General features: G+C 37.1%; 2 protein-coding genes and 1 long non-coding RNA gene across 4 annotated transcripts; all 3 read right to left on the reverse strand.

The window, feature by feature from the left end:
* Positions 1-840: 840 nt before the first annotated feature.
* On the reverse strand, positions 841-4,607 carry LOC133794265 (cysteine-rich receptor-like protein kinase 44). The gene is made up of 7 exons (XM_062231470.1): positions 3,658-4,607; positions 3,415-3,543; positions 2,306-2,445; positions 2,008-2,218; positions 1,673-1,910; positions 1,439-1,589; positions 841-1,354 (listed from the first exon to the last, which is right to left on the reverse strand). The coding sequence occupies exons 1-7, from the start codon at positions 4,499-4,501 to the stop codon at positions 998-1,000; spliced, it is 2,070 nt and encodes a 689-aa protein (XP_062087454.1). The 5' UTR covers positions 4,502-4,607; the 3' UTR covers positions 841-997.
* Positions 4,608-31,032: 26,425 nt separating this feature from the next.
* Positions 31,033-33,069, reverse strand: LOC133794277 (uncharacterized). Of its 2 annotated transcripts, XR_009875170.1 has the most exons (4): positions 32,690-33,069; positions 32,101-32,177; positions 31,675-31,781; positions 31,033-31,117 (listed from the first exon to the last, which is right to left on the reverse strand). It is a non-coding gene; the product is annotated as an uncharacterized LOC133794277 (long non-coding RNA). The 2 variants fall into 2 exon arrangements; XR_009875169.1 differs by lacking the exon at positions 32,690-33,069 and having other exon boundaries at positions 32,101-32,304.
* A 9,060-nt stretch (positions 33,070-42,129) lies between these two features.
* On the reverse strand, positions 42,130-45,081 carry LOC133794922 (cysteine-rich receptor-like protein kinase 44). Its single transcript, XM_062232364.1, has 6 exons — positions 44,244-45,081; positions 43,586-43,725; positions 43,250-43,468; positions 42,929-43,194; positions 42,700-42,850; positions 42,130-42,596 (listed from the first exon to the last, which is right to left on the reverse strand). The coding sequence occupies exons 1-6, from the start codon at positions 45,079-45,081 to the stop codon at positions 42,267-42,269; spliced, it is 1,944 nt and encodes a 647-aa protein (XP_062088348.1). The 3' UTR covers positions 42,130-42,266.
* Positions 45,082-72,089: the final 27,008 nt, after the last annotated feature.

A 72,089-nucleotide genomic window follows, 5' to 3' on the forward strand; every position in this document is an offset into this window, starting at 1 on the left:
GATTAGAACGGGAGTACAAAATGACAAACTTTGAAAATTAATTTGAGAGAATATAACACAAAAGTCAGAGCTAGGGATATATATAACTAAAATTTAAGAGAAAATATGAATAAATTATAATTTTTAAATTGTTTCTTTTACCAACCGGTGACTATGTAGCAAGGTTTCCAAGTATTTACTCAGACGACTTTAAGTCAAATGAAAAAAAAAAAGCATAGAATAGAATAGAATATATTCTTTGCATTTTGCTACGTCACGTCACTGAGCTAGAGGTCATTTGTCATAAGTTGAATAGTAAAACATCGATGGAGCACGTTTTGGCTGAATTTTGATTTTCATAATTGGCGGCGGAACGTATTCTAGATCTACCTATCGGCCCATCGTAATAGAACATTGTCTCGTCTGTTTAAAACTCAAGATTAAAACTCATCCATATTCAATCGTATTATAACATATTATATTCTGAGTTTAATTTTATTTATAATTGACCTGATGAGCAAGAACTAATTTTTTTTTTGATTGTATAAAAAAAATTCCAATATATATTACTTTAAAGATGTTATTGCTATAAATACATCAGGGTCATTATATATATAAATATATATATATATATATTAAAAGAATTATATCGAAAGGGGTTAGTTGATTATTAGGGAGAAAAAATCTTGAGAAAATGAAGAGAATGGTATTTTTTTCTTCTCAACTACGTACTGATGTTTGCATTTTTATTTTGATATTCAGCACCAAAATAATGGGCGATCTTATATATACACCCAACATAAGTAAATTCAAACAAGACACTAAATTGTACATTTTGCTAGCAAGCCTACTGCAAATGAATGTTCCAATAAATATATATAAATTTATATAAATAATAGGGCTTGATTTAGTCAATAAATTTTCTTTCAAAATATCACTATACAATACTTTTAAGAACATAGAATATATCAAGGGGAAAAAATTGAGAACACTTAAGCTCCTACAAGCCATTCTCATTTTATCGAGGGTAGAGTTCAGTAATAGAAGCATCATTAAGAGATTCTTTAATAGACTCGCTCTTTGAATGATTTGAAGATTGAGTATGCACTCTTGAATTGATATCAGATCCAAATGACATATCTGATCCCGTGTAGTTGCTACGCATAAAGAAAGCTGGTTCTGAGGGCAGTGGAAGAGAAAGAGAGTTACTGTTTAGCATGAGCACAATAGCATTCATGGTTGGTCTGTTTGCCATATTTTTTTGAACGCACAATAGTCCTATATGAATGCATCTCATTATTTCAGATCCCGACCCAACTCTCATTATTGGATCTACCATCTTTGAAGTGTTTCCTTCCCTCCATAGTCTCCACGTCTGTCACAAAAAATGATATAAATTATAATATTAATGGTATTCTTTAGAAAGAAAAACAATAGTCTTGTAATAAATTGTACTTACACAGCTTAAAAGGTCTTCTGCTTGCTCTCCTTGACGAAAACAATTATTCTTTTGCCCGCTTATTATTTCCAAAAGTAAAACACCAAAACTAAACACATCAGATTTGGCTGAAAATTGCCCATGCATAACATATTCTGGAGCCATATATCCACTGCAAATGAAGAAATTAATAATTACAATTAGTATAAATTATGATTTATAGACTAGTTGTCTAGTTGTAGAAATTGTACTTACTATGTTCCCACTATACGACTTGTATTGCCTTGAGTTTGATCAATAACAAAAAGTCTAGCCATTCCAAAATCTGAAATTTTAGGATTCATGTCTTCATCTAACAAGATGTTACTTGCTTTGAGATCGCGGTGGATAATTGTCAAACGAGAATCTTCATGAAGATAAAGTAGTCCTCGAGCTACACCTCCTATTATTTTGTAACGCCTGTCCCAATCTAAATTAGCACGCTTTCTTGGATCTACATATTATTCATGCAAGTTTATGGTTTAGTTAATAAGATTTAATATATATATATATCCTCCATGATTCTATTTAGAAAAGCAATATCACCATACCAAATATGAAATGATCGAGACTTGCATTTTTCACAAACTCATAGACAAGAAGCCTTTCACTTCCTTCCAAGCTGAAACCGAGAAGCCTAACAAGATTGCGGTGTTGAAGCTTGGCAACTAGCATTACTTCATTCTTGAATTCGAGATCTCCTTGTCCTGAACCCTTAGACAACCTTTTTACTGCTATTTCTTGTCCATCAAGAAGTGTGCCCTGAATTACACCGTAATTTCAAAATTTTACATGTGAGTTACTTAATGTTAGATAATGAATTAACTTGCTAATTACTTGAATTTTTACCTTATACACTGCACCAAATCCACCTTGTCCGAGTTTATTTTGCTCAGAAAATTGATCTGTCGCAACTTTAATGGTGTCAAAATTGTAATGCAACGACTCCGCGCTTTCAATTTCATCCGCCGGTTCGTATGTTAATTGTGCTTCATTGTCATAAATAAAATATGTTATATATTATAATTAGTATTCATACCATTTTATAAAGAGTGTTTCTATATTGCACACACAACATTTTATAAAGAGTGATTCTATATTACCAAATGTGTCACTTAACAAATTATTATTTTGTTCTAAATATTTTAATATTATGGTATATATATATTAGTTTTTATTTTAAACTTATTTTGATTTTTTTTATGGGTTGTTGAATGATATACCATACCACAAAATATATATACCGAGTTAAGAAATAATATACCAACAAAACTTACAAAATTATTACTAAAAAATATATATATTATGCTAACAAAATTATATACTACCATTAAAATGTATATATCATGATACAAAATTATATACTACCATTATGTATAATAAGATGGAAACTAAATATCATAAAAAAAAAAATTGATATACCATACTACAAAAAATATGTACACTAGTTGGAAAATAATGTACCAACAACCCATAAAAATCTTAAAAATCAATATAACTTTAAAATAAAAACTAATTAAACAAAACTAATATATATACCACTATATTAAAGTTATATGCTCCTAAATAAATAAATAAATTATAGAAAATGTCAATTTAAGTAATCAACAATGTAAAATTTTTATTTTTTTACAATTTAAAAAATGATGATATTAGCTTCTTGGTGTTATTGTTTTGGAACATTTACTATAATTTCTTTTATTTTTTTTTAAGAAAAAGATGCTTATTTTTGTGTGATTGGGCTGGCCCAAATTATTTTAAAAAAAAAGCCTTATTCTTTATAAACTCTGTTTATTCTTTTACCTTAAATAATAGGTTTAACGAATTCTAGTATATTTCTATTGTTAATGGGTGAAAATTGCAATAGAGTTCCCATAAAATAAATTTGGACACAACCTGGTCATGGTAGAGGTGAATTTTTTTTTAAATAAGAAGAGAAATTGAATCTATCATCTTACCTTGAACTTTTTTCTTTGGGCGCTTCCTCAATCTTAAACACACAACGAAGAATATGATTAGTACCACACCGGCAACAGTGGCCACAACGGCAATAATAGTATTTCTAGACTTATCACTACTTTTTTCTCCTGCAAAACAGTCAAATTATTTGCTCCGTCAATTAACTGTAACTCAGAAATTAAAACCAAATGAAAGGTACTTCAATCTCAGAATCAAACCAAGCCTTTTTCAATATTTATTACCTTCTGTAGCATTGCTTATAGTGCTATTCGTCGACGGTGGTGGCGCTGTCGTTACTGTTGGGGATGGAGGCGGCGCGTCATCTGTAGATCCGTAGAAGAGGTATTTCTCGTATCTTACACTACAAGTCGGACCAACAACTCTTGCTCCTACTTTCCCAGAACAACAATCCGGAATAATACCGTACACGGCGTCTAAGCAATTGATACATTGGAGCTCGGACAAGTCCGGCGTGCACTGCGTGAGTGCGTATATGGTTATGAACTCCGGACCGCTTGCATTTCCTGTGGCGTACTTACGAAGGGAACCGCCGGAAGCGGCTCTATTTTTCAAGCCATCTAATAACGTCCTAAGATCTTCAAAAAAGACTTTAACGTTAGAAGAGGACACGTTTTGGCTGTTGCTCATGTAGAATAATGAGCTCGTGACAGGAGTGCCCAACATGGACCCATTCGAGTATCGTAACATGCAGTTGTCGTACCATCCGACTGCCTCCTTCTGGTTGGGGCAGATGTCTGTGAGAAGATGGGCGGAGTCGTTGAGGCAACTCCGGCAGACATCGGGCTTAGCGTCTCCCCGGCATAGTCCGATAGCGTAAACTTGGTCCGACCCTTTGCCGTAGGAGAGATTGTAAAAGCCGTAACCGTTGTCGTTTTGGGAGCTGGGAAGAGTGGTGAGAAGATGGTTGAGGTTTTCATGGTAGGTACTGTTGATGGTGTAGTTACCTTTGTGGTTATGACAAAAGTGGTATAAGAAGTTGGACTGTTGGGCTGTGGCTTCTTGATGAACCACAAGAAAGAGTATAGAACAAAGAAGGACAGATAGCAGTAACGATATCTTCGCCATTTGCAGTGTTGATTTTGGTCGATATGTCTTGTGATCAAAGTTAAAAAGGCTTCTACATATCACTTTATGAACTGGTTTTTTAAGAGCGCGTTGCAAAAGTTGACCAACATGATAACTTTTTTATTAAGCTTATGTATATATAACTCTCTTTTCCTGTCCTACAATTTCTCGTGATGTATGTATTTATTCACTTGGTGATCAAGTGGTATTACTTTCCATTAAAAAATCGGTGGAAACTTTCCTCTTCTCCTTCGTCTTGGTCTTTTTATTTATTTATTTTGGGGGAAAGATGAGAAATGTACATTATTTCAAGAATCTAATATATTTTAAGTAAAATATCACATTTGTTTTAAGTTAATTTATAAAAATAATTAAAATTAATTACTCACTTTTTTAATTTAATAGAAAACATTATCCTAACCTTTTTTTTTTGTCAAATGAATAATGTTGACATTGTTTTTCGTCAACTTAATTATATAGAGTAATAAACAATTAATTTAAGAAGAATAGAAAAAACTAGAGATTTTTAACGTGGTTCAATTGTTATAATCCACCAACATCCACGAGTCACTACTATATGCAAAAGCTTCAAACAAAAGCAATTTGGCAGAGTCTATTTTCAGTATAAAATTGTGTCTTCCCACAAAATCAAGTCCGGATTATTTATACACTTAGTTGCAAGAATATATTCCCCAATTCAAGAAAGTTACAATCAAATAGTTAAATTCAAATAAATATCTGAATCATCATAATAATATCACTTAAATACGTTAATTAAATGATGACCCCATAAAACTAGGGATTCAATACACGGTTTTAACGAATCTCAAATAAATAGAGATTTCCTAACCGTTTTTCAGTGTGGTAAACGCGTCATCGAGCTCGAACGTTGCTTTAACGCGCTTTTGAGACCAGTCACACGTCGAGCTCATCATTTCAGTTATTGCCTCCTCCTCACTCGCTAAGTCGATCGAACTCATTCCTCGGAGAAAGTTGGTATCTTCGAGTCTGCAACTCATGCTCGAGTGTTGATAGCAGATCTGAACCGTTTAACAATTTGTAAAAGTGTACTGCTAACACTTGTTAATCCCGAGTTTACTTTTACAAGCCTATATTTCGAGGCTAATTATTTAATTTCGAAATTTGAGTGTAACAATAATCAACTAGAAAGTAACTCAACAACACAAAAATAGATAAAAACAAATAAATTGAAAACAATACAAAGAATAATATACATCAAAATAATTAAACATCAATAAAAAAACCTAAAAATAACTTAAAACCAACACAAATGAGATAAAAAAAAATGCAAAACTATAAAAAAAATATAACAATTGACCTAAAATATAAAAATTGAATTTTTTTTGTTAGAACATAAATTTTTTTTTTTTTTTTTTGCAAAATCAAGTACTATTTTCTTTTTGTAAATTTTCCTTTTTATTTTTTACTTTAATTTTGAGCTTGTATGTTTAATTATTGAAGGATTATTATATATAGCCATAATGCTTAATTATTTGGAACTTAATATAAAAAAAATGTCACCACCAACTTATATAATAGAACTTTTTCTTTAGTTTACCTCCTTAATTCCCCTGCATATATAATATATGTATATGCTTAAAGTTTAAAAACTTATTGTCGTGGTCAATACGAGCAGTCTCTGGACACGGACTTCAATTAATAAATATTTGATAGTGAAACGAGTCTTAATTTATATAGGGAAATTTGAGTTTTTATGCTTAGTGAGGGGTTATAAATCAAAAAAATGCTAGACACTTAAATCATTTCAAAACAATGCCAAATTTTTTGACAATACCCAAAATACCCCTCTCATAATTTTTCTCACCCCTTCCTCTTCCCTCTTCCCTCTCTCTCCCTCAACACATTCCTCTCAACTCCCTCTCTTGAAAAAAAATTCATGGGTAAGATAAAATATCATAGAAATCAATGTAATGGCAAGTATTCAACACTTAGGACACTAAAATACTACATTTCGAACAGATTTGGACATGATTTTTGGGTTTTTTTTGCGATTTTTTTCAGATCTGAAACTTTGAAATCTGCAGAAAATCGACGTGGTTCGATGGTGGTTCGATGGTGCTCGATGCCAGCTCGATGGGGCCTTCAAAATCAAGATTTTCATGAAAAAATCGATGTTGCTCGATGGTGGTTCGATGGAGGTTCGATGGTGGTTCGATGGTGTTCGATGCGATTCTTGCAAGATACGTAATTTTTCACTCGGGTATCCGTTTGGGGTGATTTTTTTTTTGATTTTGGGTATTTTTTTCAAGATCTACACGTTTGGGATGTGTATATACACATTTGGGAAATGTAAATCTTGAAAAAAATGACAAATGCAAAACATACCTCATGTTCAAGATATGTTTTGGTATGTTTTCAAGTTCTAAACTTTTAAAATGTGTATATGAACATATAAAACGTGTAGATCTCAAAAAAATACCAAAAATCAAAAAAAAAATCATCCCAAACGGACACCCGAGTGAAAAATTATGTCTCTTACAAGAATTGCATCGAACCACCATCGAGCAACCATCGAACCACCATCGAGCAACCATCGAACCACCATCGAGAAATCTCGATTTTTTCATGAAAATATTGATTTTGAAGGCCCCATCGAGCTGGTATCGAGCACCATCGAGCTGGTATCGAGCACCATCGAGCAAAGTCAATTTTCTACATATTTCCGAGTTTCAAATCTGAAAAATAACTAAAAAATCATGCCCAACTCGATGGTTGCTCGATGGTGTTCGATACTACCTCGATGGGGCCTTCAAAATCAATATTTTCATGAAAAAATCGACGTTGCTCGATGGTTGCTCGATGGTGGTTCGATGGTGGTTCGATGCAATTCTTGTAAGAGACATAATTTTTCACTCGGGTGTCCGTTTGGGATGATTTTTTTTTTATTTTTGGTATTTTTTTGAGATCTACACGTTTTATATGTTCATATACACATTTTCAAAGTTTAGAACTTGAAAACATACCAAAACATATCTTGAACATGAGGTATGTTTTGCATTTGTCATTTTTTTTCAAGATTTACATTTCCCAAATGTGTATATACACATCCCAAACGTGTAGATCTTGAAAAAATACCCAAAATCAAAAAAAAAATCACCCCAAACGGATACCCGAGTGAAAAATTACGTATCTTGCAAGAATCGCATCGAACACCATCGAACCACCATCGAACCTCCATCGAACCACCATCGAGCAACATCGATTTTTTCATGAAAATCTTGATTTTGAAGGCCCCATCGAGCTGGCATCGAGCACCATCGAACCACCATCGAACCACGTCGATTTTCTGCAGATTTCAAAGTTTCAGATCTGAAAAAAATCGCAAAAAAAACCCAAAAATCATGTCCAAATCTGTTCGAAATGTAGTATTTTAGTGTCCTAAGTGTTGAATACTTGCCATTACATTGATTTCTATGATATTTTATCTTACCCATGAATTTTTTTTCAAGAGAGGGAGTTGAGAGGAATGTGTTGAGGGAGAGAGAGGGAAGAGGGAAGAGGAAGGGGTGAGAAAAATTATGAGAGGGGTATTTTGGGTATTGTCAAAAAATTTGGCATTGTTTTGAAATGATTTAAGTGTCTAGCATTTTTTTGATTTAGTATATCTCATTAAGCATAGAAACTCAAATTTCCCTTTATATATATATATATATATATAAATGAGTGCAATTTCAAGGTCATTACTCATGAATAGTTACTTTAATATTAATCATTGGATTAAGATCAATGATTCATATTTATAGTTGTTAATTAATATTTCTAAAATTAAATTTTGATTTTTCAAATTTTTGGAAGGTTTACCTGATGAAAAAAGTATATTTATTATGAAAATATAATATTGTAAACTTTTCATTTTTCAAATACATGTCAATTTTTAAATATAGTTAGTGTCTCTCATTGGTTGGACACAACATTAATTATGGCAAAATAAAAATAACTAAATTCGAAATTAATATAGAAAAAAAAATATTTACCAGTTGGTGACTTGCTATACTAAGTCACTATGCTATCAAATCATTATAATTATTAGTACCCATCTATAAATAGTAACCATTGAAAAATCTTCTATTCATATATAAATTGACCTTGAAAACATTATGACAGATTGGAACGGGAGTATAAAATGACAAACTTTGAAAAACAATTTGAGAGCATCTTCCACGTCCAGTTTGGTAACACAAAACAATATATATTTATATGGCCGCCGTACCTAATCAGCTAGGGACAACTCTGAATTTTAAGAAATGTATAAATAAATTATAGTATTTAAATTGTTATTTTTTTTACGGGGGCAACTGAAAAGCATTGAATATATTCTTTGCATTTCGGCTGCGGAAACTACTACACCTCATATTACTAGATCCAGCTTTCGCGGCCCATGGTATTAGAACATGCTCTTTTGTTGGAAATACTAAGCTTAAAACTTATCCATATTCAATTATATTATCTTAGGAAAAATTGAGAAATGATGCATTAAATGGGGTCTTATAATAATATTATTCTAGCCTATGTAAACATAATCATTTTATGTAGTATTCACATTGTTTCCTAAAATACTTCTAATATATGAAATACTTTCACCCAAGTTCCACCTCTCTCTTTCATGTCCAAGCTCACCCTCACCCATGTTCCCCCTTCTTCTAATTTCAAAATCTAAATAAAAAAAAAAACAAAGTAGGCACCAAGATTGAATCGACCTGGTCAAGCTTTTGAGGTTGTGTTTTGGGGAAGTTTGAATCTTATTAAGGCAAAACATCACAGGGTTTTGGATTTAGAGGCAAAAAAGTTATGGATAAGTATATTTTCTGTAAATGTAGTGAGGAAACTTGTTTATTTATATTACTTTAACAATTTTGAACAGATCAGTGTCTGCATTTTAGATTTTTTTACTGTTTCACGATTAGATTAGAACTGAACTTTTCTGGGTTTTTTCAGAGTTCTTTGTCTACCTCAATAAGTTTCGATGAAACTCGACATGCCTCGATGGTCCTCGAAGTACCTCGACATTGGGTCTGTTATTTTAATATTCATTTTACTTGATGTTGTGCAGGGTCCTCTAAAAAAGAGACCTCCTATGTCAACAAGCCCATCCAAGGATAAGACAAACCATAATTTTACATCCTGCCCACATCTGTCGTCAGCTGGATCTCACGTCAATCCAGGAAACTGTAATGACCCAAATTTCCTAATAAGGCTTAGAGCCTTGGTTAGGGGGTCAGGATGGCAAATCTTGGAATTATGTGATATTTATGTGTATCATTATGTGAATATGTGAGTTATATTATAATATGAGTAGATATGCATGTTTAGGTGTATTAAATATGCATGGGAGCCCATTTCTATTTTAATTGGGCAATTTTCATATTTTGACCATTTAAGGTATATTTGACATATATGTGGTATATGTGTGGTGCTTTATTATTATTTGGTTATGCTAGGGTTACTCAGCACGAGACGATCCTAGGAGGCAAGCTAGTGGGAAAGTCACAACGGGATTCATACTTGACTCGGAGTGATTCAAGGGATATTTTGGGTATTTAGCACATTATTGAGATATTGGGTAATGGGAATATATATTTGATGATAAATTGAGAGTTAGTGAGACTAGGGGAAATTCTGGGAATTTTGACTATTTTACCCCCGGGGGCGTTTTTAGGACCCCAAGCATTAGGATTTGCTTGAGGCTAGCTACTTAAGCTTGAAGAAACCTGTTAGAAATATAAAAAGAACATTCTTTCTTCCTCCCGTTCCCTTTTTGACACCCGATCACATTTTCGAAGGAAACATGAGTTCTAGGACTCAAATTCAAGCAAGGATTAAGAAATAGAGATTCTAGGGTAGATTAGAAGCTTATTAGCTGAAGGATTTAGTTGGAAAACAACTTAATCGAAGGTAATTCAGGTTTTAAGTTCTAAGTTTTTAAAGTTGGATTGGATTTTGTGTTTTGATAAGTTTTTGGATGAATTGAAGCTTGAGTTTTATTGGTTTTGGGAGATTTGGATGTTTGGGAACTTTAATTTTGATATTTGGTTAGGTTGAGGTCGGATTTGGAGCTTTGAAGCTCAAAGAACTCGAAGAACACGAAGCTGAAACCCATAATTTCTGGTTTGGGCGCTATAGCGCTAGGGTGGTAGCGCTACAGCACTAGGTGCTCTGTCTTGGGGGATTTTAATTATGTTGGTAGCGTTGTAGCACCCATTGGTAGCGCTGTAGCGCTACAAGTCTTCAAAATGTGGTCTTTTGGTACTTTATGGGGTTTTAACCTAAGGGCTCGGGGGATGATTCCACCACCTTTTTTGGTGGAATTGGAGGTCCCGAGAGCGCAAGATTGGTCCCAAGATTGGGTTTTGGAACTTGAACTCATTGAAACACCGTTTATGATTGTGACTAGGTTATCGCTAGGGAATTGGAAATAGGATCGTGCTCGAGAGTTGTTCATTGGTAACCTATGCGTGGACCAAAGGTAAGAAAACTGCACCCAGTATGTGATTCATGTGATGCATAAGATACATGTGATTAGGGCATGGCAGGAATGTTGAATGTGAGATTGATCAGAGCTTGAGTCTCTGTAAATGTGCATGATCACAATTATGCTAGTGAATGTTGAGTAAGTGTTACAGAATTTCTACACGCAAGTATACGTGTTCGTTTAACAAGTAATATAATGTAAGAAAGGTCGAACTCACAAGGACTGTTACCAAGTACCAATCATTAATCCTAATATTCTATTTGGTTAACAATAATTTTATTATAAGAATTAAGTAAATCTATTGAAATAAGAACGTAATTGCAGGAATAAAAGAAATAGAATTCAATAATTAAATGAACTAGGGAAATTAACTTCATCTACCATCCACTTTATATTTTAGTAACACAAATTATACTATTCAACTCTCTCTCGTGATGGCAAGTCAACAATATTGTTGACCACGATTTTGGCCAACGACGAGTGGACGTCAAAACTACAATGAACCTTCAAGAGAAAAATACGACACAGATAATTTTTATAGTGGTTCAGCCCCAATTTATTGGTAATAGCCTAATCCACTTGGAGTTGTGATATATATCCTATAATTAATATCAGATGATTTTGATCCAACAGAGTTTCTTAAGTGTAAGTAGAAAATTACATAGTTTCTCTCTCTAAACTCTCTTAGAAAATGCCCCAAGAATACCCCAAGTAACAGTCCCAAAGTCTCCAAACTAGAGAGTTTTTCTCAATCTAAAAAGATCATATCCCCAAAATGATGCCATGAGCCATTTATTTATAGGCTCATGGATCGTACATCAGATATTCCCTTTGACCGGGTCATTTCTGTTACTCTCACAATATTTAATTAATAATAACATTTAAAATACAACAATATGCGACTTCTTTGGGATAAACTGAGAGATTCCCGCGTAGGTATGACTAATTCTAGCCGAAGCTGTTACTGGAACTTCGCTTGCATAACGATGATCTGTCTAGTCAGCCAACTTCACTCCTTGAAGAAAGACTGGTCAGCCAAAACACTCGACCGGTCGGCCAAACACCTAATTGGTCGACCATGCACTCCACCGGTCGGCAAAACACCTCACCGGTCGGCCATGCACTCCACCGGTCTAACATGACACATCTCTAGTCTAACATGGCACATCTCTGGTCTAGCATGACACTTCTCTGGTCTAACATGACACATCTCTGGTCTAACATGGCACATCTCTGGTCTAGCATGACACTTGACTGGTCTAACATGACACATCTTTGGTCTAACATGGCACATCTCTGGTCTAGCATGACACTTGATTGGTTAGTCAAAAATCTTCACCAGTCGGACAGAAATTCTATCAGATCGGTCAGATCACTTTATCACAACTCCGAAGAGCCAACACATTTATTGACTATTAATGTGTCATTTACTGACCATGCATTGCCACTTGTCACTTCTGATTGCCACATCATCGAACTGAAATTTTGGGGATAACATTTGACCCCCAAGTTTATTATACGATTTACTCGTATGATAAACTTTTCTTCTAGCAAAATGTTTTTGAGGTCATCCAAAAGCTTCCATCCGGTCAGTAACCTTCACCTTTGTAGTAAACCCACGACTTAACTTTTCCATTAGCCCATCAAGCCCATGGCCTTAGCCATTCCTAGCCGATCGGACTACTTAGATGCATGCCCTTGCTCCTCGGACATCACTCCTCAGGCATGCTAGCCTCTCCTTGGATGCCCAGCTATTCGGACACCAAGCCCTTCGGCGTGTCCCTCGAACCACTCGTACACGCGGCTCCTCCAGCCGCTCGGCAATGCATCTCAACCGTTCAGGCGCACATCTAGCTACTCGAACACATGCAGGCAACCGATCGGACACAGCCCCACTGCTCGGACACGCAGCTCCTCTAGCCGCTCGGCCATGCACCCCAACCGCTCGGGCGTGCATCTAGCTGCTCGGACACATGCAGCCAACCAATCGGACGCAACCCCATTGCTCGGACACGTAGCTCCTCCAACCGATCGGCCATGCACCCCCACCGCTCGGCACGTGCATCTAGCTGCTCGGACACATGCAGCCAATAATTTGGACGTAGCCCCACTGCTTGGACACGCAGCTCCTCCAGTCGCTCGGCCATGCACCCCCACCGCTCGGCGCGTGCATCTAGCTGCTCGACACACATGCAGCCAACCGATCGGACGCAGCCCCCACTTCTCGGACACCAACCTTCGGACGTGCGCGCGGGCTTTCTTGGGCACACTCGACATCCGCACGGCCATCACCCAACCGATCGGGCATATGGTATAGCCACTTAAGCCTATGCCTAAAACTTGTCCCTCAAAATGCCTTGTTCAAATCTCCCAAAAGTATTTTTAGAGATTGACTTCTCTCAATCAATCTTGGGGAAAAATTGACTTCTCTTCTCAAAGATATTTTTTCACTATGTAGTATTTACTTTGCATGCATTTGTTCGTGTTTGTTTGATTCACTCCAGGGACTCATCGTTGTTAGTCATGCTCAACAACAGAGTTTCCTACTTGACCAGTGATATATGCTCAGCCGACCAGGGAAGTTGTATCTGCTCTTCCGACCAGGAAAACTTTGCACCTGATCAGCTAAACTTTGCACCTAGCCAGTAGTTTACTCTTTATTCTTCTGAAGACAATCGCTGCTTAGCAACTTTGATATTTTTCTCATACAGTCGAGCATTTATACTTTACTTTTCTTTGTTAACTTAAAACATTCTAAGTCTTTTTTAGACTTAAAAAGTTATAAGTTTTTTGTGAATAGTAAAGTCACTCTAATGTATGCCTTATATTTTCACATGAGTACTTAGTTTTCTAACTTTGAAATTCTAGACATTTCATAAGTCCATACTAAATATACTTTCTCACACTCTTATTGCTCTAACATTTTATGAGCATAATATTTATTGTCACACGAATATTTGCCTTTAACTTGAAACACTACAAGAAAAAATGCTTTTAATAACACCAAAAATGTGTTATCAAAACATACCATAACACTTTTTGATGTGTTAAGACCGACTATGTTATCGTAGGTCAGGGTACTTTACATAACACTTTATCATTGTTATACAGATATGTTATTATACTGTCAACGATAACACACTTTATGCGTTATCTTAATAAATAGATAAGTGTTTAATTATATTATTTATAGTCGATTATATAACACATTTCAATACTTATAAATTTGTGTTATACTACACTTTAGTATAACATTTTTTGTGTTATACTACACTTTAGCATAACACATTATTTGTGTTATATTATGAAATTTGCATAACAAAATTCTTTACATAAAAAGTGTTATTGTAATAGATATTATAACACAATTTTCGTATTATTTTAATATTTAGATAAGTTTAAATTCTCATTATATATTCATTTATATAACACTAATTTATTCTATTATATTTTAATTTTTTTATATAATTAAAATTAGCTTTCTAATATATACTAGCATCATCAAATGATCTTGATTTTCAAATAACAAAAAGTAAAAACATTCAACATTGTATTAACAATCCACAAATTAGTTTAAAACATTCAACACTGTCATCAACTACAAAATGTTGTTTCAGTATTCAAGTAGTCTTAAATATTCAACATATTGAAAAGTTAATACTTTCAGCACAAAATATTCTCCCCTGATAGTGCATATATGCCTAAGCTCCTAGTATTTGCCAAATTAAAAAACAACAGTTGCAATGACTGTACAGTTGTAGGGAGAGGGTCCAGTGCATATATGCCTAAGCTCCTCGTATTTGGAGGTGCTGGGTATCCTGGTTCATAATTCTGCATATATAATATTGTTATTATTAGAAACTTTCATATTAGAAATTTAAATTATTCCAAGAATAATGTGTAAGTACTAAAAAAAGTCATGGGAAAATCAGCCCCCAAAAAAGCATATAAAGTAATTCTTGTAAACTGAAAAAAAAAAAAGAGTAATTCTTGTAATACTTTTTATTTCATTTCCCTCTTTTTCAATACTGATTTTTTTACTTTACTAGTTATTATAATACTTTTTCAATAAAGTTATACTCTTGTGTTGTAGAAAGAGTGATTTGTTGTATATATATACATTTATTAGTTGTATAATTTATTAGTTTCTATTCAAAAACTGAGAAATAAGAAGAAAACTTAACTGAAAGAATGTAATCCCATGCACATTATCCTATAAATATACATTAATAGCCTAATATGTCACAATCGATAGAAAGATAAAGCCTATAAACTGGACATGCTAGTAACTTCTACTTGCATTATTATGTCAAACATGTCAATACTTGAAAAGAAAAGAAACCTGTTATTTTATCCAAATACATTTTCTACACTTCTAAAATAAAATTACCTGCAGAACAAAAGCTGATGAAGACAGAGAAAGACCAGCACCACTCACAATAACCTCATCAACACTTCTTATATTGACCTGCCATGGTACATTCTAGTCAGAGTTCCATAGAAAATTTGAAAAAAAAAAGGGTAGTTTACATGTTACCATATGGACAAGTGTAAATGAATGAAAAAGCAGAGTTCCAAGATTTTATGATTATGGTGTCTCAAAAGCAGTCCCTCATTGTCTACTCAAGTGATTGTGGTAAGAAAACTGAACCAGAACCAATACACAAACACTTGGCAAACATACCAGCGAGCAACAGATGAATAAGCTAGCAAACACCAGGTAAAAACCAGCAGAAAAATAAGAAAGTCACACTTGGAATTATATTGGTTCAAACTACAATGTGTCACTCTACGTCTAGTTCATCAGCTCGAGCAAATCCATTATAGATGATACTCGCTTCTCTACTTATGCTTGACATAAAAAAACTCAGCATAAATTTTAAGCAACTTACTGATTGTTCAACATGGATCCAATTGTTCAACATGGATCCAATTCACCTGCCATTGATCCCATTTTCTGCATGAAGAAGTAAGTAATCCAATTCATGAATCAAGCTTTTGAAACTCATGAAACAATTTCAGTTACTAGTTTAGATCACATCAAATAAATTAGTTTGAAACACTACTATAAATAAGTAAGCAATCCAATTCACCAACATACATTACAGTAGTCATTATAGCGTAATCCACTTACAAAAAATCTGAAGAAACACAAAAAGAGAAAGACAGAAAGAGAAAGAACAAAGAATTTATTAATAAAAAGAAAGATAACACCTACCAATAATAAAAGCATCACAAAGCGAACACGAAATAAGGCTAGATAAAAAAATAACATTTATACACTGCTTTGCAAAAGACAAGAGAAACATATAGGAAAGCATAAGACCCTATAATAATTAATGCCATCATAATAAAACAAATCAACACATTGTTCGAATAACCTTGAAAAAAAGGAAGTTTCAAAACACTATCCTATGTTATTAAGAATACATACACAGGTAGACCAATTTCTCAAGAAGACAACACAGGTAGACCAATTTCTCAAGCTTTTAAGAACCTGCATATAGAGTTTTATCATAAGCTAAATAAGAGGAGCTTTTGTGCAATGAATGAAGAGATATACAGCTAGCTATATGACACCTGTTATCCAATAAATTAGCATTGGTGACGTGGCAATTAATCTCTTGACACGTGGCTGATACCAGGAGACACAGTAGAAGCAGGGCGAGACTGTATTACCTGCGACCAGTCTGGTCGGTAGTTTCGCATACAAGGCAACATTTATGGAAAGATCTTTATGAATCCCGAAATTATCTCATACAATCTTCTGGATACCCGATTATTCAGGGAAGAATATCTGTAACAATCTCTTGTAACCCTCCTTGAGCCTATAAATAGCAAGAGGTAGCTCAAAGGAGGGGAGTTCTCTCACTTTTTAGTCATTCAAAACTATAGTAATCTTCCAAGTAAATTTAGATTGTTCTTTAGAAGAAGGTGAAACTCATTGAACCCTGGTTCCTTGATCATCCTTCTGATTTTACAGCAATATTATTCTAAGTGGACGTAGGTCATTACCAGATCCTGGGGCCGAACCACTATAAATTACTGTGTTTTCTTTACTTTTTTCATTGCGTTCTTCTCTATACATTCGTCCATATCAATCACGTTTTGACTCCGTGACAGTTGGCCAAATCTTGGGTCAACATTCTGGTGCTTTCATTGAGAGATTGATTTGCTGCTGTTAAGAAAACCAATGGCGAAAGCAGGAAGGAAAACTGGGCAGGCAACTGCCGCTGCACCGTCGAACCCACCACCTCCTCCTCCCCCTGCAAGCATGGCGGAAGATGAGCCGCAACTAGATTTTGAAGAGGAGGAAATGGACGATGCGACGCTGAAGAGCACCCTGGGCGCGTTGCAGGAAGAATTGGCTAGTCTGAGGGCCAATCAAGAGACTGCCGCAGAAGTTATGGCTCGGCAACAGCAGGAGATTGATCAACAGCGTGCGGAATTGAGCGAGAAACAGGCGGAGGTGGATCGCCGCCAGACTGAAGCCATGGCCGCCCTCGAAGCAGCCTTGCTGTTGGCTAGAAATCAGGCCACACCTGCCTCGCAGCCTGACCAACCCACGAATGGTCCACCCCAGAAGGGTCCCAATCCGAGCCCACCAGTTCAGCCTTCAAGTCCACAAAGGCCCGAGCAGCCTCAAACGCCCCATGACGATGTCCCGTTGGACCCTGAGTCAAATCCACCATCCCAAGCTGCTCGAGATAATCCCCCGCAGCAAAGACAGAATAGGACCGAGCGTCAGCCTCGTAGTCCTAGGCGCCATGAGAATGACAGGCCAAACCAAGCGAACAGAGGTCACTACCCTCCTAGTAACAGGAGGGACTCGGAACTAGGCTCTGCGGTCCGTGGACCCCCACGGCATAACGATGCACGGGGACACCGTGACCAGCGCAGGCCACCCTCTAACGCTCAGGGCGTTTCTGCCAGAGACGGGAACAGAGGGAACAGTCAGTCTCACCACAGCCAGTCAAGGTTCAGAGATGGCCATGGGTACAATGAGGCCGACTCAGGCAAGGGAAATGCTGGTGGGAGGAATGGAGAAAGAGGTAAAGGCAGGAGCCAAATACCTCAAGGTGACCAGCCAAATAGACAAAATGCTGGGGGGCAGCCTAGACAAAATAATGTCTTCAACCGGCTTGGAGGTAGCGAGCAGCGAAGAAGAGAAGAGGACCTGAGAGATGTACTCAACGATCGTCGAGAAAGGCACGGCGAGAACATCCCCCCAGCCACAGAGGCCACCGCAATTCCTACCGCAGTGCAAGCCCAGATAGACGCACTCAATCAGGCTGTGCAGCAGCTGGTCGGAGGAAGGACTTCTTACATCGACCACGACAGAAGGAAAGGTACTCCTTTCGTCCAGAGGATAGCTAACGCCGAAACTCCCAGCAAGTTCAAAATGCCTACGCTCCCGAACTTTGATGGATATGGGGACCCAGTCTCGCATGTGAATAAATTTGAGATTCAGATGGACATTCAGAAAGTGTCCGAAGACGCTCGGTGCAGGATCTTCCCTGCAACACTTTCTGAAGCAGCGCAGGAGTGGTTCTTTAAGTTCCCCCCTGCAAGCATAGTTTCTTGGGAAATGTTCGTAAGGGAGTTCTACGGGCAGTTCTATGCGGGTCGTGTGCACCCAACCGAAGCAAACCAGCTGGTCGAGATTCGCCAACAGGACAGAGAGTCAGTGAAAGATTACGTCCAGCGCTTTATGCGAGCGGCAGCTGGAGCAAAAACAGTAGGAGACGAAGGCAAGATGATGGCCATTACCGCAGGGGTAAAGCATTGCTCTCCCCTCTGGAAGAGTCTCCGAAAGGAAGGAGTTAAAACAACCCAGGAGTTCCTGGACCGAGCTGATCGATACATCAAGCTCGAGGAAGCCATTGTTGATGATGGAAAACCCTCAAACAAGGGTAAGAAGGCCGCCGAACCTGCCAAAACCGCCCATGGTTCCAAACCTAATGGCAACGACAAAGGCCATGGAAACAGCAACAGTAATGGCAAAAATGGTGGGAAACGGTCGTATAATGAGCCTTCCACCTCCGACAACAAACGAGCCAAGGGTAATCGTTATGAACCTAGGTTCACTAACTACACTGCCCTCGTCGAGTCTCGGGGAGAGGTTTATCAGGCCACAAGCTCTAGTGTGCCTTACAAGAAACCGGGACCCATTCGAAAAGACATTTCGAAAAGAGACACCACCAAGTTCTGTCGTTACCATAACGACTACGGACATGACACTAACGAATGCAACCAGTTAAAAGACGAAATCGAGTTCCTTATTAGACAAGGACACTTGAGAAGATACGTACGGGCCTCGGGAACTTCTCAACGAGAGGCTCCAGGTGGCAATGAGCAGGCGTCTACACGCCAACGCTCGCCCCCATTACAGCCTGCCCCCGTGGCCGGAACACTCTTAACCATCTGTGGAGGCCCGCACCTCGCGGGAAATAGCGGAAAGGCCAGAGAACGATACGCTCGAACTCTACGTCACGACCAGGACATCGAGATGATGACTGTGGAAGACCGTGCACAGAAAAAGGCTCGCTCAGAGAAGGGTGAGGTAACCTTCTCTAATGACGATTCCCAACACGTCCGGTTCCCACATTCCGATCCGCTGTTCGTGGACGTTCAGATGGCCAATATGATGGTAAAAAGAGTACTGGTCGACACAGGAAGTTCAGTGAACATCCTGTATAAGTCAACACTAGAACGCATGAAGTTGTCCGTAAAAGACGTGGAGCCCTGCAATCAAACCATATACGGCTTCTCTGGAGAAGGACTCGCCCCTGCCGGAATGATCAAGCCTCCAGTAACGACGGGTACAGCGCTCGCAACAAGGACATTACTCACCACTTTTGTAGTGGTCAACTGCCCTTCGGCATACAACGCCGTTATTGGAAGGCCCATACTAGTTGATCTACGGGCCGTCATCTCTATGTGGCACCTAGCCATGAAATTCCCGACGGACGCGGGGGTAGGACACGTCTTGGGAAACCAAAGGGAAGCCAGGGAGTGCTACAACGCCTCGATCACAAAGGCGAAAAGTGGGACATCGAGAAGCACTACCCCAGATCGATTGCAGATGGAAATAGACACGCAAGCCCAATCCGGTGGTGAAGTCACCAAATAGGGTATTGCCCAAAGTGAGGATGGAGATTTGGATCCTCGCTTTGGGGATTTTGAAGAAAATGTTGGACCCGTCGAGGACCTGGAGGAGGTCCAACTTGACAAAAAAGACCCGACCAGAGTTGTAAAGGTTGGGAAGAACTTAGAGCCTACTATAAAGCAAGCACTGGTGGAATTCTTGTAAAAGAACCAGGAGGTTTTCGCCTGGACGCACAAAGACCTGGTTGGAATAGATCCTGCAGTAATCAGCCATGTCCTAAACATAGATAAAACCTTTCCACCCGTGCAACAAAAGAGAAGGCTGCTCGATAAAGAAAGATCAAGGGCCTTGAAAGAAGAAGTTGAAAGGCTCAAGGAGAACGGGTTTATCAGGGTAGCGTTTTATCCGTTGTGGGTCTCCAATCCAGTGCTGGTCCCCAAGCCTAACGGCAAATGGCGGACCTGTGTGGATTTTACGGACCTCAATAAAGCCTGCCCAAAGGACTGCTTCCCGCTCCCAAGAATCGACCAGCTGGTCGATGCGACTGCAGGACATGAGATCCTCTCGTTCATGGATGCATATTCAGGCTACAACCAGATCAGCATGCATCCCCCTGACGAGGATCACACCAGCTTTCGGACCGATACGGGCTTGTACTGTTACAAGGTAATGCCCTTCGGATTGAAAAACGCAGGTGCGATTTACCAACGGCTAGTCAACCACATGTTTAAGGAGCTGATCGGTGTAAACATGGAAGTATATGTGGATGACATGCTGGTAAAGTCTAAGAAGGCAGAAGGACATGTGAGGGATTTGCAAGAATGCTTTAATGTGCTAGACAAGTACCAGATGAAGTTGAATCCTCTCAAGTGTTCCTTTGGAGTCGGATTAGGGAAGTTTTTGGGTTTTATAGTAAATTCAAGGGGAATCAAGGCCAACCCCGACAAGATAAGGGCCCTGATCGGCATGAAGTCGCCAGAAAAGATTAAGGATGTACAAAGTTTAACTGGGAGGATCGCGGCCCTGAGCAGATTTATCTCGAAATCAACTGACAAGTGTGTGCCATTCTTCAATCTACTCAGGGGGAATAAGAAGTTTGAATGGACGGAAGACTGCGAACAAGCATTCCAGGCCTTAAAAACTCATATGGCGCAACCTCCCATCTTATCAAAACCAATCGAAGGAGAAACTTTGTATATTTATCTGGCAATTACCGAAGTTGCTGCCAGTGCGGTACTAGTACGGGAGGAAGAAGGCGTACAGAAAGCAGTCTATTATGTCAGCAAAAGGTTGATCGGTGCAGAGTTAAGATATCCGCCAATCAAAAGATTATCATATTGCCTAATTCTTGCCTCCAGGAAGTTGCGTCCTTATTTCCAAGCCCATCCTATCACAGTTCTAACCGACCAGCCCCTTCGGCAAGTCCTCCAAAAACCTGAGGCGGCTGGAAGACTATTAAAATGGGCAGTCGAACTAGGGCAGTTCGATGTAACTTATTCACCGCGGGCAGCAATAAAGGGACAAGTCTTGGCCGATCTTGTCGCGGAGTTCACCGAACTCCCAGGCAATGAGCAGAGTGAACAGCCTGAAGCGCCTATGCCTCAAGAAAAAACTCCTTTGTGGAAGCTATTCACGGACGGTTCATCCAACGAATCCCACGCTGGAGCGGGAGTGATATTGATAATGCCGGAAGGGCATCGATTTCACTGCGCGATCAGGTTCGACTTTGTAGCATCAAACAATGAAGCGGAATACGAAGCACTCCGAGCTGGATTGAGAATGGCCAAAGATATGAACATAAAGACGCTTGATATTTACAGTGACTCTCAGCTCGTGAATCAAATCCTAGGAGAATATCAAGCGCGCGGATTAAAGATGATGGCCTACCTGAATAAAACGAAGGATTTGCTAGCCCAGTTTACAAAGTACACCCTCCAGCAAATCCCGCGAGACCAGAATTCGAATGCAGACGCCTTAGCTAAACTCGCGAGCGCGAAGGACGCTGACACTTTGAATATTGTGCCAGTGGAAAGATTGAGCAAGCCAAGTATACAAGCAACTGAGTCCAGTATGGAATTTCGAATGGAAGATACATGGATGGCGCCTTACTTGGATTATCTGTCAAATGGCGCACTACCAACACATAGAAATAAAGCCAGGACTTTGCAAAGGCGAGCCGCTAGGTACATACTGGTCGATGGCGTTATGTATCGAAGAGGATATTCGATGCCACTGCTCAGGTGCGTTACACCAGAAAAAGCTAAGGAGCTCATGAGGGAGGTGCATGAAGGCTTCTGCGGAGATCATGCTGGGGGGCAGAGTTTGGCAAAAAAGATTCTAAGACAAGGTTACTTCTGGCCAACAATGAACGAGGATTCAATGGAGTATGTACGAAGATGCGACAAATGTCAGAGGTTCTCCAAGATCCCACGAGCAGCTCCGAATGAACTAAAACAGACGCAGAGCCCTTGGCCCTTTGCAGTTTGGGGGATAGATTTGATTGGATCCCTGCCAACAGGGAAAGGAGGAGTAAAGTACGCAGTTGTGGCAGTCGATTACTTCACAAAATGGGCCGAAGCTGAACCACTCGCAACCATCACGACCAAAAAAGTTCTCGACTTCGTTATCAAAAACATTGTATGCCGGTATGGATTGCCCAGGAAAATAGTTTCAGACAACGGGACCCAATTTGACAGTGATTTATTCACCGATTTCTGCGAAAGGCATGGAGTCATTAAAAGTTTTTCTTCAGTTGCACATCCCCAAGCGAATGGGCAAGTCGAAGCCGTGAACAAAAATCTTAAGGCCACCCTGAAGAAAAGACTTGAAAAAGCCAAAGGAGCGTGGCCAGAACAACTGCCTGAAGTCCTCTGGTCGTATAGAACATCCCACCGAACAGCAACAGGGCATACCCCATTTTCCCTAGCCTACGGGTATGAAGCCATGCTACTTGTCGAGTTAGATCCCCCCTCACATCGGCGTTTGACTTACGGCCAGGACGTAAACAGCCAGCTGATGATGGAGTCCCTAGACTCGATCGACGAGATGCGAGAAAAATCTCAACTCCGAGTTGCTGCCTACCAGCAAAAAGTCGCCCGGTACTTTAACTCCAAAGTTAAAGAAAGAAAATTCAACGTCGGAGATCTGGTGCTACGACGGGTTTTCTTAAATACCCGCGACCCCACTGCTGGAGTGCTTGGACCTAACTGGGAAGAACCTTACCAGATTGAAGAAGTCCTTCACCCAGGCACCTACAAACTTGCACGCTTAAACGGAGATCTCGTTCCGCGCTATTGGAATGGAGAACACCTGCGCAAGTATTATCAATGAACAGCCCTTCTTAAAGGACTGGCTTGTTTAAATTTCTCTTTTTAATTTTTACAAGTTTTGCAAAGAGGGTTAGCCACGCTGTATGGCTAACTGCTCGTATATGTAAGATTCTATTTCAGAATCACTCGTAAAGACATGATTAGTCCATTTTTAATACGAGATTATAAGGGACTGTGCTCAGCCAGTCATTCTTGCCAACCTTTGTGAATTTATATTTACAAGTATTTGTTCATTACGTGTGTTGTTTTGCTGTATTACAAGTATCAGTTTCACTACGAACAGGAACGTTCGAGCAGGTTATGGTCAGGGCAAGTGACCAAGGACCTAAAGCTCCTCGATCACTTGGGGGGCATATAAGGCACATCAATAGCAAAGCATACTTCTCAAGGTATGTAAACACATGAATAAAATAAGTGAAAGCATGCTACAATACTTAGAGTATTTTTCAAAATTTGTGTTTGATAAATCATGGCAAAGTACTATGCTAAGTTCGGTCATACGGACAAATGTTATAAATATTATAACATCAAGATTTAAGCTTGGGTGTAACTGTTCAAAGTAAAAAGATTTGCTGCTCGTACAGCAAAGTTTAAAAAAGAAACTACTGTCTTTACATCACGACCCTTGGGTCGTATATTCCAAAAAAGAAGAAAAAACAAATGAGAAGAATTCAAGAGGCATTCAGGGCTGGAGGATCCTGGGCAGCATCCTGGTTAGTCACGTCCTCAACAACATCTTCTTCTTCCAAACCAGCGACGCTTGGAGTGGCAGGGGTCGCAGCTCTTGCCTCCTCTTCGGCCAGTTGGGCAGCACATCGGGCCAGCTCAGCAGTTCTGACTTCCTCTGAAAGATAGCTAAAGTCAGCACCCTGATTGTGTTTCCAGAAATTGTAGAAACATCGGAGTGTTGTCCTCTTGTACTTTTCCAGATTCTTGGAGTTGTCAAGCTCCAACTGCTTCACTTTGCCCTCAAGGGAGAGAATAGCCTTATCCTTGGTCTTGAGTACCTCCCCCAGATGTTTGATTTCGCGGAGATGAGTTTTGTTGAACTCCCGGTACTCTTGCCTCAACTTGACCGCCGCTTCCTTCGCAGCTTCAGCCTCGGACAGCTTAGTCACCGCTGCATCCCTCTCTCGGATCGCTGCCTCCAACTCCTTAGTATGCTTAGCCTCAGCAGTCGAAAGCTCCTCGGCCGCCTTCACCTGATACCTCTCGATGGCTTTTGCCTCGGCCTGCTCGATGTAAGCCTGGGCTCGGGTACGAGCAGCAATGGCAGAAAGTAAGGCCTGTGCACAAAGAAAAAGGAGTTAGAACTTATCACGAGGACTAAAAAACTAAAGACTCGAAGAATAAAGAAACACTTACACTGGATATTTCGTTCAGAGCCCTGTTCATGATCTGGTCGACTGGCAACTCTTCAGCTTGAACCATTGCGACCCTAACGCACTCGATTTTGCCAATGCGATCGAGGCGGTCCCTGGCGGATCGGATGGCACGGCTCATGAGTCTGGCCCCATGAGCCTCTTCACGAGAAAGATGCTCCCTGGCAGGCGCAGCTGGAGGATTCGGCCGAACAGGAGTAGTTTGCTGTTCAGAAGGAGCCGGAGGAGGAGTAGGAGTTCGCCCAGTCGGCGCAGGACTTTGCCCAGAAGGCGTACCCTGAGGGGGATCTTCTGGTCGACCGTTCTTGGCTGGAGGGCCTTGACTGGATTCACCAGTTCTCTTCTTAGGCTTCCGTTGGAGTTGAGGAACTTCCTCTTCCTCCTCAGCCTGGTACATGTCGAAAATGTTGGGAGTTGACATATCTGCATGAAGATAAACATAGCAAGTTTATAAAAAAGAGGCAGGTGAGAGTAAGTTAGACAATTGAAAGGAGGTAACAAAGTAAATACCCGAGCTACAACTACTGGTCACTACACTACTGACTCTATTAGTCATATACTCATTATCTGGCATGAAGAAGTATGATCCTAAGTTTGGAGCATATGTAAAGTTACCATCCCCGTCAAACAAGTGACAGGGAATCGGTAAACCATTTAAAAGCGAAATAACTTTACCATTATCATCGGAAGATTCTCCCAAGTCAACAATGGGTTCTTTGGCCTTTTCTTTCCCCTTGCCTTGGGGAGCAGAAGGCCTTTCTGCGGAAGGGCTACCCGTGGGTTCCCTGATTGTAACTCCTGTTGGCCTCCTCCTAGGAGGAGGCACAGGAGGTTGCTGCTCGGGAACCCCCTCGGCAGTGGCATCGCCCACCACGGGCCCTCTATTTTCATGGCGAGGAGCCAGGAGGCCAGACGACCTCAAGTTCATTTCGAGTGTCAGGGTCTTGACACATTTTGCTGCATCAGACATCCAGGCCGGAGTGTTAGACCTCGACACCATGCTTGGTGTTGGGGTCGGACGTAACCAAGGGCCTGAAAAACAGATTAAGTTTAAGAAAAGATGAAAGGAAACACTTTATGTTAAAGCATCGACCAGACGAAGACAAATTTATACCTCCTCTCGCAGAGGCCAAGTTGTCACTGGCTATGTCCGGAGTAAAGAAGTACTCCTTGTTGTAGTGCCCCACGTTTGATATATGGGTTGTACCGCTCAAGAATGTCCGGCCGGTCTCCTGGTGGCAGAAGTGGAAAAAGCCCGTCCCGTTGTGCTGTGGGTTGGACTTGAGGTCAAAAAGATAGTTGACCTCGTGAGGAGAAGGTTCTGGCCATTTGTTAAGTTTGTACAGGACATAGAGTGTGGCCAGCATTCTGTATCCGTTTGGGGTTATTTGGAAGGGAGCGACGCCGAAATAATTGGCCACCCCCACAAAGAAAGGATGAAGAGGGAGATAAGCTCCCGCCTCAATGTGATACCGGGACCAGGCACTGTTCGCCCCTCCTGGACGGTTAGCCCTCTGGTCCGCGATGGGACGTGTAATGGTTACCCCCGTGAGGGGGAATTTCCTGAAGCAGTTAGCAACCATTCGGATGGTCACTGAACTGGCTGGGGGAGTATACCACTCGACATCAGGCGGATTCCGATGACGAGGACGAGCCCTAGTTTGGATATTAGGGTCAGGAACAAGATTTTCTCGACCACTGGTCGAGGGAGCCCTAGCCTGCGAATCAGGCTGGGCAGGGGGAGTAAGGTTGCTTTCAGACTCGGGCCTTTTCTTGCCAGAAGACTTGGAGCGGGCCATTGGAGAGGAAGGACGTGGTCTGGAAGAGGGTCGCGAGAAAGGAATCTCGTGGACACGTACAGCTGGTTGTTCTTCCCCCTCGAGCAGCTGGGCAAGAAGGTCGTCGTCGATGGGTCTTTCACCTCCCCACAAATCTGGCATTAAAGTCTGCAAACAGAAGAATGGGGAGGTGAGGAAATAGAACTCTAAAAAGCTTGATAGAATAACACTGGTCGAGTATAAAAGTTAGGCTTTTATACAACAGCATCCTATCAAAAAGCTAGTTTTTCTATACGAACAGTTTGAAAAGTGGATCAAAGGGTGAAAGTAAAAAGTTTTTCTGTAAAAGCTTTTTCAACTCCCCTTAGGGCGGGAAAAATTTATTTTTCAACTAGTTTAAAAATCGAAATGTTACTTCGGTTTTACGTCCTAAAAAGCATGATCCTAGGTTTTTAAACTAACTCGTAACTCTACTACGCCTACAAAACATTCTGCCTATAAGCATTTTAAACCAGAAACAGAAAGACTCAAACAGTATACCACCAGAAGCATGCATCACGAGAAATTAGAAGTATGGGGTTTCGAAAACTCACCAAGAAAAGTGATCGTGAATGCGGAAGAAAGGTCTTCGGAGATTAAAGAGTCCGCGATCTGAGTCTTGGAAGTGCAGGAAAACGGTCTCCGGAGATGATGAAAGCTTCGGTTTTTAGGGTATTCTGCAAAGATAATGGCGTGCATAAAAAGAAGGAAGAGGCTTCGACGGTCTTATATAAGTGTGTCTCCGATATTAAAAAAGTGCAATCATTATTTTTCCTTTTTCAAGGTATGGGGGAACGTGATGGCCGTCGAAATCGTTTATGGGGAACTGAAAAGGCATGATTAGACAGAAGTGGGTTGCTTTTCTCGAGAGCACACGAAGGGTTCTGACACGTCAGGAAGGGTTACCGAAGAGTCGTTCGTTCAAAGTTTATTTACTGTTCGTAGTAAATAAACTTTGGGGGGCAAATGTTATCCAATAAATTAGCATTGGTGACGTGGCAATTAATCTCTTGGCACGTGGCTGATACCTGGAAGCGTCTGCTAGAGTATCGACTAGGAGACACAGTAGAAGCAGGGCGAGACTGTATTACCCGCGACCAGTCTGGTCGGTAGTTCCGCATACAAGGCAACATTTATGGAAAGATCTTTATGAATCCCGAAATTATCTCATACAATCTTCTGGATACCCGATTATTCAGGGAAGAATATCTGTAACAATCTCTTGTAACCCTCCTTAAGCCTATAAATAGCAAGAGGTAGCTCAAAGGAGGGGAGTTCTCTCACTTTTTAGTCATTCAAAACTATAGTAATCTTCCAAGTAAATTTAGATTGTTCTTTAGAAGAAGGTGAAACTCATTGAACCCTGGTTCCTTGATCATCCTTCTGATTTTACAGCAATATTATTCTAAGTGGACGTAGGTCATTACCAGATCATGGGGCCGAACCACTATAAATTACTGTGTTTTCTTTACTTTTGTCATTGCGTTCTTCTCTATACATTCGTCCATATCAATCACGTTTTGACTCCGTGTCAGTTGGCCAAATCTTGGGTCAACAACACCCAACAGAGATAAAGCAAGCAATTAGTAGCAAATCACAGCTCACAAGAGACAAAGACTCGAAAACTTAAACTAATAGATCATAAATCTGTATATGGTAAACTATCACAAAAGCTTTTAGTTTTTATCTTCAATCTGTACTGTGAAACACTATCTCAAAAAATCATTTCAGAAGAAAAATAAAAATAATTTAGCTAGCACTGTTACCAAAAGTAAACTGAAAATAATGGTGAACCTCATTTGCACAATACAAAAATATCAACATTCAGGGCATTAAAGTATAGCAGAGGACAAAAAGAATGGAGAACTTACCCTTCCAATAAAGTATAATATGAGACATAGTTGACCAAAGACTTTAGAGATGACTAGAGACACTCAAGATGACCAGAAGAAAAGCAAGTAGGGGCAGATCTTCAATGGTGAAATAGAGATTTTCTTTTCCTAAAATGTTGATATAGGGAAAATGTAAAAAAGAAAAAACCTTTACAATTACCAAAAATACAAAATAATGAAGAAAATAACAAGAAAATGCATACCAAAACAGTGATAACGATACCAAAACAAGAAAAAAAACAAGAACAACCAGTCTTTAAAATATTGACCTCTGATGTGTAGAACTATATTAAACTTGGCAAATCAAACTAAAGGCCTTACCTCAAGGAACCATTAGAGCCAGTATCAAGAATATTTGTATTTAAAGCCACATCAAATAAATTTTCCTTAACAACTGCTGCAGAAATGTATCAAGGGCAACTAACCAAAAAAAAGACAATGCAAAAGTCATCATAATCAGAAGCAAGGCTTCGGGCAAGCAAACAATTTAAGTATATGCCAAGAGGCCCACAAAACATTTTAACACCATGAAATTCTGGGGTTTGTAGCATTCAAGCACTTAAATGCCTTATTGAAACAATTGCATCAGCAAATCTTCTCATAAGAAACGTGCTGGTGGAAAAGTATAACGATATCTTTATACACAAATTTTTTTAGTCAAAAGCAAATGACATAACTATGATGGCTGGAATGATATTGCATATTAGGCAAACATATATTAGCAAAACTAGCTCACAAGAATAACAGTAACATAGTAAGAAGAATCAAATGTAATAATGCACAAGAATCTGAGATTACACCATAAGTCTTTATTAAGCATCAACAATCTGAGATTACACCCTATACACAGTTGAGAAGAACTAGCACACTCAAATTATAACAGTTCACACATAATAGAAGTCCTGAAGAAACTCTCTCACAAAGCTAGTTCTCTCTTTCTTAAAGTCTAATCTCTAAAAAATATTGTATTATAGAATGAGGTATATGCCATTCTCTTTGGTTTTCCTTTGTTAAGATTTTAAGAGAACTTTTCATCCTCTGAAAAACAACTATCAGTGTAATTTACTATTAACACAGTTAGAAGAATAGTCTATCAAAAAACTTAATCTTGAACAAATATCCATAAAACAAATATTATCACTCAAAAGTTCTTAATTACAAGTGCCAAATGTACAACCACACATATTCTTTATCAACAATATTAACCATTTGTCAATTGAAAACATGCCAAGAAATAATCTCATATTCTAGTTGTTGTATTATAAACCCCTGCAAAAACAGATTACAAACACACATAAAAATGGCTAACAATATCGAAGACAAAGTCAGCTGACAGAAATTTAATCAAACACACCAGAAACGCCCAAGTTTTCTTTGTGCGGACTTAACCAAATCAGGTTAGTCCTATAGCCAAGGCAACAGAGGTCCATAGTCAAATTCACTATCAAACATGAGATTACACACTCAAGGCACACAAATAATTAATATTCATCGTATATGCGCATATGGCACAAATAATTAATATTCATCATATATATACTTACTGTTAGCACTACAATACCAGCTACAACACATATCCTAATATCTAGCATTTACTTACTGTTAGAGGAATAATTCATTAGCTGAGGGTGGATTTATGCCCTTATCAATATGGCTCACCTGAATAGCACAGATCAGATGCATATTAAATTATTATTAGGCTTATTATTAAGACACTAAACAGTAAACAGATCAGATGCATACCTCTATGCTAACCCCATTACATCCCTACATGAGAACTCCTCCACCAAACTCAAAACACAACCCAAAAAAAGAAAAACTAAAGAGAAGAAAGAGAAATTCCAGATACTAGCTGAAGCAAAGATGAAGGGAGAAATAAAGCATTGATTATTTTCCTTTTCTCATACGAAATTAAAATTTATTATTAAATGTATATAAATCACGATAAAAATGTAAGCATGTGTGTCCATATTGATGACATCTACTCCATACCACAGTTTTGCTAGGCAGTTGGAAGACTAAATTTCCTTCACTATCATGAGTATTGTCTCAGTTTAAACAGCAGAAGTTCCATCTAGGAAGCACTATTTCTCCCACACGTCTGAATCTTTGATTTAAAAGAAAAAATGATAGTAATGCAATGGGAGAATAGGGATTTAAAGTTTTAGAAACAAGTAGCTTGACAAGATTGAATAATGGCAGTAACAGCATGTAACAAAGCATACACCTTAGAAATCTTACATAACATATGTTATAGGCAGTTGTTCATGAGAGAGAGAGAGAGAGAGAGAGAGAGAGAGAGAATTTCCCTTTCGGTTCTACACCACACTGAAAATTTTCCTTCTTTGAACCATCTTTTGCAATTCCCATATCGTTAGTGCCAATCCCAAAAACAAAACCATTCGCATCATACAATATCTGCTAATTTCATAACTCGTAAATACAAATAGCCAACAGTATATTAAAACTAATAAGAGAGTAGCAAAAGGAGTACCTCACTAGCAGCAAAACCTGGGTATATTTCTACTCCTAATTCTTCAGCTTTGGCTCCCATCCAACGCACTAATTGACTTAAACTGCATCAAAATATTCAATCACAATTTAGTTGACACTAGCATCACATAATTTAGGATTTTGATCACATATTACGTTAGTTACAAAAAGACTGGCAGGAGTCCAAAAGCTTCATGTTGTGAACATGACCTCACAATTTATTTGTTTCATATTTGTAATTGGGGTAAAGGTTCAATGTCAAACTACTGTGTACCCATTCAAGCCAAGGGAACTATCGTGTCCGACATAAGATAAAAAAAGATTGTCAAAGCATCTAACTCAATCTTCTGGCTGCAGATTGACATTGATTACTAGCACAATGGCTAAGTGCCACTTATAGCCTAATGGTTAGCATACTTTATACACTTAGGAAAGAAACACCTAGAAGCATATATAGGTAAAATCAAACTGAATACAATATGGAAGCCCACGCTGCAATAGATCCTCGGGGCTCAATAGCTAAGAAAAATATATAGGGGTAAGCAACTATTTAATTGAATAAATTAAAATAAAATTGACGAATTGTTGTGAATCTTGTGATAGGGGAAATAGGAAAAGAGCAAAAAAGAAACTTGAATACCTTATTACATAATTTCCTTTATTATCAAAAGGGCATGGCAAAGAAAGTGCACGATTCTTTGTAAGAAACCAAAATTTGTTAGATGAGACAGGGACAGTGATCGGCGACTGCAAACACAGTTTGGTGAAGAAAATATCTTATCATCACATCAGCAGAAAACAGATTTAATTGCTTAACTGCAGTGAGAGTCACAGTGGGTGAATTATCTCATCTAAAAGTGAAAGCATGGTCCTTATTCATATTACTAATTTAAGCACAAGCTGAGGTAGATTTTGTTCCTTATCTAATGTTCAGAGACATTCATGTACACACTTAGTTTAACACAAGATCACTTCCCGAAAGTTTTACTGTATTACATTAATAATTTACATACATGACTAAAGAACTCGGTTAAAATAAAAGAAATCAAGGAGAGCAATCAATTACCTCTTCCTGTTTCCACTGAGGAAGAAGTTCGTTTAATGCCCGAGGTTCAAAAACATTCCCAGAAATTATGTGTGCACCTAATGAGAGTCATAAAGACAGTGAGCCACAAGCGTAAGAGATAACCCACCTATATCTGCAAGTCTAATACTTCGTAAAACCACAAGAGATAGAATCAACCAAAAAAACAAAAAAAAAATTGTATAAGGAACAAAACGAAATAAATTATTTATGCGAATGCCTAAACCAGTGAATCTCATTTCACAAAAAATGAGAAACAGAGCAATGCATTACCCAAACTACAAAGAGAAATCTAAAAAATAAAATGCAAGAGATTTTTAATATCTAGGGGAAACACAAACCAATTCGAGAGTCAATTTTGGGGCTTTTGGAAATCAAAAAAGAAAACAAAACTACATACCAATAATAGTAGCTCAATCATGATAGAGAAAAACCCTCTCAAAATCGATTACTCTTTGGGTTCTTTCAAGCCTCTGAATAAATGGAGAAATGAGAAAGAAGAAGAGAGAGAAGAAAGGGAGCTAGAGAGAGAGCAAGGGAAAGCATTTGGTGATGGTGACAAGAACATTACCTGATTTCAAACCAAAGCCTCCAGGGAAGATCGTGCCTCCTAGCCTCAGAAGGGACTAGTCGATTCTAATGGTGGGTATTGCGTAAATGGAAGATTCGATGCAGGGAGAGGCACATATAGGTGCGAAGAAGAAAACGGGGGAGTTATAGGCGGGCTAGGAAACGGGAGAGTCAAAGAAGTCAATGAGGCGAAGCCGCAGAGATTGAACCGAAGAGAAGTCGCCTCTCTGCCGCCGCCGACGAACCAGAACTCCTATATCGCCTTCGAATGTGGTGTAGCCCTTCTCAGGATTTGTCTTTCGTGAAGGGGAGTGAGAGACCGAGAGAGATAGGTCTCAGAGAAAGATGAAGTATGTAGAGAAAATGAAATAAATATTTTATATACTTGGTGGAAAAATAAATGAAAAAGTAAACATATATGGCGCCTAAAATTTTAGTGAGCCCACCTTATAATTTTAACACATGTTGCATAATACTTTTTCATTACTGTTATAATTTAATGTTGTAGTAGTCCTAGTTTGTTGTAGTGAAATTTTGAAAAATTCCAAGTTACTTAAGCTTTGTCAAACAAGTTAGCTTAATGGCCTTTTTTTACTTCAAAATTTTACAAGTCAGCCTAAAAACAAATATGTTTACTCGTGCTCTTATTGTCTGTGTTAAATTACATACCAGTATACCTCATGTGCCCCCTAAATGATCGAGGGTTGTAAGATCCTTAGTCACTTGCTACTTGACTGAATATGTTCGAGCAGTTAATTACTCGTGAAACACATAGAATATATTGAAAATATTCGAGCAGTTGAACATTGCTTGAACGTATCGACCAGCTGAACACTGTCCGAATAATTAACACACAAGCACATTTGTAGCAAGAATCGACCACGCTGAGCGTAATCTCTTTTATTACTCGTAAATTAAAAAAGGACAATACGTGTCTAATAACAAGTCTTAAACAACAAAAATTGTTCAAAAATAGATAACTGGTCAGCAAATAACCAGCTCATAAATGAAATTTAAATAACAAGTTAAACAACTTGAAATTAAACTACCACTCTGAAAGTGGTATTTAGAAATAATATATTCACAGACGCTCGCCATTCCAGTGGCTCCTGATCCTAGCACTCCCGCTCAGCATACCTCTCCCTTGCTTTGTTGCTATCTCAGCCAAGTGTGGACCTCCACATATAGTGTCTAAGGTAAAGCCACAGGTCCAGGCTGCAAGGGTGGAGATCTTTGTCGTTTGAACTAAGGATTGCTGCTGCCTCCTTCTTCTTGGGGTGTCTCTGCCCAGTACTTTCTCAACTTGCCCCGGAGAAGAAACTCTATCTTGTCCTTGAGGTGATTGCATTCATTCGTGTCGTGACCATAATCTCCATGGAAACGACAAACTTATTCATATCTCTCTTCCTCATCTCTTTCCTGATGGGTGGAGGTTTCTTGTAGGGAACCTCTTCATGCCTAGCAAGATATATTTCCGCTCGGTTGGCCGAAAGAGTGGTGTAATTAGTGAACTGAGGTTCATACTTGGTTGGCTTTTTCGTTTGAACTCAACTTTGCTTTCTTTTCTTCATGGTGGTCAGACCCGTTATTTCCACGTTTCTTTCCATCATTCTTAGGAGGGTCAATTGATCCGCCCGGATTGTTTATGCCATTCTCCTCTTTCTCTATTGCATCATCCAATTTCATATACTTGTCTGCTCGGTCAAGAAATTATTGAAGTGTTGAAATTGGATTTCTATGTATATTATCCCACAAAGGGCTCAGATAAGTTATCCTAGCGGATATGGCAACCATCTTCCCCTCATCTCCTACAACAATTGCTCTATTGGCTTCTCTCATGAATCTCTGTATATAATTCTTTAAAGACTCATCTTTTCCTTGTTTGATATCTGCTAAGTGGTTGGCATAAACTGGTGGAGTCCGGGCAGTGTTGAATTGTCTACAAAACACCTTCCTGAATGCTTCCCAAGAGGTAATGGAGTTCGGCTTAAACTTCCAATATCATTCCTAGGCGGTATCTGACAAAGTAGTCGGGAAAACTCTACACTGATAATCGTAACTTACTCCGAGCAATTCCATCTGGTCCTCAAACTTCCCAACATGTCTGATGGGATCTGCCTTTTCTATATATACTGGTAGAAGCGGTGCTTTATATTTTGCCGGTGGCTGGGCTGCTCTAATCCGGGCACAAAATGAGCTGCCACTCCGGTGGTCTATCGAATCTATCCCAGAAGGTCGTTTTGAAAAACCTTGCACTGCAGTTGTTAGCACGTCAAGCTGGGCTTGGATGGCTGGTGCAACTGACGAAGTTCCAAGGTCTTGACCGCCTGGTTGGGCATTACCATCTGGTGCACTGTCATCAAGTATTTCTACTTGACTGGCAGAGCGGTTCAGATTTTTCCCTTCAACCGGGACAGTCCTCCTCTTGTTGGTGATAACGTCCCTTAGATCCTTCCGGGAAGCATGCTCTCCTACCCGATCGAACAACGTACTTTTTGATTTTTTAGAGGGTTTACTATGCAGGACTTGCACTCTCCCACTACGCTACTGACCGGGGTGCAGTGGAGGCCTTTCGGTACGCCACGAGCAGTCTTTTCCTCCTTATTGGTCGTTGCCCTCCTTTTCCTTTGATTGGTCGGTGTGATGACTATCAGCCTCATCACGACCATGCCCATCTTTGAATTGTGAAGTTCTCTTATCTCGAGGAGTCCTGGTGTGATCCTGCCTGGGTGGAGTCTTTTTATTGTCCGATCGGTGACTCCCTGATCTAGAAGTTTTTGATCGGTAGCTCCTGGAAGGGGTTCTAGAGTGCTCCCCTTGCGTCGAGGCAGTTCTCTTTTTGGCTTTGAATAAAAATAATGATTTTAATTGAAAATATTTGAATATTCTTTAGTCAAAGGCTTAGGACTTTGTCAAATTGTTTAGAGAGAGGTTTAAGAAGTCAAAGCTTGATTTTTAAAATTAAAAACAAATAGAATCCTAACTTCCAACTCCCTAAATCTCGTAACTCTAAACTCATCTGCAGTAAAATCAACATATCTGGAGCTGTATGACTCCAATTTAGACTATCTTTATACCGTTAGAAATATAATTCAATTATCTACAACTTTCTAGAAATACTATTTTTCAAAATTCATAACATAACTAGGTCAAAAATAGGTTGGAAATTACAGTACCCTAAAGTTACAAAAAATCTATTTAATTATCTAAATAACAACCTAATCCACAAATAAATACTCCTAACAGATTCTAGTGAAGACTAAGTCTTATATTTCCCTTATTTTATCATTAAAATAATAATTCCTTAATAATCATGCATATGACAAGTGTCATAATCCTATCGGCTTCATCTAAACCTTAGGAATAACCATACTCATGACAAGTGTCATATTCTTATTGGCTTTATCTAAACCTTAGGTTATAATAATTATCATATTAATAACCAGAAATATTAATCAAACCTTATGTTATAATTAATATGCTTAAACTATAGGTTAAACTTATATAATCCATAACTATTGCTAGGAGTTTCCAACTAAGTCCTGGTTTGAACCAAAATTCACGAAATCTAACATACTACTAACTAATAATAGATATTGCTACTACTACTACTACTACTACTACTACTACTACTACTACTACGACTACTACTACTACTACTACTACTACTACTATCTAACTAGCTAAGTAAAATTCTGGGACTCTACACGTTTGTGTCTGCCAGACTGATAGATCAGTTATGTAGACCCAGTGTTTTGTATGCTAGGGGTTTTCAGACTTTGTTGCCGACTGGGGAACTAGTAGTCTCGAGGAGATTGATTAGAGCTTTACCAGTAGAGACAGATGGTAGGGAGTTGTCTGTTGATCTGATTGAGCTAGTGATGGATGACTTCGATATGATCCTGGGGATGGATTGGTTAACGAAGTATGGGGCAATGATTGACTACATGCGCAGGATGGTGACTTTTGAACCAGAAGGGGTGGTACCCTTTGTATTTATGGGGACAACTAGTGGGCCGTGAGTACCTATGATTTCAGCACTAAAGGCTAGAGACCTGATGCAGGAAGGTTGCATAGGATTCCTAGCGAATGTTGTGGATACCTCTAGGGTTATGCCAGTTGGACCGGGGAGACCAGATTGGTATGTGAATTTCCAGATTTATTTCCAGCAGATTTGCCTGCTGCCACAGCGGGAAATTGATTTTGTTATAAAGTTGGTACCAGGAGCAGAGCCAGTATCTAGGACACCTTATAGAATGGCTCCGGTGGAGTTGAAGGAGTTGAAGATTCAATTGCAGGAGTTACTGGATTTGGGGTTCATCAGACCGAGTTTCTCGCCATGGGGTGCTCCAGTGTTGTTTGTCAAGATGAAAGATGGATCTCTTAGGATGTGTATTGACTACAGGGAGCTGAACAAGTTGACCATTAAGAATAAGTATCCACTGCCTAGGATCGACGATTTATTTGACCAGCTGCAGGGAATGACAGTGTTTTCTATGATAGATGAATAGGGTTACCATCAGTTAAGGATTAAAGAGGAGGACATACCAAAGACTGCTTTGCGAACGAGGTATGGACACTATGAATTCCTGGTTATGTCCTTTAGATTAACCAATGCCTCTGCAGCTTTTATGGACATGATGAATAGGGTTTTCAATGACTATTTGGACAAGTTTGTGATTGTGTTCATCGATGACATTCTGGTGTACTCTCAGTCAGAGACAGAGCATGAGCAGCATCTACGTCTGGTATTGCAGCGGTTAAGGGAGCATAGGTTATATGCTAAGTTTAGCAAGTGCGAGTTCTAGTTACCGCAAGTTACATTTCTGGGCCATATTGTCAGTAAGGAGGGGATTCTGGTTGACCCAAGTAAGATTGAGACAGTGAGAGACTAGCCTAGACCGAGCAGTGTTCCTGAAGTGAGGAGTTTTCTGGGATTGGCAGGGTATTATCGGCGGTTTGTTGAGGGGTTCTCCAAGATAGCTACACCATTGATAGAATTGACAAAGAAGAAGACAAAGTATGTGTTGGACAGACAGATGTGAGAATTGTTTCAAAGAGTTGAAGCGGCGACTGATCACCGTGCCGGTGTTGAGTTTGCCGACGGATAATGAGAAGTTCGTGGTTTATTGTGATGCTTCCAGACAGGGTTTAGGGTGTGTGCTGATGCAAGCTGGGAAGGTGATAGCCTACGCATCGAGACATTTAAAGGAGTATGAACAGAGATATCCCACGCATGATCTAGAATTGGCAACGGTGGTATTCGCACTTAAGATTTGGAGACATTATCTATATGGTGAGAAGTGCGAGATATACACCGACCATAAGAGTTTGAAGTACTTCTTTACTCAGAAGGATCTGAATATGCGCCAGAGACGGTGGCTGGAGTTTGTTAAGGATTACGATTATGACATCCTATACCATCCTGGGAAGGCTAATGTAGTTGCTAATGCACTGAGCCAGAAAGGCCCAGGACAGTTGTTCAGTTTGAGACAGATATCTGATAAGCTAGCTGAGGAGATGACTAGAGCGGGTATAGAGTTGGTGGTTGGTCGGTTAGCCAACATCACTCTTCAGTCTACGCTTCTTGAGAGGATCAAGGAGGCGCAAAAGAAAGATTCTCAGTTGAAGGGTCACAGGGAGAACGTCTTAGTCAGAGCGGCTAAGGACTTCTCTATCTCGGAGATAGGGTTATTGCAGTACAAGGGTCGGATCTGTGTTCCGATGGATTCAGATATCTGGCGAGAAATCTTAGATGAAATGCATACCACTCCCTATTCCTTACATCCAGGTACGATGAAGATGTACCAGGATTTGAGAGCTTTGTATTGTGGTCGGGCATGAAAAGGGATGTGGTGGATTATGTGGCCAAATGCCTAACTTGCCAGCAAGTCAAGGATGAACATCAGAGGCAGCAGGGTTGCTGCAGCCTCTAAGGATTTTAGAGTGGAAATGGGAGGATATTGTCATGGACTTCGTGGTTGATTTTCCGAAGACCGTGGGACAGCATGACTCAGTATGGGTGATTGTGGATAGGTACACCAAATCCGCCCACTTTTTACCAGTCACCTTGACTTATACTGTGGAGCAGTATGCTAAGTTATATGTAAAGGGAATTGTTCAAATTCATGGGGATCCAAGGTTGATAGTATCCGACAAGGACCCCACCTTCACCTCCAAGTTTTGGGAGAGTCTGCAGAAGGCTATGGGCACGCAGTTACGGTTTAGTACTGCTTATCATACACAGCCAGAATTGCCCTGGAACTTTCCCCCTTCAACTCCACCATTTCCAACTTGAACCAAAAGCTTCCAAACCTCATTTTATGTATCAAATGAACCCAAAAACCATCTACACATGTCCTAGGCATCATAACCCAAGTAACCCTAGCCAAAAACTCCCATCAATTCCATTCATCCAAGCTAGAAATCCAAGTTGAAATTCAAAACAAAAACAGAGCAATCCAGAGTTTTGATGGCTAGAAACTTACCTCAAGCTCAGTTTAGGATCATTTTCAATGGTGGAACACAATCCTAAGCCCTCAAGATCCACTTCCCTAGCTAGAATCCTCAAATGAAGCTAAAAAATCCAAAGGAAAAAGGAGAAGAAATGATGCACGGGAGAGAAAGTTAAGTGCTATGTTTTGGCCAAAGTTCTACAGCCTTCAATGGCTTAAACATATCCTATGGGTGAAAATACTAAATTACCCCTAGGTCATTTAAAGTTTTCTAAAGGCTCCCAAGGGTAAAATCGTCATTTCTCGCCTATCTCGTTAATCATAATTAATGCTCTCCAATTCTCGTTATTCCAAAAATTCTCAAACACCAATAAATGATATCACATTACCCTTTAATCCTCGGTAATGTTCTAATCACCAAATCACACCGAGACTCACCCCGAGCCCCGAACTTAATCCCGTTATGACCAAACCGCTAACTTGCACTCAAAGATCGTCTCATGTCGAATAATTCGAACAAATCCACATTATAATGTGGCCTTAACAATAGTTTATCAACATGCATGAAAATACACAATTACGCCCTAAATAGACCAAATTGCCAAAATGCCCCTATGATGAAATGTGGACCTACGTGCATGCATTTAACATCATATTATAATATAATTCACATAAACATGCATATAATCATTTAATGACATAATAAATCAATTATGGCCCTCCCGACCTTCTAATCCAACTATTAAACTTCATTATAGATTTTTGGCATTACATAATGTTTCTCGCAGTATCCTTTGGTGAATTTGATGAGGAAAAAAAAACTTCAATCACTTGATAAAAAACAAATTATCACACAAATTTATAAGATAAAAAAATGATATGTATGACTTTATTATTTTTAAATAATTATGATTTAATTATTTAAATTATCATAAAATATCTTCAAAATATCATATTTTAATTTATTTATTTATTTTTGTTTAAGTTTATATTTATTCTAATTTTTGAATTTGACAGTGACAACAAAAAGATTATATAATATAAATTTAATATAAGATTAAGTTTAAGTTTAATTAAATTTTATTAAAATTATAAAATATATGACTTTATTATTTTTAAATAATTATTATTGTAAAATATCTCAAAAAAATCACATTTCAATTTATTTTATTATTTATTTATTTAATTTTAAGTTATGTTTACAATCTACACTTAAATATAAAAATATATGAGAATCTTTTGGAAGCCCTGTATTTATTGATCAAGGTCATTACATACATGAAAGAGGATAAAAATAGGCCCCATCAAAAGTATTTTCTCAAGTTTCTAAATCTTTTCTTACGTCTTAGATAATGAGTTTGAATAGTTCGATCGTAGTACTTATTCTATGTTGCCTTTTGGTAGACCAGTATACAACGGGCCAAATATTTTTCCTTAATGTATATAGGAGAATCAACAATTTTCAGCGCGATTTAATTGTCCTATATATAGGTAGGGGCATTACTTTTGCCCCTGCCGTAGGGACGTTTTCTATTTTTGGTACTTGGAGAAATTATAACTCAATTATTTTTGTATGATTGCGTACATAATAGTTATAGTAAGCATCTCGCCAATTTTTGAAAAGGTCCGAATAATTTACATTGTCAAAATCAAAGTTCAAACTTCTGTTTTCCACTCATATAAAAAAATTAGACACGCATGCAACTAACTGTTTGAATTCTGATTTTGGCACTGTAAATTATTCGGAATTTCCTGAAAAATTGTTGTGATGTCTGATATAACTATACTATACATCATCATACAAAAAAATTTGTGTTATAATTTCTCAAAGTACTGAAAATAGAAAATGCTCATACGGTAAGGCCAAAAGTGATTCCCCTACCTAAGAATTTCCCTATATATAATGGATGATTCTATTATATGGGCTTTACTTTAAGCCCCACCAGTGGGGTTCTTCTGTGTTCTCGACTCGTGAACTGTTTTCGGCGCGATTTTTTTTACCGTGTATATTGCAGTTATTTAGAGCATCCTGCAAATTTTCAGAAAATTCGGAATAGTTTACAATACCGAAAACTAGGTTCAAACATGTTGTTGCACGCGTGGCTAATTTTTTTATGCGAATGGAAAGCAATATGTTTGAATCTAGTTTTCGAAACTGTAAAATATTCGAAATTTTCTGAAAATTTGCAGGATGCTCTAAATAACTACAATATACATGATCATAAAAAAAATCGCGCCAAAAGATGTTCACGGGTCGAGAACATATAATTTTTTTTCTATATATATATATTAATAGTGTAAATATTAATTTGAATTCTTATATTTTACAAAAGTTATAGATTAGACCCTCTATTTTGTTAAATGATAATTTGGATATTGTGTTTTGTAAAATAGAACAAAATAATATGTTGAGCCCAATTTTGATCAAACTTTTTTAAATACGACCAAAATGTCCCTAAATTTTATTAATTATTGAATTTTAAATTATATTATTTAATTTTAAATATTAAAAAAATAAACAATTCATTTAAAAATTCTAAAATGCAATATTATTAAATAAAAAAATTAATAAAATTTGATATAAAATTAAAACATTAAAAACAGGTAACACGTTTTTGTTTTAAAAAAAGAAATAAAATAATTCTTTGACTTATATAAATATTTAAACAAATTCTTAACCAAATCATTTGTGTATCATAAATCAAAACACATCTTTGTGTACAAAATTTATTTAACAATTTTTTTCCTCTCCTAATCCTTTCACAATCTTATCTTCTCAACAATTAAAGAGTAAGAATTAAACTATCAACTCGCTAATTAATAGGGAGAAAAATCTAAAGAAAATGAAGAGAATAGCATTTTCTTCTCAACTACCGATATTTGCATTTTTTTTTCTAAATTGCAACAATAAAAGACACGTTAATTAGTTTTTGCAAATGGATGTTCCAATAATATATACATGATATGAATAATAGGCATGATTTTGTCGAACAATTTTCTTTCCAAATTTTCACTTTACAATACTTTTTAGAACATAGGATACATATAACAAGGGAAAAAATTGAGAACAAATAAGCTCCCACAAACCATTCTCATTTTATAAAATTAAATGTTACCATTAGATTATCGAGGGTAGAGTTCAGTAATAGAAGCATCATTAATAGATTCTATAATAAACTCACTCTTTGAATGATTTGATGATTCAGCATTCATTCTTGAATCTGATCCCATGTTGCTATGTATAAAGAAAGCCGGCTCAGATGGTAGAGGAAGAGAAAGAGAGTTACTGTTTAGCATAAGCACAATAACATTCATGGTTGGTCTGTTTGCAATATTTTCTTGAACACACAATAGTCCTATATGAATGCATCTCATTATTTCAGATCCCGACCCAACTCTCATTAATGGATCTACCATCTTTGAAGCGTTTCCTTCCCTCCATATTCTCCATGTCTGCCACAACAACAATATAAGTTATAATATTTATGGTATTCTTTAGAAAGAAAAATGATCCATGGTTGTACAACTCATGAGTGTTATATCTAATATTACTTACATAGCTTAAAAGGTCTCCTACATGCTCTCCACGACGGAAACAATTATTTTTTTGCCCACTTATTATTTCTAAAAGTAAAACACCAAAACTAAATACATCAGATTTGACTGAAAATTGTCCATGCATAGCATATTCTGGAGCCATATATCCACTGCAAAATAAGAGATTAATGATAATAATTAGTATAAAATATGAAATAGTCTAGTCAAGTTGTAGAAATTGTACTTACTATGTTCCCACTATACGACTTGTATTTCCTTGAATTTGATTAACAACAAAAAGTCTTGCCATTTCAAAATCTGAAATCTTAGGATGCATTTCTTCATCTAATAAGATGTTACTTGCTTTGAGATCTCGATGGATAATTCTCAAACGAGAATCTTCATGAAGATAAAGGAGTCCTCGAGCTACACCTCCAATTATTTTGTAACGGATATCCCAATCCAAATTTGCACGCTTTCTTGTATCTACATAATCATGCAAGTTTATGATTTGGTTCATAAGTTAATATATATATATACTTCATAACTCTGTTTTAGAGGGGCAATATCACTGTACCGAATATGAAATGATCAAGACTTGAATTTTCGACAAACTCATAGACAAGAAGCCTTTCACTTCTTTCCAAGCTGGAACCAAGAAGCCTAACGAGATTACGGTGTTGAAGCTTGGCAACAAGCATTACCTCGTTCTTGAATTCTAGATCTCCCTGCCCAGAATCCCTAGACAACCTTTTTACTGCTATGTTCTGTCCATCCGGAAGTTTTCCCTAAATTACACCACAATTTCAAAATTAATTGTACATATGTCACTCAGTGTTAGACAGTGAATTAACTTCTTTTTTTTAAAGAGAAGTGAATAACTTGTAAATTACTTGATTTTTTACCTTATAAACCGCTCCAAATCCACCTTGTCCGAGCTTATTTTCCTCAGAAAACTGATCTGTCGCAACTCTAATAGTGTTAAAATTGTACTGCACTGACTCCGCACTTTCAGTTTCATTCACTGGATCGTATGTTATTTGAGCTTCAGCAACATAAATAAAATAACTCATGTTTCGTAAAAATATATCATTATCTGTTTCTGAAACATTTAATAAGTTAGCTCTGTTATTCTTTTAGCTTAAATAATAGGTATAAAGAATTGTCTTAGATTTCTATTGTTAATGGATTAAAATTGCAATAGAGTTACCATAAAATTTAATTTTGACACAACTGGTCATGGCATAGTAGGGAAAAGAAACAGAACACAATAGGTGAAACATTTTTTGAAATAAAAAGCGTATTCGTCCCGTCCTACCTAGAATTTTTTTCTTTGGCTTCCTCAATCTTAAGCACACAACGAAGAAGATGATTAGTACCACACCGGCAACAGTGGCCGCAACGACAATAGAAATATTTCTAGGCTTGTTACTACTCTTTTGTCCTGCTAAACATTCAAATTTGCTCAGTTAACTGTTACTCAAAAAAAAAAAAAAAAAAAAAACAAATGAAAGGGTCCTTCAATCTCTTAACAAAATACCAAGTCCTTTCAAGATTTATTACCTTCTGTAACATTGCTTATGGTGTTATTAATCGACGGAGGCGGCGCTGTGGTTACCGTCGGGGATGTAGGCGACGTGTCATCTGTAGATCCATAAAAGAGGTATTTCTCGTATCTTATATTACAAGTCCGGCCAACAACTCTGCCTCCTACTTTACCATCACAACATTGTGGGATAAGACCGTACACCATGTCTAAACAATGGATACATTGTAGCTCGGATAAGTCTGGCGTGCACTGTACAAGTGCGTATATGGTTGAAACATCCGGAGCGCTTGCACTTCCCGTCGCGTACTTACGAAGAGAGTCGCCGGACGCGGCTATGCTTCTCAAGTCATCTAATAACCTCTTAAGACTGCTAAAATACGCTTTAACATTAGAAGACGACACGTTATGGGTGTTACACATGTAGAATACTGTGGTAGTAGTGTTAGGAGAGCCCAACATGGACCTATTCGAGTAGTGTAACATGCAGGTGTCGTACCATCCGACTGCCTCCTTCTGTTTGGGGCAGATGTCTGGGAGAAGATGAGTGGAGTCGTTGAGGCAACTTCGGCAGTCATCGGGCTTAGCGTCTCCGCGGCATAGTCCGATTGCGTAAACTTGATCTGAGCCTTTCCCATAGGAGAGATTGTAAAAGCCGTAACCGTTGTCATTTTGGGAGCTGGGAAAGGTGTTGAGGAGGTGATTGAGGTTCGCATGGTAGGTACTGTTGAGGGTGTAGTTCCCTTTGTCGTTTAGACAAAACTGGTATAAGAAGTCCTGTTGAGCTGTGGCTTGTTTAGCTACTAGAAAGAATATATGACAAAGAACAAAGATCAGTAGCGACATCTCTGCCATGCGTAGCGTTGATATTGGTATGGTCGATGTGTCTTGTGATCAAAATTAAAAAGGCTTCTGCTTATAAAGCGCGTTGCAAGACCCGACTAACTTGATATAAATGTATATATATATATATATATATATATACGGCTGCTACTTTACTCTTTCATCTCATTAACCAAACGAACAGTAGGAATTGATAGCATCTACTCATGCCCATATAAACCCAACTAAGACGATACATGGCTAGTTATCATTGGCTAACAAAGAGTCTTATTCGTAGGGATTAAAGTGAATTGTCCTATATTATTTAAGCTAATAAAGAACCAGTAAATTACACAACTCATACTGTTCCTACTACATTCCTCAATATATGATCCGTGGTCAAGTACTATTTTCAATTATTAAGTCGGTGGAAATAAAAGCCAATTTTTTTTTCTGTAGTCATGCAATTAAAGATGGACTTTTTATTAAAGGTTCTTTTTTCCTTTTTGTTTTTTTAGAATATATTATTTTAGCATTTGATTTAAGCAATATATTAAATTTGTCTTTAATTTCTCTTATTAACATTGGCTAGATTTTTTTTAATTCGTAGAAAATGGTATCTTCAATTTTTTTTTACATATCCAATTAGCCTCAGCTTTAATACCTAATATATATTTAAAATTATTATTAACTACGTAAAATAATTATCTAAATAATAAAAATAATTTTTAATTAATTTGAACTTAAAAAACTAAGAGAGAGAAGGAGAGAATTTTTTTTCTCCCTTTGTTTTATTATTTCTTTCATATCATTTTTACTTGTTTAAAATTTTTATTTATATGTTTTAAATTAAATTACAATTAGTTTTTATTATTATATATTTTCTTAAAAAAAATGTTCTGGATATTTGGCTATGTAAACGGGATCAAGATCATGGTAAAATATCATTGCATGTGACAATTACTTGTGATCAAATGTCAAAGATTATTGTAATTGTAAAATTCATTTAGAAAGTATGGAATACATACATCTGTGAAAATGTGATATTCATCATGGGTGGAAGGTTGCTTTTTAATAATTTTTGAAAATTAAGATGAAATAATCGAAGTATAGATTATAAAGGGAAATAAAGAACCAAACTTAAAACACTAAACGAACAAGTACAATAACTAACATTATAGTTTTGACATTAATTTCGAATTTGTTTGCTAGTTTAAGAATTTTTATATAGAATAAATAGCATTTTCATCCCTTGAATTTTTGACACTACCAAATTGTGCCCCTAAAATATACGGTCCATTAAAATTTTCCCATGAAATATTAAAATTATCAAATCGTACCCCTGTTACCATTTGTATAAAATAATTAGCATTTTCCTTCCTAACTTTGACAAATACCAAATTGCACCCCCTTAAATTATAAAATTTAAAAATCTATTTTCTATTTGTTTACGTCATTTCCTCGGGGTATTCTGAATCCCCGAGGAAACGGAGTGTTGGAGATATGATGGGCAAATGGCTCGAGTTCTTCATCAAACTCTTCAGCTTTGTTCCTGTTACGCTCGTCTTACAGGAGCCTGAATGCTTTTTCTAACTAGTCAATCATTTCTTGGACTAAATCCATTGGGGGTCGAGCCTGGACCTGAGGGGGATGGTTATCGTTAATAAAAACTTCAGCTCCCTGTCTTGGTATAGGGTTATTTGCTTGCTATTTACGACCATTCAGATGGTCGCGCAGATCAGGGTTCGGGGGATATCTCGCCCTCGATTCCATGTATGCCTTGGCTCGGTGTTGTAAATACTTACGGACCGAGTGTAGTCCGAGCTTTCGCTTACGTAACTTGTAGCCCTCTCTGGATGCGTGGCTCGGTGATTATGAGATGGGTCCCCTGCTGGCCTTCTTGTTCCAACAGTTTGTGATCTTGACACTTGGCTTCTAGATGGCTGAGGAGCCCTGCGATCTCGGGTAGCCTCTCTCTCGTTCCCCTGTCCAGGCCTAACCTATCAGTTTCCATCTCGACTGCCACTGCGAGATGGCCTCCGTGGTGCAGTTCGTGGGACCTCTCGAACTGGCAAGGGGTGCCTTATTGGTGATGGTGGGTGCCTTATGGGAGATGGGGGGTTGTCTCCCATTGTCGGGCCTGGATGGCCCAGAGTTTTCCCGGACAAGCCTCGGGTTGTTTCTTGCAATATCAAGATTTGGGTTCCGAGCCACTGGAGGGGCTCGGTTATTACCCGTTCCTGTAGGCAAGTCTGCAGTCGAGTTGGCAGTGGCCTCAGCCCGGGTACTCCTTTAAGGCCTTGGCTGATTCGGTAGTGATGCTTGTTCCGCCCTCTTAGCGGTTGTGCTCCCACGAGGGCGTCCTCTAGGCCTCTGGGGAGGTGCTTGGGCATTAGCTACCTGTCTGGCTAATTCTTCATTGCATTTTGTCTCCTCTGCCAACTGTTTGCGTAGTTGGCGATTTTTGAGTTCCACAATAAGGACATATCTTTCAGGGTTGTAATATAAATCCTCATCAGGCCTGGGGCAGACGGCCCCCGAGAGTTGGATGAATCACGCCTCTCCTCAGGGTCTGGATCCACCATAGGTTGTTTTCTAGGTCGTCAGGGATATTCCTTGGTATAAGGGGTCTGCTCCTTGGGTATCTGGGCCAATGGCCGCCCACCAGTACTGTGATTGCTTGTAGCGGCCATTGATGATTCAGGAGGTTTATTTATTAAATAGGCTCACGTCTTGTTTAATGGCTCTCAGTGAAGAAAGCACCAAACTGTTGACGTCGTTTTTCATCAACTTAGAAATGTAGAGCAATTAAATAAAATACAAGAGGAAACAAACAATAATAGACACGATTTTTACGTAGTTCAGCAGTTATAAAATCTGCATAGTCCACGAGTCAGCGTTATTCACTAAATGGAATTCTCTCAAAGCTTTCTGGAAGTAATTTTTACAGAGTTTTCCCAATACCGATTTCTCAGTCCTCACAAATGAATTGCTCCACACTATTTATAGAGTGGGTTGCCGAATATCTCCCCTCATATTTTAGGGAGTTATTATACAAATCAATTAAATAAATGCATATTCTTACTATGTATGCATATAAATCCCATGATATTTGGGATCTAACAACAAATTACAACCAATCCCTTAAACATAGGGATTTTATAACAATAAAGATGTTCACACTCAGCTTGCGACCCTAAACATTTAATTCCCACACCTTTGAGCGATCAACCATCACGAGCTCGCTACCTTGGTTCGCTTCGACTTTTAACAAGTAACATGGTTCAGATCATCCTTTTCGAACTCACAATGCCCGAGCTCAAACTGTCTTGTCTATTGGCTGGAGGGGAATATGAGAATTTATACAAGTGTTGAACCACTGTCATTGTAGCTTCGAGCTTGACTTATAACATCGAAACACCACCGAGACCATGTAGTTTCCGAGCTCACCAATTCCGATGTTGTCGCACTTACTGCACAATGAGACTATTCTTGATATTTTTATTAAAGTTGATTATGATGAACCTGCTTATTTTAAGCTGGCACTTTACAAGCTTAACTTTCGAGATCAAAATTTCTATTCTCGAAATTTGGGTGTAAGACTATTAGTTGTTAAGAACTTAAAGAAAAATTATTAAAATAATTCAATAAAAAACTAAAATTATTTAAAATTCTTTTTAAATAAATTTAAGTTTAAAAATATTTTTTAAAAGAAAACCTAAATTATTACAACTAAAAAAAACATATTCCCTTCTTCTTCTTCTTTATTCTTTTTTATTAATTTTTCTAATTACTTTCTATTCTTTCATTTTTTGCCCCCTAAAATCATTTTAAAAGTTAGATATATATAGAATATTATAAATTTAAAATGTACTAATTTTGATAGAAATATATAAAACTTAATTAATTGAAACATTGGGCAAAAATATTTAAAATGTTTTTTATATATAGAAAGTAATTAGAAAAATATATTAAAAAAGAATAAAGAAGAACAAAGAAATATGTTTTCTTTAATTGTAACAATTTAGTTTTTCTTTCAAAAAAATATTTTCAAACTTAAATGTATTTAAAAAGAATTTTAAATAATTTTAATTTTATTGAATTATTTGAATAATTTTTCATCAAGATTTTAAGAACTAATAGAAAAATAGATTTTTAAATTTTTATAATTTAAGGGGATGCAATTTGGTATTTGTAAAAATTTGGGAGGGAAAATACTAATTATTTTATGCAAATGGTAACAGTAGATATGATTTGATAATTTCAATATTTCAGAAGAAAATTTTAACGGACCGTATATTTTAGGGGGCATAATCTAGTAGTGTCAAAAGTTCAAAGGGTAAAAATGTTAATTTTTTTTTATATAATTATGTCCATGATGCCTAATTTAAAACATAAATAAATGCTATATTCAATAGAGCTTTCTTTTGTTTATCTCCTTAATTCTCACATATATAATAATAATCTGAGACTTTTGAGTCAATTCGTACACAAATATATTAATATACTAGTATCAGAATAATAATTGAGACATATAATTTTTACATACAAATTAACACTGAATAAAATTCTCATCATGTATAGCTAGGAATGGCTTGTGAATTACAAACCGCTTGAATGGTCAAACCTATTAAAAATAACAATTATAACCCAATAAATAAGTATTTGACAACCTCCTATTTGCTAACAAAAAGTGCGCGATAGTCAACTTCAAAAGAATATAATTATTATTAGAGTAGAATCGATCTTTTTGTATAGAGTTTATGTTTTTTTTTTACTATGTATTTTGTCTCATTACTTATTTGAATCATGTGTTTTGACAAATTATTTTTTGGACTCTATGTTTTGTAAAATAGTTAAAATAGAATCATAAACTCAATTTTGATGAAGAAAAAATTGTATATAACAACACAGTTTTTAAGTAAAATAATTTTATTTTTGTTCTCAATTGTTAGTTCGTTAAATTATTTGTTATTTTAGTTGAGAAAACATTGACCAAAATCGGATTTAGAGTTCTATTTTAACTATTTTACAAAACATAGGGTCCAAAAAATAATTTGTCAAAACACAGAGTTCAAACAGATAATGAGACAAAATACAGAGTCCAAAAAAATATAAACCCTTTTGTATAAAACGCATATGTGTTTGCGAATATTCATAGAATGAGGTGACAACTTAGGTATTAAATTTAAAAGTGGTATTACTCATTCTAATTCAATAAGTTATGGTCGGTAATCATCAATTATATATAAGATGTTACATCATTTAAAATATCATATATAACATGGCATTGTTATTTGGTATATCATATGGGTTCTAACACTGATATTATAATTAGTGTGTAAGTTAATATTAAGTCAAATGCATATTTTATTTTAAATTATAATATATGAGCACGATATTAAATTATATTAATTGTGATTACAACTTACCTGCAAGACTGCCAATAAAATTAAAAGATGCGTTTAATTTGTTTGAAAAGGGTGTGCAATATAGCTTGAGATATATATATATATATATATAAATATATATGTGGTTAATTTTGAATTAAGTACTCCATTTGCATGGATCCTGTATGAATTTTATTTGTTGTTAAATAGTTCTTTGCAGAATTAACATATATAATCAGTGATTTATAATTAATGGACTTAGCATTTGTGTGAAATATAGTTGAAGTATAGTTAATTAGTGTGTCAAGTATAGTTAATTATAGATGTTTGACGAGGAGGCCCAATTAACTAGGGTTATGTAGCTAAGTAGTATCCTTAACTCTATAAATACATATTGTCTCTTCACAATTGTAGGGTGGTATTTAGTTGATCTATTTGATTTGATTCTAATTTAGAGTTCTGTGGAGGAAGACTTAGTTGGTTAGTATTACACTAACAAATCTCAGTTATTGCTATGGAAGAATCAGATATGTGTTCTTAATTTTTTTTCTTTTCATTTTTTGGTTGTATTCTAAATTATATACAATCTTGTATCATAGTGTTTTATGAATTTCTAACACCGTCACATGTGAGATATTTTAGAATACTAGATACAAGCAACATGCATATGCACGTTTGTTTAGTTTTATTTATAGAATTTATTAATTATTTTTATTAAATTTATATTAATAGCATATAAATTTTGAAATAAATATCCTATTTTAATTAAATAATTTATTTATTTTTGTTTAAGTTTATGTTTGTTCAGTTTTTGAATTTGGGAGTAACAACAAAAGATTATATGTTATATATTTAATGTAATATTAAATATTATACGTGTATTTTAAATTTAAGTTTCTTGCTAGTTTTTTTTAAATAATTTGTTGTTAATTCACAGTAGATTATATATTATATGTTTAATATGATATTATTCTAATAAGTGAGTTTAAGTTTAATTAAATTTTATTTAAGTTACAAAACGTATGATTTTATTATTTTTAAATAATTATAATTGTAAAATATCTAAAAAATATCATATTTTAATTTGTTTAATTATTTATTATTTTAAAATAATTATCATTGTGAAATATCTGAAAAATATCATATTTTAATTTGTTTAATTATTTATTATTTTTAAATAATTATCATTGTAAAATATCTCAAAAATATCATATTTTAATTTTTTTTAATTATTTATTTAAGTCTAAACGTTTACAAACTACCGTTAAATATAAAAGTATTCTATTAAATATAAAAATATTCTGTTAAAGTTAACATTAAAAAAATAAAAAACTATTAAAATCAAGAATTTCCATTATGTACACATTTATTATATTGAAGTGATATTGTCGTAAGCTTATGTAACACGCGTAGTATTATTGGTAAGCAGTTAGTGTGGTCACTTTTTTTTTTGAAGAAAATTAGTGTTGTTACACCCAGATTTCGAGCTATGTTAATTATGACCTCGAAAGTTGGATTCGCAAATAAGTGGACTCATAAGGTTGGAACACATGCTCCAGGATTATATGCCGAGCTTGCAGGATATAGATGATCTCGAGTATGGTGACCTCGAAGAATTCATGATCTCGAAAGATAGCTCCAGGACCACATTCATCCTCAAGGACGACTTCGGATCAGGGGTCCCGAGCTCGACGCACGTACGATCTCGAAAGCCGTGTGGCCTCGGGAGATTCTTCCAGCTCGATAGATGACGGGAAACCTGGGAAGCTAAAGCCTTAGAGATACGCGATAACCACCTTGAATATCTACAAGTATTATAAATATGAGATGTAATCCTCATTTATTATTGTAAATCCCCTAGAATCGTGGGATATTATTTGGTCAGTTATACGTCTCCTGGTCTTCAGGGGACGTTTCCTTTTATATTTAATTATAGGCATTTAAAGCCATTTATTTTATTCACAAAAAGAGTAACTACCCAAAATATGTGGGATAGTATTCTGCAGCCTTCTCTATAAATAGAGAGGCCATGCACCATTGTAAAGGACCGAAATTCTGATCCTTGAGAGAAAACTCTGAAGAATTCATGCTTAAGAATTTTCAGAGATAATCTTGAGATTAATAACAGAGACTCGTGGACTAGGCAGAATTAACTGCTGAACCACGTAAAAACTGCGTGTTTGTTTTGTTTTATTTCAATTGGCCATTATCACTATTGTTTATGTGCTCTTCTTTCACTGTTTGACGAAAAACGGCGTCAACAGTTTGGTGCTTTCATTGAAAGCCTTAAGCATTCATCCCTGAGAGATTCATGGCCACAAACAATCAGAACACGCCTGAAGAAAATTACCCAAGGCGTCTTGGAAAACAACCAATGGAGAACCCGGATGTTGATGAGAGAAGTGGGTCCTCTGATTCCCGGGGACCACCTCCACCACCAAGGGATGAGGACATGTACTACAATCCTGGAAAACCGGCAATTGAAACAGCTGTTGGCAGAGGCCAACAAACGGAATGAGGAATTGACTAGGATAGCCGCAGAGGCGCAGGTGGCTCAGCCCCCGCCTCCGCGCGAAAACCAAGTCCCTCCTCCAAGGGACGTGCATGTTCCTCCCCGGAGGCCCCGTGGACGTCCACGAAAAGATGCTGCCACAAGGAGGCCGACTCAACCTCCGGCACCAGCAGAGCCATCTGCTCCTCCTAGGCCACAGAGGAGTACTCGAGCTCGGGGCCCACCTAACCCGCCTGTCGAAGTGCCTGCAGGGACTGAGAATAACTGAACCCCTCCAGAGGCTCGGACTCAGGTTCCTGGGAGCGCACCAAACGCGACTGACCCATCTCGGGCGAATTCTGGACCCTCTAGGCCACGACAAGGGCGGCAGCCACCGTCGCCTATACGATTCCCTCCGTCACCCATAAGATATCCTTCATCTCCCCGCAGAAACGCTCAACCTCTTCGAGATCAGGATCAAGGGCGTACAGGGGAAAGACAAGGAAATAGGGAGACATTCCAGGAGCGGAGAGGCGCACAATCTGAGAAAAGTCAGACGTCTCGGTCTCGCACTGCGGAGACGAGGCGACATGGGAAGAATCCATCACGAAATGACCGATCAATGAGTTTCACCAGTGACAAGTTCGGAGAGACCAGGTCCGTCAGTAAACACGACCGAGGTCGTAAAAATACTGGAAGTCGCAAGAATCGTCATGACCTGCGAAATCATCTGAATCAGAGTAGGGGGAAGGGAGATCAAACAAATCCGGACCTGAGGGATCGCTTGAATAGGTGTAGAGATCCTTCACGGAGACGCGAGCCTGGAATCATGATCAATGACAGTCAATTCCAGACAGCACCTCGTACTGACCCAGTCCAAGAAAGGATCGATCAGCTCGAAAAAGCCTTTAGGCTTTTAAAGAATGAACAAGGAAATGGTCGATATGAGGACTCTGATGAGGAGCTCGAGCCGTTTGCTCCCCATATTTCCAATACTCAATTTCCTCAAGGGTTCCGGATTTCTCACGTCCCAGCGTTTGAAGGAAAGACTGACCCATGTAGTCACCTGAGTACATTCAACACTATTATGAGAGCTAGTAACGTGGGTTACGAGCTCAGGTGCATGTTGTTTCCAACATCATTGGCAGGACCTGCCAAAAGTTGGTTCAAAAAGTACAAGAGACACTCAATAACTTCATGGGAACAGTTGTCTAGAGACTTCAAGAAGCAGTTCCGAGCTATGATGGGAGTCAGACCAGAGGCATCCACCTTGACTAACGTCCGGCAACAGCCAGGCGAAACACTGAAAATCTACCTAACAAGATTTAATCTGGAGGTCGCCCGAGCTCGGGATGTGGATGACAATGGGCACCTAATGGCTATCCGAGCTGGTGTTTTACTCGGAAGTGCCCTTTGGGATGACATGCAAGGGAAACCGGTGAGGTCAATAACCGAGTTTAACAGACAAGCGCAGAGGTTTGTCAATGTAGAGGAGGTGAAGTCAACGCTCAAGGCGACCTCGCAGACCGAAACTACAACGATAAACATCAACTCCGCCTCAACCTCGGCTGACCCAGCAGCTCCACAGCCTACCTCGGAGAATCCCTCCAAGAGAAAAAAGAACGAAGGAAATAACCCCGAAGCTGAGGGAGGAAAGAAAAAGAAAGGAGAAAGGTATTTCTCCGTGTATAAAGTGCACACCGAGCTCAACGAGTCTCGAGAAAACATATACATGGCTAATGAAAACCAGGTCCCCTTCAGGCGTCCGGACCCAATGAGAAATCAAAAATCCAAGAGGGATTCCAGTAAGTATTGCCGGTTCCACAGAGACACCGGACACACAACTGATGAATGTCGACAGCTGAAGGACGAGATCGAAGGGTTGATCTCGAGAGGTTACTTCCGGCAGTATGTCAAAAATCAGAGTACTGGAAAGACTACTACGAGCCAGAGAGTAGCCGCGCCTCCGACGACACAAAACAATAATTCCTGATCTCGGGAAGAAGACAAACCCCCACCGATAGATGGAGCGGACGTAATAACCATCTCGGGAGGGCCTCATCTCGCAGGAGGGGGCAGAAATGCTCAGAAGAGATATGTTAACGAGCTGAAAACAGGGGACGGGTCTCCTTATGAACCCAAACCTAGGGCACCGAAAAGCCAAAGGATTGAAACACAACCGATAACCTTCACTGAGGAAGACGCCGCCCATGTTCAGTTCCCTCATCATGATCCGCTGGTTATTACTCTCCAGCTTGCCAACAAAAGAGTGCGCCGAGTTCTCATAGATAATGGGAGCTCAGTCAACATTCTTTACAAAGCAACCCTTGAGAAAATGGGACTCTCCCTTCGCGACCTGAAGGCATGTGCAACTACTTTGTACGGCTTTTCAAGAGAAGGAACTGCCTGTATGGGATCTATCGAGCTCCCTGTGACCTTGGGAGACTACCCAGTCTCAGTGACCAAGATAATGGAGTTCGTGGTAGTAGATTTACCATCTGCCTACAATGTGCTGCTCGGGAGACCCGCCCTGGTCAGGCTAGGGGCAGTTTCTTCTGTAAGGCATCTGGCCCTTAAGTTCCCCACCCCAAGTGGGGTCGGGACAATAAAAGGAGATCAATTGGCAGGAAGGGAGTGCTATAGCATCTCTTTGAGGGGAAAGAAACAAACGAGCGCTCAAACACTCGTTATCGTACAAAATAAAGACGGAATAGTCTTAGAAATTAACGAGGAGATCGATCCGAGGATTGAGGAGAAAGTTGACCTCGAACCTTTAGAGGAGCTCGAAGAAATTCAGCTCGAGGAAACTGATCCCTCGAAGAAGGTGAAGGTCGGAAAACACCTCCAAGACGAGGCAAAATAGCAATTAATTTGCTTTCTGAAGAAAAACCAGGATGTCTTCGCGTGGTCACACTCAGACATGGTGGGGATAAGCCCGAATGTAGCAAGCCACGCACTAAACATAGACAAAAGCTTTCCCCCGAAGCAACAAAAGCGAAGACAGCTGGACGAAGACAGAAAGAAAGCATTAAAGGAGGAAGTTGACAGGTTAAAAGCAAATCATTTCATTAGGGATGCCTTTTACCCTGACTGGGTAGCCAATCCGGTGTTGGTCCCAAAGCCCAATGGGACGTGGAGAACCTGTATTGACTACTCGGATCTCAACAAAGCTTGCCCAAAAGACTGTTTTCCGCTGCCAAGGATTGATCAGCTCGTGGATGCCACGGCGGGGCATGGCCTGATGTCATTCATGGATGCCTATTCTGGATATAACCAGATTCCCATGCATGCCCCCGACCAAGAACATACGAGCTTCATCACAAATAAAGGGCTATACTGCTATAATGTTATGCCATTCGGGCTCAAGAATGCTGGAGCTACATATCAGCGGCTCGTAAACATGATGTTTTCAGAGCAAATAGGGAACAACATGGAGGTTTATGTTGATGACATGCTTGTAAAGTCTCAACTCAACAAGAACCATATTGATGACCTCGAAGAGTGCTTTGGCGTGCTCAGGAAATACAACATGAAGCTAAATCCTCATAAGTGCACTTTTGGGGTATCTTCGGGAAAATTTCTGGGCTTTATTGTAAACTCTCGTGGAATCGAGGCTAACCCCGACAAGATCAAGGCCCTGATTGACATGCCTTCACCTCGGAAGCACAAAGATGTTCAAAGCTTGACTGGCAGGATGGCAGCCCTAAGCATATTCATCTCGAAGTCAACGGATCGTGGCCTTCCATTCTTCAACTTATTGAGAGGAAGTAAGAAGTTTGAATGGACAGAGGAGTGCGAGCTGGCCTTTCAGGAGCTCAAAAAGCACCTAGCTGAACCACCCATCCTGTCAAAACCCGAAATGGGAGAAGTATTGTATCTATACCTCTCAACCACCGAACACGCGATAAGTGCGGTGCTCGTTCGAGAAGAAGAGAAGGTGCAAAGACCCGTCTACTACATCAGTAAAAGATTACTGGGGGCAGAGTCAAGATATCCATTGATGGAGAAACTCGCCCTCAGTCTAATCCATTCATCTCGTAAGCTCCGCCCCTACTTTCAGGCACATCCCATCCATGTACTGACAGATCAACCACTTAGGCAGGTCCTGTCTAAACCAGAGGCTTCAGGTCGACTTCTTAAATGGGTTGTTGAGCTCGGACAGTTCGAGATCACCTACCATCCAAGAACGACCATTAAGGCACAGGCATTGGTGGACTTTATAGTGGAATGTACTGGTATAGCCGACGACGAGGTAACAACCACGGCCCACGAGCTGTGGAAACTTTACGTCGATGGCTCGTCAAATGAAAATGGAGCGGGGGCAGGGGTTATTCTGATCACTCCCGCAGGGAGCAAATTTCACTCCGCTTTGAGATTCGGCTTTAAAGCATCGAATAATGAGGCCGAATACGAGGCTCTACTCGCGGGACTACGAATAGCAAAGGAGCTTAAGGCTAAAGCTATACATTGCTACAGCGACTCCCAGCTCGTGGTTAATCAAATCTTGGGAGAATACCAGGCTCGTGGCACAAGAATGGCAACTTATCTGGAGAAGGAAAAATCCGCATTAGAATATTTCGAGTTTTATGCAATCGAACAGGTTCCCCGAGAACGAAACTCAAATGCAGATGCCTTAGCTCGACTCTCCGCCTCCGCCGAAAATGAAGAGCTGAATGTTATACCCATAGAACACCTATCAACGCCCAGCATTAGTGAGCCAGAAGAGGAAGATGTGTGTATGATCGAAGCAGAGTCGACCTGGATGACCCCGATAGTTGATTACCTCGAAAATGGAATTCTTCCAAAAGATCAAAATCAGGCTCGAAAGTTGATGTATCAACTCCCTCGCTACACCATTTTAGACGGAAAACTATACAGAAGGGGATATTCCATGTCGTTACTTAGATGTGTAACCGCCCCCGAAGCTAAGAAGATCATTGAAGAAATTCATGAAGGGTTCTGCGAAGACCACACCGGGGGGCATAGCCTGTCCAAGAAGATCATACGCCAAGGATATTTCTGGCCAACCATTAAAACAAATTCTTTCGAGTATGTGAAGAAGTGCGACAAATGCCAGAGATTCGCCACGATACCCCGAGCTCCACCATCCGAACTGACCATGTTGACATCCCCATGGCCTTTTGCAGTATGGGGCATCGACCTCATAGGCTCTCTCCCGACTGGAAAAGGCGGAGTGAAATATGCTGTAGTCGCCGTTGATTACTTCACGAAATGGACGGAGGCTGAACCATTGGCGACCATAACTTCGAAAAAGATCCTTGATTTTGTGGTAAAGAACATTGTATGCCGATACGGAGTACCGAGGAAGATCGTATCCGATAACGGAACCCAGTTCGATTGCGCCTTGTTCACCAGCTTTTGTGAAAAGAACGGCATAATAAAGAGTTTTTCATCTGTGGCTCACCCTCAGGCGAATGGTCAGGTCGAGGTCGTTAACAAAACTCTCAAGAGTTCTTTGAAGAAAAAGTTGGAAGAAGCAAAGGGACAATGGCCCGAGGAATTACCTCAAGTCCTTTGGGGGTATAGGACCACAGCTCGGACCTCAACAGGACATACCCCGTTCTCTCAAGCATACGGCTGCGAGGCAATGTTGCCCATCGAGGTCGAAATCCCAACGATTCGAACTCAGATTTACGACCAAAGTTCCAATCACACTCAGCTCGAAGAAACCCTAGACTTGATTGAAGAAAAAAGAGAAGAGGCTCAGCTGAGAAATGCTGCTTACCAGCAACGAACTACACGATATTTCAATAAGAGGGTTCGAGATCGAAAGTTCGGAATGGGAGATCTGGTATTGAGACGCGTATTCTTGGCAACCCGAGATCCAGCAGTTGGAGTGCTCGGGTCGAACTGGGAGGGACCATACCAGATAGAGTCAGCCATCCGACCTGGTGTGTACAAACTTGCGAGATTGGATGGGAGCCTAGTACCGCGAGCATGGAATGGCGAACACCTTAGACCTTACTATCAGTAGTGTAAGAAGTGTGTTGCCTGTAACCATGATTTTCTATCTGTATTAGCTTGTCTGTTTTTTAATTCCATCAAATAAAAGGTCTATTTTGTTCACTATGTAATTTCTTTTTATTTTTGCAATCTCTCTTAATTTAATAACCTATGGTCACACTCATAGGATATTAAGGGGGCATCATTGGTATATATACCACCAGCTTAAAAAATAAGAAATATATATATAAAGTACTTGGATGTAACCAAGTACGCGAGCTTAGATAGTTCGGACATAAACCGAATTATCAAAAACATATAAAGTATTTGGATGTAACCAAGTACGCGAGCCTAGATAGTTCGGACATAAACCGAATTATCAAAAACATATAAAGTATTTGGATATAACCAAGTACGCGAGCTTAGATAGTTCGGACATAACCGGACTATCAAAAGACAAACAAAAAGTATTTGGATACAACTAAATACGCGAGCTTAGATAGTTCGGACATAACCGGACTATCAAAAACTTAAAACGTTTGGAGTTAACCAGCTGTGCAAACTTAACAGGTTTGGAACAAACCAGCCAAAAAATTAATCGATGATAAGTTGGAACCTAAACCTACTTCGAGATGAGTCGACATCGAGGCTGGAATATCTTAAAGAAAAATAGTTTCGAACTCTCAACCTCGGAGCAAAAACTGAGGATGAGGAAAAGTGACTAAGCAAAAAGATATAACCAAATCACTCACATTACATACCATATAAGTACTTTAGGGTTCATGGTTAAAGTAATATCCGACCTTGATAAATAACGAGGTCGGAAACAGATAATTCGAACAAACTATGCATGAATGCATCGAGTTTCGAGCCTAAAATCCAAACTATGTTTGTATGAATAAATAAACATAACTAATTCATCAACATAAAATGTGCAAAATATTTCGAGCCAAGAAATGTAAAGCATGTAAAAGAATAGTTAAAGAAATTGCATCAGCCCCGTGGGCATAAGTTAAAATAATTACAAAATAGGGGGACGCAGCCCCAATAAATGATCTGCCCGAGATCAGATTCAAGGAAAAGGAGTCTCCTTGGCCTTCTCAGCATCAATAGCACCGGACCCCTCAGGACGAATAGCATGACTATCCTCCTGAGCTCCCTCCGAAACGGTGTCCAGAGCAGCCTTCTCCTTCTCGAGCTGCTCAGCCTTCTCCTTTTCGAGCTGTTCAGCCTCTTCCTTCTCAAGCCAAGCATTCCACCGTTCAAGAAGCGGCGCCTCGTGAGGACCTAAGAAGCTGGTGTCCAGATCTTCATTGTAGGCCCACATCCGGTACATAGCAGAGTCAACTGCTTGTTCTTTCTTCTCTTTCTATTCAGCAAGGAGGCGAGTTTTTTCATCCTCCATGATCTCGAAAGTGGAGGCCTTATCCTCTTCAAGCTTCTTATTGGTCTCCCGAAGCTGTGTGTTCTCTTTCTTTTGCTCCTCGAGCTTAGCTCTCAGCTTTCCGAGCTCAGTGGCCATACCCTCGCGCTCCTTTACTCCCGCCTCAAGCTTCGCGTTCGCTGCCTTCAGATCATCGCTCGCCTTGAGGTGAAGATCTTTCGCCTCTTGAGCATGAATCTTGCTCGAATGGATCTCATGGTTTAACTGGTAATTGAGCTGAGCAGTGAAGGCAAGAGCCTGAAAAAGAAATAAACCACCATTAGCTCCAGGTCAGTATGATTACAAGTAGAAAAGGAAGGAGTATAGAAGAATACTTACCGTGGCAGTGTGATCGATTCTCTTCTCATAAAGAGCAGTGCAATCTTGGGTACCATTTAAGCACTGCCACTGGGGAGCTTCGAAACTCCCATAGCTCTGGCCAATCCAGGACATGACATCCGAGATCAGCGTGGATCCGTGAGATCCAGCAGCATTGTCCACCACATATGCGTCCATATGGGTGGAGATTGACAGCTTCTGAACTCGGGAAGCAGAAGGCCTTTTGGAAAGCGGAGCAGAGGATGATTGACCCACCACAGGAGGTTGGGCCTAAGCCATAGCGGAGGGGTCGACCAGCGAGGTCGGCGCCACTGCCGAGGCGACGACCTGTGAAGACGCTGCCATCGTGGAAGCGCTGGTTTGGGCAGTCGACGCAGCAACGGAGCTCGAAACCGGCAGAACAAGGGGAGGTGTTTTCTTGGACCTCTTGGGGCCTTTGCCCAGCTGGTCATCCTTCTGTGCCCCCGCTCTGGGGCGCTTGCTCCTCTTGGCGCCGGCGCCGTCAATGATGCTGTCAAGGTCGGAGTCCATCTTGCCTGCACAAGTCACAACACAGCGCGAATAAATAAAAGAGAAGCATACAAGTCATTTCAGTATCACAGACATATAGAGTGATGATAGAAGAAACCTCACTCAAACGTCAAAACTGGGTATAAACCAGAGATGCAAACCCAGCAAGGGAAGTATAGAAAGCATAAAAGTCTATCGGATCAAAACCTCCTATCATATTATGCTAAGAACATAAACTAGTATGTACGCATACACAGCAAGAACAGTTTAAATAAAAACTGGCAAAATGGAAAATAAAAATTGCTTACTTACACAATAATGGCGACTGCAGAGAGATTGTTGATTGAAGAAGTGGTTGCAAATAAGAACTCACTGACTCGAACAGACCAGGATTTCTTTGCTTCTTTGGCCGAGAAAACATGCACAGAATGGAGATTTTTTACGAGAAGGTCTCTGGTTTCTTTTTTTCTTCTTTTCTTGCTCTTGAGAAACGAAGGTGAAAATGAAGATGAAGAATGGGGTCTTGTATATATAGGTGGGAGAAAGGAATTAATCTAGAACGTTGAACAAAATCCTTGCAAAATCCAACGGTCAGGGATCAATGACAAGATGGCGCTGAAAAGGTGTCAGGCGGACGATCGTGGGCGTGTTTTCAAGGCACTCAAGTACCAAAAATGAGCAATACCCAGCTGACGCGTGTCCATTTTCAAAGGTGTGACGATACAGTTCTCAAAGAAAGTAGTTCAAAAGTTTCCTTCTCTTAGGATTCGAACAAATACTTTTGAGGGGGCAAGATGTTACACCCAGATTTCGAGCTATGTTAATTATGACCTCGAAAGTTGGATTCGCAAATAAGTGGACTCATAAGGTTGGAAACATGCTCCAGGATTATATGCCGAGCTTGTAGGATATAGATGATCTCGAGTATGGTGACCTCGAAGAATTCATGATCTTGAAAGATAGCTCCGGGAACACATTCATCCTCAGGGACGACTTCGGATCAGGGGTCCCGAGCTCGACGCACGTACGATCTCGAAAGCCGTGTGGCCTCGGGAGATTCTTCTAGCTCGACAGATGACGGGAAACCTGAGAAGCTAAAGCCTTAGAGATACGCGATAACCACCTTGAATATCTACAAGTATTATAAATATGAGATGTAATCCTCATTTATTATTGTAAATCCCCTAGAATCGTGGGATATTATTTGGTCAGTTATACATCTCCTGGTCTTCAGGGGACGTTTCCTTTTATATCTGATTATAGGCATTTAAAGCCATTTATTTTATTCACAAAAAGAGTAACTACCCAAAATATGTGGGATAGTATTCTGCAGCCTTCTCTATAAATAGAGAGGCCATGCACCATTGTAAAGGACCGAAATTCTGATCATTGAGAGAAAACTCTGAAGAATTCATGCTTAAGAATTTTCAGAGATAATCTTGAGATTAATAACAGAGACTCGTGGACTAGGTAGAATTAACTGCTGAACCACGTAAAAACTGCGTGTTTGTTTTGTTTTATTTCAATTGGCCATTATCACTATTGTTTATGTGCTCTTCTTTCACTGTTTGACGAAAAATGGCATCAACAAGTGTGATCACTTAAATTTGAGGACAAATATAATTAAATTGTAATAAGTTTTAGTTAGGTTTCCAAGTTTTATTCAGGAAGAAGTCAATGAATAAAAGAGTAAAATGCACGAACTACGTACCACGATAAATTTTGTCAATGTAAAATGTAGAATATTAATTATTTGCATGTTTTATTTTATTGTGGTTTAAAAAAACAATGTAAAGTTTCAAGAGTGAGGTGGCAGAAACTTTTCTCCGTGCTTTTTTCAAAATAATGGCGATGAAAAGTCATTTTTCCATGCAAACCAAACCTCGACCCTTCATTTCTCATTTCTTCATCATGTCACAGTCGCGCGAGAAGAACGTCACAACCCTTCATCCCCAGTCACGGTAAGCTCCATTTTTACCATTTATGTAAATATACATCATATTAATTAATTTAAAGTCTCATTCTCTCGTTAATTTTAGCGATGAAAATCTAGCTTAAAAAGTGATAAGGCTAGTGATTGGATAAAGATGCCCTGCCATAAACTTTCTCACATATTCATTCTCTCTTTCTCTCACCCAAGACCCACAATCCCAACATCTCACAAAATTAGGATGTTTCCACTCATCGTCGTCGGTCTCAACATATCTCTGGTGGTGTTCATGATTTATTCACAAAATTGCTCAAAAATGAATGAAAATAGATATTTCCCGTGATTTTTTTAGCAATTTCTAAGTGCATAATTAATATTTATGTTTTTTTTTTTTTTTTGCTGTTTTAACCTACATTCATTTGGAAATTTTCGATCTACATTGATTTCGATGATGATTCAAATCTACATCGATATGGTTCAATGAGAATCAATTCCTTAATCGAAATCTATCGAATCTATCATTGAGGCTCTATTGAAAACCATCAAATTGCATTGATCTTTTTTTTTTTAACTGTTTAAAATGTATAAATATATGCTTTAAATACATTCATCACTATATTGACTCACGAGCTTCCTTCTCTCCATATTCTTCAGGTCTGCAGCAAAAATGATATTAATCATGTTGATGACATTCTTTTGAAAGAATACTGATTGATGGTTGTACAAACTCTTAAGACTTATAGTAAATTGTACCTACTTACATAGCTTAAAAGGTCTTCTCCGTGTTGTCCGGGATGGAAACAATTATTTTTATGCCCATTTAATATTTCTAAAAGTAAACACCAACACTAAATATATTAGATTTGGCTGAAAATTGTCCATGCATAACCTATTTTAGAGTTATATATACACAGAAAAATATATAAAATAATAATAATTATGGTTTGTATTTATTTTCTATTTATAATTTTTGTTAACTTATTACTTAATTGTGTCAAAAAAAATTAAGATTTGAAAGCTCACCAATTTATAAAAAAAAATATAAAATAAATAAAATTCTAATGAAGGCGACATTATATTAGTAGAGAAATATGATGTAGTTACTTACTATGTTCCCAGAATTTGACTTGTATTCTCTTGAGTTTGATCCATAACAAAAAGTCTTGCTATTCCAAAAAATAAAATTTTAGAGTAAATTTCTTCATCTAATAAGATGTTATTATCTTTGAGATTATATATGGTGAATAATTCTCAAACGATAATCTATGTGAAAATAAAGGAGTCAATCCAAATTTGCGTGTTTTCTTGGATATACACATTCATGCAAGTTTACAGTGTATTCAAATATCTAATATCTATATATCTCTTCTATATAATAAGTGTGTAGATAACGTAAATTCTTGGTTTTAACGGTTTTTTATTTTTTTATGTTAATTTTAACGGAATATTCTCATATTTAACAGAATATTCTTATATTTGACGGTAGTTTGTAAACACTTAAACCTAAATAAAATAAACTAAATAATTAAAAAAATTAAAATAGCATATTTTTGAGGTATTTTACAATGATAATTATTTAAAATTAATAAATAATTAAACATATAAAAATATGATATTTTTTAGATATTTTACAATGATAATTATTTAAAAATAATAAATAATTAAACAAATTAAAATATGATATTTTTTAGATATTTTACAATGATAATTTTTTAAAAATAATAAAATCATGGGTTTTATAACTTAAATAAAATTTAATTAAACTTAAACTCACTTATTAAAATAATATCATGTTAAACATATATAATATAATATATTGTCAATCAGCAACAAATTGCTTTTTAAAAAAAACTAGTAAGAAACTTAAATTTAAAATTCACGTGTAATATTTAATATTATATTAAACATATAATATATAATCTCTTGTTGTCACTCTAAAATTCAAAAACTAGAACAAACATAAACTTAAACAAAAATAAATAAATTATTTAATTAAAATAAGATATTTATTTGAATTTTATATGGCATTAATATAAATTTAATAAAAATAATTAAAAAATTATATAATAAAACTAAGCAAACGTGCATATTACACGTTGTTTGTATCTAGTATAAATATATATATATTTATAGCGTATATAATATATTTATAATATTTGTTGTTATTTAATATGAATATATATATTTATATAAATTAGAATAAATAATAATTTTTTTAAATATAAATGATAAAAAAATTAATAAAAATTAAGATTATAATATAATCACTAAATATTTATTTTACCAAAATTTTATAAAAATTATAATAATATATTTTATAAAATTTGAATTTAGGTTAATATAATTATTAAATATTTTGTTTTGTATTAAATATTATTATTTTATAATATTTAAATTTATATTAATTTAAATAATTAATATTTATTCTATAGCATTTTTTAATTGATTTTTAAAATTTATTTTGTTTAATATTTGTAATATTTAGTTAAAGTTAACAAAAAGAACCGTTTGTTTTTCATATAATATATATAGGGGAATTTTTTTATAGGGCTTCACTTTAAGTCCTACCGGTAGGGCTCTCAGTGTTCTCGACCTGTGAACAGTTTTCGGCGCGATTTTTTTATGACTGTGTATATTGTAGCTATTTAGAGCATCCTACAAATTTTCAGAAAATTCTGAATAATTTACAGTACCGAAAACTAGGTTCAAGCATGTTGTTGCACGTGTGACTAATTTTTTTTATGCGCGTGGAAAGCAACATGTTTGAACCTAGTTTTCGGTACTGTAAACTATTTTGAATTTTCTGAAAATTTGCAGGATGTTATAAATAACTACAATATATATGGTCATAAAAAAAACCGCACCAATAACTATTTAGGAGTCGAGAAACAGTAAAAATCCTACCGACAAGACTTAAAGTAAAGTCATCTAGGAGAATTGTCCCGTATATACTATGCTTATAACTAAAAAAATTATTGTCGCGATCAATAGCAGTCTTTGCTGACACGGTGCTCGGTTGGCTAATACTTTAACTAATAAATATTTGATAGTGAAACGAGTCTAATTCAGTGTATAAAAAATTAACATTAAAAATATTATGACAGATTAGAATGGGAGTATAAAATGACAAACTTTGAAAAATAATTTGAGAGAACCTAACACAAATATATATATATATAAATATTACATTGCCGTACGTACTCTGCTAGGAATATAACTTTAAAATTCAAGAGAAAATATGAATAAATTATAATTTTTAAATTGTTTTTTACGGGGCAATTTCCAAACCAGTGACCATGTAGCTAATTAAATTTCAAAGTTTATTCAGAAGACTTAAGTCAAAGTAAAAAATAACTAAAAGAAAGAAAAGCATAGAATATATTCTTTGCATTTGCTACGTAACGTCACTACCCTAGCTAGGGTTCATTTGTCATAACCTGAATAGTAAAACATCGATGGAGCACGCATTGGCTAAATTTTGATTTTCATGATTGGCGGCGGAAATTATCATAGACCCATCGTAGTAGAACATGGTCGCATGTGTTGTTGAAGACTCAAGATTAAAACTTATCCACAGTCAATCGTATTATACTATTATATTATGAGTTTAATCTATTTCTCTTCTTTATAAAAAAAAATTGTGTAGATAACTAAATTTTTGTGTTTTACCGTAATATTCTAAATAATTAATGGAATATACATTTATAATTAACTTAAAATAAAAATTTATTAATTATATTAATATAAATTTAAATATTATTATTATAATAAATAATACATATTTAATAATTATATTAAAATAAATTTAAATATTATAAAATATTATTATGATAATAATATATAAACTTAATTTTTTACTAATTATATTAATATGAATTCAAATATTATAAAATAATATTATTATAATAATATTTAATACAAAACTAGATATTCAATATATATTAATATAAATTTAAATAATATAAAATATTATTATCATAGTTATATATGATCCTAATTTTTTACTAATTATATTAATATGAATTCAAATATTATAAAATATTATTATTATTATGATAATATTTAATACAAAAATAAACATTTAATACTTTTATTAATAAATTTATATATTATAAAATATAATTATAATAATATATAACATATAATCTTAATTTTTATTAAAAAATTATCGTTTATGTTTTAAAATGATTATCATATTATATATATTTAAAAAAATCATAAACGATATTTTGGTATAATTTTTCATTTAATATGTTAATGCCATTATTCTTTTATGTATAATATTGTTTATTTATTATTTGAAATCTATATGACAATTATACAAATTTAATAAATATAATTGATAAATTCTATAAATAAAACTAAGCAAACGTATATTGTTTGTATCTAATATTTATATAAAGGAAAGCTATAAAGAGATAAATTTACTTATATATATGATATTAATTTATTTTAAATCTTTCTATAACTATATATTTTTAATTCAAATTCATAAATTAACTGTAAGACTATATACAACAAAATGGAGTTTGGTCATGGGTTTAAGAGATGATCGGCCATTAGATTTTTGTTGCATTTTGACAAGTCTTTGAGCATTCAAAGGAGTTCTTAAACTTCAAAATAGGTATGGATCACCAAATTTTTTGTTTGTATGATATTTATTTTTTATTTTTTACATTATTCCGAATTTATTTGCAATTTTTTTTAATATATAATGTGTTGATTATCTATAGGTTTTGGGGTTTTCTAATATTGATTTAGAGGTGATTTTGAGCATTGAAAGCTATTTTTGAGTTTCAAAATAAGTATGGGTCTCTAAATCTATGCTTCTATGTAAAAAAAAATTATTTATTTTTTCGGATTTTTTTATTTGTTATTGTATAGATTTGTATAGTTGCTAATCTTTGATTTAGAAGAATATTTGGAGAATGAAGAAGGTAGGAATCTTAAAATTGGAGTTGGAGTATTTTTTTTATTAATCAAAATTTAATATGTAATTTATTTATAATTTATTTTAATGTTTGTTATTAGTTATTATAAAGTCAATAATTATAAAATTTTATGGTTGTTTAAGCTTTTTATTATGTTTTGTGGTAGGTTTTGAATTGGTGGTGACTGTATTGAAGATTGATTTTGGAGGTGGGTAAGTATTTTATTTTATTTATTAATATTGACACATTTATTTACAGAGTTATAGTTTAAAAAATTTAGGATTGGTGGTAGGTTTTGAATATGATATCATGAATTTGATTTCTCTGGTGATAACCATAAGCCCTTAGTTTGAAGTAACATTACCATGCTTCTTGATTGGATAATCTTACTTCGAACTAGGGGCTTATAAAAGCATTCAAGATGGAAAATGGAAAATGAATTGACACAAGTTCTACAGTAGTTGGAGACTAAGCCTTGCTTTTTGGTATGATGCATCCCTTCAATTTAAACTCAGTATGTCTTTAATTTCTAATAAACTTCACATGATTATGCTTATCTGTTTTGTGAACTGTTGAAAATTTTAGTTGAAAATTGAATGTCAACAGGTTTGGCTAGTTCTATTTATTTATAGGAGAAATGCTGCTAATTTTTAAAAAAAATATTTAATACTCAAGAAATTTCAATATTTTAGATAACTACTTAGGTGAATGTGTATATGAACACTTTACATGTTTAGTTGTATGAACACTTTAGATATTTATGTGGTACTTAACTTTTATTTATGTATGAATGTGTGTGTGTATATGTACATTAAGTCTATATAGTATGTGAATTTTATTTAAGTTTAAGTTTATTGGAATGTATAAATAATTTTATTAATATTAAAATAATTATAAATTAGAATTAAAAAATAAGTATTCAAATATTTTATAAAAAAACAAAAATAATAATACACATAAAATATATAATTTTTTTTTTAAAAATACACCTTTAACTCCAGTTATTGTGTAATAACTGAAGTTAAAGATATTCACTACCTTTTGTTTTTAAGGGCCTTTAACTTCAGTTATTACGTAATAACCGAAGTTAGAGGTCTCATTTTAACTTCGATTTTTAAATACTTTTAACTTTGTTTGGATTAACTTCGGTTACAATATTCGCGAGATTTTAATATTATCAAGTGAAAAACCGAAGTTAAAAACTTTTTTTCTAGTAGTGTTTCTTATGTCGATGATTTTATTTATAAAGCGGCCCATAGTTTAGTTTAGTATGCCCTTAGGCTAGACAGTAAATTAACTTTCTTTTTCTCATTATTTTAATTTTTATACTTATAACTAGATGATTTATTTAAACGATGGAAAATGTTAATAATTATCTATATATCTATAAACTTATATAAAAATTCGGTAAAAGAAGAGGTAAAAACTTATATGATCAATATTTCCAATTTATCTCATATTTTCTCCATTTATTTAGTTTTCTCAATTGACTTTTTTAGCATTGATCAATAAACAACTATTTTTGTTATATTTCCATTTAAACAATAAATATAATAAACACTAAAATATTAATATACTATTTTTTTTTCTCAAACACATCATTAAACAAATATAAAATTCTTTAAATATATATAATTGTAAAGTTATTGTATGTTGACGCTATTTTTCGTCAACTTAGAAATGAAGTGCAATTAAACAAAAATACGAGAGAAAACAAACAATATAGACATGATTTTTTACGTGGTTCAGCAGTTAAAATCTGCCTAGTCCATGAGTCTGTGTTATTTACTTTATGGAATTCTCTCAAAGCTTTCTGGAAGCAATTTTTCAGAGTCTTCCCAATACAAAATTCTCCATCCTTACAAATTAATCGTTCCACTCTATTTATAGAGTGGTTTGCCGAATATCTTCCCACAGATTTCAGGGAGTTATGATACAAATCAATTAAAATAAATGTGAATGATCGCGTATGGTTATTATGTACGTGTAGAAATCTCATGATATTTGGGGATTTAATAACAGATTACATCTGATCCCTTAAACATAGAGATTTTATAACAATAAACACGTTCACACACAACTTACGAGCTTGGACACTAGACTCACAAGCCTTCGAGACCGTTGACCCATCGCGAGCACGACACCTCGGTTCGCCTATGTTCTCAACAAGTATCATTGCTGATAACTCTAGGATTTAGAGTTATTTTTATAATCTTTGAACTTGCTTTTCAAAACTAAAAAGAGTAATGAGTCCTTATTTCATGTAATTTTGTCAGTTTTAGTGTGTTATTCTAGGTAGTGAGTCTGGGTAAGAGTTAGGTTTGTTTTGTAATATTTTTCAGTGTTTTTTATGTAAATTACTGTGTTTGTGTTAAGCAGGAAAGGAGGCTGGAATAGGTAATCGGGAGCTTTGGATCAAGAAGGAGAACAAGTCTGGAAATAGCATGTTGCTGTTCTATCAATGCTATAGCAACCACAACGTAGCAATCGGCAGGGACCAGTGAAGAATCGTGAAAAAATTCCAGCTGGACTTAATGAAGAATAAGTGATGCCTAGGTGGCGAGATTGTTGTACAATGAGTCAGCTGGATGGTGTGGCAGAGGACAAGGGGGCACAATTGACTTTGACTTACTAATTAGGGTAAACCAAGTACCCTAAAGAGGAGGCAGCCGACATATTGAAGGGACGGATCATTTTTGGAGGATTCTGACAATTTTTCACTAAGAGAAGTACAGAGAGAAGCAGAAAGAAAGAAGCAGAAGGGAGTACGAAAGAGGAGAGAAAAAAAAGAAGACAGAAGCCTAAGGGGGACTAGAGCTCAACACTCAATTCTCTCTAATCTCTATTTCTCTTTAATTTTGTATTATTTTCTCATCTCAATTTCTGCTCAAACTCCATGGAAATATTCTGTACTGGTTTTATGTTTACAATTTCAGCTATGAACTAACACTCTAAAGATTTGGGTGGTTATGAACCCTTATGTATGAACTAAATTTCTAAATGCATGGTGAAGTTGTTTATGTCATAGTTCAATTGAATGTGCTGTAATGTTAATTGAATGTTAATTACTGGCCATATTTAGCATTTATTAAGTTAGATCTAACTTGGAAAAGGGAAGTCTAGCTGAACCCATTCAATTGATGCAAGAGATTCATCTATTTTTAGGTGATTTTTAGTAGTGGAATAGGACTATTTTGCTGCCTTGTATAACTTCAAGATTTGGTGCTTGATGGATTGTTTATAGTCTGTTTTAATGCAGGAATGTATTGAGGGGGGTTATAAACAACAGATAGTAAGTTTTGGGAAAAACTCACTGGGTTTTACGAAATCTGTTAACTGTGACATAAATTGCTGAACCATTGCTGTAGCAACTGGAACGAACCAAGGGGAATTAACCACCTAAATCTATTTTTCTCATATCTGAAATCCACCCAGAATTCTTTCATTTTAATCTCTGATTTTTAGTTGAATTAATTTGCTCATTTACATTTATTTTTAGAATTAATTACACAACCTTTCTCTTGATTTGGTTACTGTATTATAAGCTGTTTTTGGTTGATTTTACGTTAATTTAGTTGAAAAGTCCCTGTGGAGACGAACTTTGATACATTATCACTGTATTACTTGTTGTCGATTGTGTATACTTGCGCATATTTTAATCATTAGAAAATTCACAACAAGTTTTTGGCGCCGTTGCCGGGGACTTTAAAATTAAATTCTGTTTTATCAACTATTTTACAGTTTATTTTCATTGTTTTTAATCTTGTTGGTTCGGGTTGCGCAATCTCAGGTACCTACAGTTTATGAACCAGCAAGAAGACCTTGAACTTGCTCCTATTGACCCCGAGATCGAACGGACATTCAGAAAAAGGAGGAAAGATCAAAAGGCTAAAAGCCGAGGCATTATGGCTGAACGCGTTGATGATGAGGGGGATGGCCAGCAAGTTACTAATCCCATTGTTTTGGCAGATGACAGAGCCAGAGCAATACGGGAATACGCTGCCCCCATGTTCAATGAGCTAAATCCAGGCATTGTGAGGCCAGAAATACAAGCAGCTCAATT

The sequence above is a fragment of the Humulus lupulus genome, chromosome 8, assembly GCF_963169125.1.
Source record: "Humulus lupulus chromosome 8, drHumLupu1.1, whole genome shotgun sequence".
Taxonomy (NCBI): domain Eukaryota; kingdom Viridiplantae; phylum Streptophyta; class Magnoliopsida; order Rosales; family Cannabaceae; genus Humulus; species Humulus lupulus.

Coding starts and splice junctions, on each gene's coding strand:
- LOC133794922 (XM_062232364.1), bottom strand. CDS start 45,081: ATGGCAGAGATGTCGCTACTGATCTTTGTTCTTTGTCATATATTCTTT. Junction 43,469..43,585: donor GATTTGGAGCGGTTTATAAG/GTAAAAAATCAA, acceptor GGTGTAATTTAG/GGAAAACTTCCGGATGGACA. Junction 42,851..42,928: donor AGTCGTATAGTGGGAACATA/GTAAGTACAATT, acceptor CTTATTTTGCAG/TGGATATATGGCTCCAGAAT.
- LOC133794265 (XM_062231470.1), bottom strand. CDS start 4,501: ATGGCGAAGATATCGTTACTGCTATCTGTCCTTCTTTGTTCTATACTC. Junction 3,544..3,657: donor TATAAGCAATGCTACAGAAG/GTAATAAATATT, acceptor ACTGTTTTGCAG/GAGAAAAAAGTAGTGATAAG. Junction 1,911..2,007: donor TCTCGATCATTTCATATTTG/GTATGGTGATAT, acceptor AATAATATGTAG/ATCCAAGAAAGCGTGCTAAT.